The 71,834-nt window shown below is 29.3% G+C and overlaps 5 protein-coding genes and 3 pseudogenes across 10 annotated transcripts; 5 read left to right on the forward strand and 3 right to left on the reverse strand.

The window, feature by feature from the left end:
* The first annotated feature begins 7,599 nt into the window (after window positions 1-7,599).
* On the forward strand, window positions 7,600-12,046 carry LOC111295347 (proline transporter 1-like; annotated as a pseudogene). Its single transcript, XR_016327614.1, has 7 exons — window positions 7,600-7,865; window positions 8,627-8,851; window positions 8,959-9,053; window positions 9,262-9,448; window positions 10,621-10,745; window positions 11,280-11,494; window positions 11,591-12,046. The product of XR_016327614.1 is annotated as a proline transporter 1-like (transcript).
* Window positions 12,047-12,392: 346 nt separating this feature from the next.
* On the reverse strand, window positions 12,393-13,709 carry LOC111294880 (uncharacterized). Its single transcript, XM_022888198.2, has 2 exons — window positions 13,578-13,709; window positions 12,393-12,940 (listed from the first exon to the last, which is right to left on the reverse strand). Exon 2 carries the CDS (start codon window positions 12,935-12,937, stop codon window positions 12,704-12,706), a length of 234 nt encoding a protein of 77 aa, XP_022743933.1. The 5' UTR covers window positions 12,938-12,940; window positions 13,578-13,709; the 3' UTR covers window positions 12,393-12,703.
* An 8,426-nt stretch (window positions 13,710-22,135) lies between these two features.
* LOC111294827 (syntaxin-81-like) lies at window positions 22,136-27,585 on the forward strand (annotated as a pseudogene). The gene is made up of 10 exons (XR_016327291.1): window positions 22,136-23,187; window positions 23,316-23,405; window positions 23,493-23,744; window positions 23,910-23,990; window positions 24,433-24,676; window positions 24,799-24,929; window positions 25,456-25,742; window positions 25,835-25,911; window positions 26,596-26,706; window positions 26,782-27,585. The product of XR_016327291.1 is annotated as a syntaxin-81-like (transcript).
* LOC111294460 (O-fucosyltransferase 19-like) lies at window positions 25,847-29,942 on the reverse strand. The gene is made up of 8 exons (XM_022887767.2): window positions 29,295-29,942; window positions 27,955-28,027; window positions 27,772-27,836; window positions 27,604-27,692; window positions 27,395-27,527; window positions 27,078-27,310; window positions 26,518-26,994; window positions 25,847-26,425 (listed from the first exon to the last, which is right to left on the reverse strand). Exons 1-8 carry the CDS (start codon window positions 29,706-29,708, stop codon window positions 26,236-26,238), a joined length of 1,674 nt encoding a protein of 557 aa, XP_022743502.1. The 5' UTR covers window positions 29,709-29,942; the 3' UTR covers window positions 25,847-26,235.
* Window positions 29,943-34,600: 4,658 nt separating this feature from the next.
* Window positions 34,601-35,116, forward strand: LOC149515083 (cysteine desulfurase, mitochondrial pseudogene; annotated as a pseudogene).
* A 4,272-nt stretch (window positions 35,117-39,388) lies between these two features.
* On the forward strand, window positions 39,389-41,552 carry LOC111295569 (large ribosomal subunit protein eL33w-like). The gene is made up of 5 exons (XM_022889103.2): window positions 39,389-39,542; window positions 39,674-39,709; window positions 40,241-40,469; window positions 40,554-40,596; window positions 41,330-41,552. The coding sequence occupies exons 1-4, from the start codon at window positions 39,511-39,513 to the stop codon at window positions 40,593-40,595; spliced, it is 339 nt and encodes a 112-aa protein (XP_022744838.2). The 5' UTR covers window positions 39,389-39,510; the 3' UTR covers window position 40,596; window positions 41,330-41,552.
* A 17,908-nt stretch (window positions 41,553-59,460) lies between these two features.
* LOC111295567 (putative sugar phosphate/phosphate translocator At3g11320) lies at window positions 59,461-63,057 on the forward strand. Of its 3 annotated transcripts, XM_022889101.2 has the most exons (5): window positions 59,464-59,879; window positions 59,978-60,273; window positions 61,787-61,890; window positions 62,008-62,236; window positions 62,496-63,057. In XM_022889101.2, exons 2-5 carry the CDS (start codon window positions 60,013-60,015, stop codon window positions 62,640-62,642), a joined length of 741 nt encoding a protein of 246 aa, XP_022744836.1. In that variant the 5' UTR covers window positions 59,464-59,879; window positions 59,978-60,012; the 3' UTR covers window positions 62,643-63,057. The 3 variants fall into 3 exon arrangements, with proteins under 3 accessions (XP_022744834.1, XP_022744835.1, XP_022744836.1); XM_022889099.2 differs by having other exon boundaries at window positions 59,461-60,273; XM_022889100.2 differs by having other exon boundaries at window positions 59,461-60,132.
* Window positions 63,058-63,849: 792 nt separating this feature from the next.
* On the reverse strand, window positions 63,850-67,122 carry LOC111295568 (LIM domain-containing protein WLIM2b). 2 transcript variants are annotated; one of them, XM_022889102.2, is made up of 6 exons: window positions 66,788-67,115; window positions 66,078-66,308; window positions 65,553-65,652; window positions 65,422-65,456; window positions 65,211-65,300; window positions 63,850-64,267 (listed from the first exon to the last, which is right to left on the reverse strand). In XM_022889102.2, exons 2-6 carry the CDS (start codon window positions 66,210-66,212, stop codon window positions 64,058-64,060), a joined length of 570 nt encoding a protein of 189 aa, XP_022744837.1. In that variant the 5' UTR covers window positions 66,213-66,308; window positions 66,788-67,115; the 3' UTR covers window positions 63,850-64,057. The 2 variants fall into 2 exon arrangements, with proteins under 2 accessions (XP_022744837.1, XP_089599731.1); XM_089743605.1 differs by lacking the exon at window positions 65,422-65,456 and having other exon boundaries at window positions 65,553-65,672; window positions 66,788-67,122.
* Between the last annotated feature and the right edge of the window lie 4,712 nt (window positions 67,123-71,834).

A 71,834-nucleotide genomic window follows, 5' to 3' on the forward strand; every position in this document is an offset into this window, starting at 1 on the left:
TGTAAGAGTGCTAGTAGCCCTTGGATGCAAATTTGATCAAAGGCTAGCATACATTTATATAGCCTTTATATTCATGATATAGGGTTGGGAAAGGCAAAGCAGGCAATCAAGAGGAAGCGATGTGAAAGGGAGGAAAAAAGAGAGAAAAAAATTTTTAAGAAACTTTTTGAAGGTATAATTTCTACTATATTCTTCATACATTTTGATATCCATTTCTATATTTTCCATATTGTTTTACTTTGATTTTTCATTTTTTTAAGAGAAAACAACTTCCTCCATAGTTCTTTCCTCCATAACTCCAAGCTTGATCCAAAATTTCAATTAACTAACTAATCGTTGTGGTTTAAAGCTAAAAAGATCAAAGAAAAGCAAAATCCACCATTAAAAGAATTTAGTTTGCATGATATGTTTCCTCCATTGGGTCCATTTCATTGTTTTCCTTCCTTTAAATAGTGTATTTTGATGATTTGAATGTTATATTATATGGTATTTGCATGCTTGTTGATTGTTTTTATAGTTTGCATGATATATTTGGTTAGTTTTTATATTTCTAATGTTTTCTTTTTAGGTAGTTTACTACATATTTGATGAAAATCCTTAGGTGATAAAATGCCAACATAAGTAAGTTTTCTAAGTGTTTGAGGTATGTTCTAGCTGAATAAAAGGTTGCATGATTATGGAAATGCCATGGGGAGTATTCGATGAAAGCATTCTTTATTGCTTGGTCGAAACATCAAAGATTGTTTTTGTGGCCAAATGTTGATTATTTCATACTTGTTTTCTTGTGATCCTAGATATTTCTCTATGTTTGATATATGTTTGATGAAATTCTCAATGAAAAAAGTGTATAGTTAGTAAAATTTTTTGTAAATTTTACTTTGTTTGAATGTGTTCTATTTAAAGCAAAAATGGTGGAGACATTTCTACTTGTTTTTGGCCAAACAATGGAGTATGAAATTGGCCATTAAGGTTTTGGTCAAGCCCTTGATCATGGCTTAGCTGAATCTTTCTTAACTCTTAAACCCCCAAACCACCATGCAAACCCTAAACCTCTAAGCCACCAAAAACCTTAAACCCAAACCACTTAACACTTAACCCTAAGCCCTAAACCTAACTCTAAACCCTAAATCTAAAACTAAATCCTAAGCCAAAACCCTAAACCTGAAATCTAAACTAAATCCTAAAACTAATCATAAACCCTTAACCTTAAACTTAACCTAAACCCTAAAACCTAACATTGACTTTAAACCCTAAACCTAAACACCTAAAACCTAAAGTAAACCCTAAACCCTAAACCTAATCTAAATCCTAAAAACCCAAACCAATCCCAAACTCTAAAATTAACACTTAATTCCATTGATGCATTTGCATCTCACTTTACTTTATTATTATATGCATTTTTGAATTATCATGCATTTACATTTCATCATTCATGTTCAACTATCACGCATATATTATATATTGTCATATTCATGCATGTTGTGCGTATGTTTTATAAATGAGGTATTTTCAAGAAAAGTGTTTTAAAATAAAGTAATATTTCAAGTAAAAACAACTTTCGAGATTTGATCTAAATATAAGGGGACTCTCAATGGTTATTGTTTACATGAAATATTATCTCAATTTTCGTGGGACAATTTGAAAACTCCTAAAGTTAGAAGCATTTTTTGGGCTCACCTAAGAATAGAGGAGTAAAAAAAGTGTCTCGATACTTAAGATTTTTTATCTTGATCTAAAAATAAATTATTTTTTGTTTTCAAAAAACTTAAAATGATTTGCTTTCAAAAAAATTAAAAATAATTATATTTTTAGAATAAACAAGTGAAACAAATGAATTAAGTTATTAACATTATAATGTGGCCATTTTTACTAAAATTCAAGGATAACATGCAATCAATTGGTATTGTTTTCAATGGGTGCTAATCTTTCCCTTCGTGTAACTGACTCCCAGCCCCAACTCTAATTTCACAAATCACAAATATTTTTTAATAAACTTTAAGTTTGTTTTAAATTTTCATTAAAAAATAAAATTTTAAGTAACCAATCATACCCTTAAAAAGATTGATGGTGACTCCTTGATTTTTTATTTTTCTTTAAAATGTTTTTTTCCCATTTTCTCCCACATCTAATGGTTGGTTCCCGGACCCGCACATTGTAACATAAGCTCCTTTTATTTTCGGTTACATTAACGGGTTCTTTTAGGCATTGTTTCTTTTACAATTTAAAATTATTTCAATTTAATTCAAGTTTTCTTTCAAGTTTTCAAGTTATATTAATTATCACTTTTATTCTATTCATTTGGTTTCTATCAATTTTGTTTTAAGTTTCCAAACCAATTTGCTACCACTCTTTTCAAGTTCAGTTCAGCCGTGCCATAATAGTATTTTCTTTTAAGCATTTTTCCCATATGATTTAGCTCATTCCAACATTCTTACCTTTACTCAATCTAAAATTCTAGCCCCAAACACATTCAGCCATCCTTAGTGTCATGCACATTCTACTTTTGTTTGTGTAATCCCCAATTTATTCGGCCTACATTAGTTTCAAGCATTCTTGTTACAAGTTCTTTCTATTTCAACATGTTTAACTAATTGCATTGGTTGCTTTCTTTATTTATGGCTTATTTCATGTTGGCATTATTTATTGTTCATACTGCTTAGCTTAAATATATTTAAGTAAGAAGCTTATAAGTACTCTTGTTCATATAATTTAGTAAATTCAGCTCATACAAGTTATTTTGTCTTTACAAATCGATAGGTAATTGTTTGCATAACTCATCTTTTCATAGATTCCATTCTAGTTTGATTTTGATATCTTTTAAGTGTGAATCATTTTAAGTCCATGTTAGTTGCTTAATTTAGGTAAAACATTTTAATTTATTTCAATTTTCATACACCTTATGACCATTATCTGAAAATAAAGTTAAAAGGTACAATTTTGATAATTGGCATTCTTTCCCCCTCATTATATAATCCTCATGGACTATTCAACATTTTATTACTTGATCACCATTTATACACTTACAAGTATAGAAGCAACAATCAATTATCTTATATGATATATATTTTAATATAATGTTACTTATATCATACCCCTTATATTTATTTTAGAAATTACTCAGTAAGGCATACGCTATAGTCTTTTACAATGGAATTATTAAATAATGAGTAAGAAAATATATTAAACTAATATATAATTTCTATATAAAACTAAAATGTCTTGTAAATAAAATGGTTGGAAACCAAATCTCATGCATCTTTGATATATAACACTATTCACACCATCAATAATAAATTAATATATCCAACAAATAAATAAATTCAAGAAAGTAAAAAATAATAATTACAATTTAAAAAAAAATTAAGCAATGGTAAATGGAAGGCACCTCAAACATCACAAACATTTTAATTGTACATTGATAATAATAATGATACAATTACCAAAATAAAAATAAATTTTATTTTTTATTATTGCTAAAATAAATGAAATTTATTACCAAGAAATGTGAAAACTAAAATTTTCTATTTTGATAGAATTTTGTTTTTTTATGAATTGATTAAAACTAATTAAAATCTACCAATTAACAAAAAACATAAAAAAGTAACCAAAAATAAATTCACAACTACATTATTAAAAATAAGAAAAACAAATAACATAATATCAAAAAATAGTTTTAGCATGGAACTTGTAAAATATGAGTCAAAGTCTAGTTTTTTCTTTCTAATTAAATTAATGTATAAATTTACTTAATGTAATGCATACGAAAATTTATTGAATATAAAAAACTTAAAAATTAATACAAAATAATATCACATTGATTTTTGAAGAAACAAATAAATAATATAAAACCTTTAATCTTTTTCATGGATTCATTCATATAAAGGAACATATCATAATAGCTTTTAGGAAGAAACAAACAATAAATAAGAGATTACATGAAAACTACACATTTAACTTTAAGATTAAAAAAGGCTTAATAAATGAGACTAAAGAGTTAAATAGATTAAAAATAAATTTGATAAGACTAAAAAAATTAAAACATTTAAATCTTTCTTACCTTTTTATCCATTAAAATGAGTGGATCATTACTAGTCTCATTAGAAAGATATCATTAAAAACTTATAAACATAATTATTAAAATTAAAACCCTAAAAATCACTCTAAAATATTTAAAATTAGAACAAAAATTAAAAAAATAAATTTTATAAAGAAGCAAAAAATAAATTAAAATATTTAATCTCTTTCACTTTTTCATCCATAAAAAGATAAAACCTAAAAATCACTCTAAAAAATCTTTAAAACAAAAAAAAAATAAAACATGAATTTTATAAAAAACTAAAAAATAAATAAAAGAATTTTAACTTTCTCACTTATAGAGTTTTTATAAAAGATCCACCTTTAAGATTTCTTTAATACTTTTTCCATAAAAAGTAATGAATTGTTCATAGCTAATTTTTGTAAAAGGATAAAACAATAAAAAAAATTTGAATTTTAGATTGAAAAAATTTTAACAAGATTAAAATAAATAGGACTAATAATTTAAGATATTAATTTTAGAAGAACCAAAAAAGTTATACTTTTAACTTTTGGATTACAAAACTTAAAAGAAAAAGTACTTAGTTTGTAAATGGATTTATTGTAGGAAAAACACAATTTAACTCAAATACCTACCACAAGCTTCAAAAAATTAAAATAAAATCAACAAAAAAAAAACCATGAATTCAAAAATCATAATATTTTTAAACAAATTAAATCATAATTACAATGAAAATTTTGGGAACCAACAACATAATTAAAATATCATAAAAATGATAACTATTAACGATTACAGAAATAACTATAACAGTTTGAATTCATTTCGTAATTTTTTTTAAATAACCTTGAAAACTCTTAACAATCAAAGAAGTAAGTATAATAATTTGAGGTTGGATTCCCAAAACTAATTGTTTCTTTTCAAATTCAAAAGACAAACTTGTTCACAAACTAACACTTGTAAACCTTTCACTAAAGAAAAAAGAAAAAATTATTAAAATGATATTCAATTCAAATAATAATAAAAAAGTTAAAAAATTTTAAACAAATCATCCTTCCTATAATATTGCTAATATGCAAAATATAAAACAAAAAAGAATACCTTAAATATGCATAACACAAAATAATTTACGAACCAGCCAACAATAGTTTAATGATGAAACAAATCTATGTGAAGAACAACACCAATAATATCTAATTAAAATTTTGAAATAAAAAAATTTGTTTTAAAGAAAAGTATAAAAACTCAAAATCTATAAACATTTAGTTGAACACTCATCAAAACAATCATAATCTACAAAGTAAAAAACATGTCATCAAATATTTACTATTTCATCAAGCATCTCTTTGATGATAGTAAAATGAATCATACTATCATTCACAACAATGATCAAATAATCATCTTTATTTATAGTGACACCCTTTTATGAATCTTATTTTCCAATCGATATGCATTGTGATTCCAAAGAATAGTATGAATATAAAATCTCTACAAAAGCTCAAAAAATTATAACATAAATTAAACAAATGAAAATAGAAACAAAAAATAAAATAAATTTATTTATGTACTTTCATCAATTAACATCATTTTTGTGCTAATGCGCAAATCAATCTTATAATTATAAATATCTTGCAATTGACAAAAACAATTTTTATCTTCTAATTACCTATTTCAAAATTTAATCTACCAATTATAATATACTTCAATTGGCTAAATGTCAAATTTGAAATGAAAAATCATGATCATGATAAAAAAATAAAATATAATAAAAATTAAAAAATTAAAAAAATATACAAATTGACCAAAAAAAAACTTGAAATACCAAAAAAATCATAAATTATAATTAAAAAATTAAAAAAATTATGAAAATGCAAACACAATTAAAAAAAAATCTCATGATTGAAAAAAAATAAAATACAAAAATGAAATATACTTATATAACCCTCCTATCCAAAAAAAAATGAAAAATTATAAGTTATAAGAAATCAAAAGTCAAAATATAAATGTTAGAAATAAAAATTTTCAATAAATTTTAACAAATAATAATTTCAAAAAATATAAATAAGAAAAAATTCGAAAATCATGAACCCATATAAACAGTAAGGAATAAAAATCTATTAGATTTTATTTAACAAAATTAAGAAATATATGTAAAAAACGTTTGATATTTATTATAAAAATATTTGAGTTTTATATTATATAATATTATATATATATATATATCTATAATTATCTTTTACTAATTGATTAAAAGTCCACTCACTTTGATATTTTTGAGGGAGACAAAATCATTAGATTTTTTTTTTTTTTTAAACATACCCAGTAATTGGGGTACAATGATAAAATCTTCCGTAGCAAAATATGAGGTTACTATTTCTCAATCAATTCGATTGGACAGTACAGTTCCATCCAAATTCCACTCGTATTATCCAACTCTAAATTGTGAAAGCAACTGGACAGAATAAATTAAACTACTTTTTGTCTTTTTCATAGCTAAAACATAAACAAATTGCATGAAAAGCTCTTAATCTCATCATTTTCTTTCACTTTTCCTTTAGAAATCCCTGATTAAAAGTGCTTGAATGGCATAAATGAAGGGTTAGGAATCCTTCAATTGTTTTCTTTGGGCCTACAATACTAAGTGCTCCTTCAAAAATAACAAAAGAAATGCTAAGCAATGTTTACACCATGAAACTCTTCCTCCCATCAATTTATTATAATGAATAAAGAGCTTTTTTTTTTTTCTTTATCAAGTCTAAAAGGTTGAGCAGGGTACACTACTAAAATATTCATTTAGCAAATTTTGAGGTAATTGTTGATTCATCAATTACAAGTTACAACTTGGCAAGTATGGGTTTTCTTTGGTTAAAAAATGGTTTTTATGGCTAAAACATAAACAAATTGCACCAAAAATCTCTCCTAATCTCAATAACATTTAATAAGTTTTTTTTCCTCTTTAATCTCTCTTTATAAGTAACCTTTTGCCTAATCATTTATTGCAACGAGGGCAATCTCCATAAATGAGTGAAAATGATTTTTCTTTTTTTTATAAGGTCGGTTTTACTAGGTTCTTGTTTGCTGCTCTGCCAGCTAACAGATCTTCCTTAAAAACTGTAAATCAAGTAGTACGATTGTGCAAGGAATTCTCACTGGTGGGTTAGATTCTCTACCTGTCAACTCATTAAACCCAATTTCTCACACCCTCCTTCACCGCCTGATCATTAACATTATCACTGATCAAAATCTTGCGAACCAAATATCCAGAAAATAATGTAAAAAGTCATGATTTTAGATAGTCTTGACCACACAAGATAAAAGAATATAAGGGATAGTTGAAAACTAAAAACGCAATTAAATATGGAATTTATTGTTATTTTGGTTTTAAATTTTTTTAAAAGATCCAAGAAAATGGAGCTGCAACTATCTTTTCATATATATGGAAACGTGTGCTCGAAGAAAAACTGAAGAACAGAGGGACTGAGGGAGCAGTTGCTTGGACATTTATGACACGCGCCACACAAGGAGCGTCGATTTGATTCTTTGAAAAGAACTTAGATTTTCTATAACTGGAAACTAGGTTCTTTGTTAGCTTTGGTAAATTCTGGCTTGAATTCAAGAGGAAAGTCATCCAGAGAGAAGAGTTCGGAATCCCAACAAAACACCCTGGCTTTTATAAATATTTTTGAAGAAGACCACCAAGAAGTGGAAAGAGACTACCTTCTGGGAGAGGAAGGAAAGGGGCAGGCAAACGTGGTAGCAGATAACAGAAATGAGGTGGCGGATGATAAGTTAACTATTGATGTCCCTGAAACCGCCCATCAAATTAGCGCTGGTATGTTCTTTTTAGCCATTTATTGTGAAAGATTGTTCTTTTTTTTATCTAGTTCTGGGTTTTTCTTTTGTCTCCTTTTTTATTTTTTATTTTTAGATTTTAATGCTGCAACACTATATTGTGAAAGATTGTTTAGTTTGAGTTCTGGGATTTTGTTTTTCTTATTATCTGCATTGCGAAAGTAGTTTCTTTTTGGGTTTCCTGTTGCTTTTATTTGTTATTTTGATTCCACAAAATTTTTTCTTTGTGGGATTTTCATTGTGATGATGGTTTTTCTTTAGGGTCTTTTGTTGCATATTTTGCAGTTGAACTTTTTTCTTGTTCTATCGCTTATTGTTGTATTTGATGCCTGTTTGTTTGTGGTATTTTATAGTCATAGTAGTTTCTTTTTCTTTTCTGTTTGGGGCTCTGTTGTGGTAAAAGAAAATTCTGAGTTTAAAGTAGACTTATGATATGACCAATACTCCAATAGTCTCTTTTAAAATATATATTTTTATATTATGTAATTGGCTACTTAAAACTAAGTTTTTGATTGGCTCATTGATTTTATTTTTTTTTTTGGTGAGATGTAGCAAAATGAGTAGAGAATATTTTCTTTTAATAGTTATCCGATTGTGGTTTGCCCAATTGTGGATCCATATTCCATAATAGTGAAATAAATAGGAACTAAATCTCTTTAATCCTTGATCTTGGGTGAATTTTGGGCTGATGATGTTCCGTTTTGCTTTTGAGCTCGTTTGAACTTTTTGGTGAGTTTTCAGATTCATGGTTCCAGGCAGGTTTTGTCTTGACCACTGGCATTAACAGTGTATTTGTCTTGGGATATTCTGGGACCATCATGGTCCCTCTTGGCTGGATAGGAGGTGTAGTCGGTCTAATTTTAGCCACCGCGATATCATTATACCCAAATATGCTTGTTGCCAAGCTCCATGAATTTGGGGGAAGGAGGCATATCGGATACAGAGATCTTGCAGCACACATATATGGTTTGAGCATATGTAAAAAAAAAGTTGTAGAATCTCATTTAGTATGAATCTTAATGTTGTAATTATTTATTTCATTTGTTGCTTGATGGGCATTTTTTTTTCAACAGGTAGGAGTGCTTATTCTATTACATGGGCATTGCAATATGTCAATTTGTTCATGATTAACGTTGGATATCTCATTTTAAGTGGTTCTGCTTTAAAGGCACCAGAATGATTAAGTAAGATTATTTTCCTAGTCACGTCTACAAAAGGTTCCAAAATATCTGAAAGAGGACTTGATAGTCTGCTATTCTGATAATTCCTACCTTTTCTGTGGTTATTCACTAAATTAGAACTCTGTTCATAGATATCATAGTTAAAATTGCTTGAAGTTTCTTCCGAAATCTTTAACATGTGGATATGCATTGCAGGCTTGTTATGTTCCTTTTAGGGATGACCATACCATGAAGCTTCCGCACTTTATTGCCATATCTGGAGTGTGTACCTTGTTTGCCATAGCAACACCCCATCTGTCATCTCTAAGAATTTGGTTAGGATGTTCAACAGTTCTCAGCCTGATATATATCGTTGTGGCATGTGTGCTGGCAGCTAAAGGTGGTAAGTTCTAATATTTGAAATTCATACTGTTGTGGTTTATATTTACCACATGGAAATTTCATTTAATACTCTGAGCTGGTGAGTGAAGTGTAGATGAAAATTGCAGATAGAATCCTTGATAAATCAGTTATTTATAATTTTCCTTCTCAATTCTTCATTTATCTCCATCTATATTTACTTTAAAGAATGTGCCTCAACATACTATGACCCTATTCACTGAGCAAGCTTCCTTACAAAAGTAAACAAAATATTAACGCCTTTTGAAGATTTGGTTCTCTTGTGTGGAATACACTTGTACAAATTCAAGACTCCATTGATTTCTGGCACAATGTTTGGGTGGGTTTCCGGCGTCCAAACCAGTGCGGAAGTGAGCCAGCTTTATGTGATTCATTAAAAATGAGGGCTTTCCAAGAGGGTAAAAGCATACTGTCCTTTTGGTCTATTTTGGTCAGTGTAATCCTGTGGGAACGACTATGTCCAATGTTTCACTAGCTGGTATTTGGAATATTGTCTTGATTGATGAGTTAGGCATTAGTGTGTTTGTTGTTATCCTGTCTCACAAACTTTTGGACAAAATAAATATAAAAATGTAAGATTTGGATGGAGGTCTTCTACTTTAAAACTAGAAATCATTACCTTGACATCAATCACTTTATAGCTTTAATTTATGGTGCAGTCAAATCATGCTTTCAAGTAAATTAAAACCTGGATTGATGTTACTGAATTTGAACCTTAAAAAACTTTTGAGCTTCCTTTGTATATAAACATGAAACTGGCTAGATCTTTGCCTGTCGTCTATCAAGTTGGCCATTGCTTAGCTCCTGCAACAGTGAGGGAAATTTGCTCTAGCAGTCATCTGGTTCCATAAGGTTGTTACTTTACCGTGGGGGACATGCTAGGCATTGAAAGGAGCATAACTAGTTTTGATTTGAGATTTCCTTATACATTTGAAGCTGGCCTTGAAATAAATTTGCTGCATATTGAGGCGTAGGGTAGAAAACTTGAGTCAAGGATAACCTATTTTTATGAGTGGCTCATGTTAATATCATTTAGTTGCAGTTTAGTTTAATTTGGAAGCCTGACGTACTCATTTTGTTTTTCTAATATTGCTGATGCAAATTTATGGTTTTTGCTGCATTTATATGGCAATAACGATTCCCATGCTGTTATAGGAATGAATGCACCATCCAGAGATTATAGCGTATATGGGACATCAACCAGCCGAATTTTTACAACCATAGGAGCATCTGCAAATCTTGTGTTTGCATTCAATACTGGAATGCTTCCAGAAATACAGGTGGGCCAGATTATGCTAATGAGTAAAAGTTATGCCTTCCAATGCACAGTCATAGAACCCTGAAACTTCTTCCTTAGCACTATGAAATAGTTTCAGAGGCAAACCTTCTTCTTTTATCCCTTTTTTACTTCGGAAGAAAGTTTAGATCTTTGCATGTAAAGCTTGTGCCAATGATGAGAAGAACAATGTTCTGAGTGCATACATCAGTTCTATATACGACACTTCAAATTTGCTTCAAGCATTGTCTAAATTTTTTGTCCTTGTGGAAGTCAGTCAGCTCAGCCATACCGATCCATGTGGTTGTATTTCAATCTTGAGTATATCTGTTGAAACTAGTGGAAAGATACGTAGGGTTAGGGTGGTAACTAGATTTAAATCTTACTTGTTAAATGTAAATCCTAAGACATAGGTTGAATTCGTGGCCATGTTGCATTCCTTCCTTTTCCCCCCTTCTTTTATCTCTTTCAGTGTTCAGGTTACTATCTTTCTGTATTTAATTATGTATGTGCTTCTGGAATATTGTTCTCATAACAGGCAACGGTTAGGCAGCCTGCTGTGAAGAACATGCTGAAAGCTTTGTACTTTCAGTTCCCTGTGGGAGTGGTACCAATGTATGCTGTTACCTATATTGGCACTGGGCTTATGGGACTTCAACATCAACATATTTGCTTAATAGTGTAAGCGGACCAGTTTGGGTGAAGGCAGCAGCTAACATTTCTGCCTCCCTGCAACCAATCATTGCTTTGCATGTAAATATACTTTTTTGTAACTCCTGCTTTTCAATAATATTAGTAACCATTTTGGCAATTCTCCACAAACCTGATTACCTTCCTCCGCTGCTGTAGATATTTGCGAGTCCAACTTACGAGTATTTAGACACAAAGTTTGGAATTAGAGGAAGTGCCTTGAAATTTAATAACTAATCCTTCAGAATTTTAGCAAGAGGCGACTACCTTGCTATCAGTACACTGTTGTCAGCTCTTCTCCCATTACTTGGAGATTTTGAGAGCCATACAGGGGTATTGAGCACATTCCATCTAACCTTTATCCTTGCAAACCACATGTACCTTGTGTCAAAGAAGAACAAACTGAGTTCCTTACAACAGTTCTGGCATTGGCTCAATGTTGCTTTCTTTGGTCTCATGTCTATTGCAGCAACAGTTGCAGCGTTAAGGCTCATAGCAGTCGATTCAAAAGAGTATCATGTGTTTGCTGATCACCTATTTAACAAGAATAACATCTCTATTGCACATAGTTGGCATTCTGGGTTCAGTTTTATCTCTTGAATGATAAGTGTTCTCCCCCCCCCCCCCCCCCCCTTTTACTTTCCATTTGCCTATATTCTTTAGCATGAAGGAATAAAGCTGCTTCTATCTATGATGGGCAGCCAATTCAATCCACCAGTTAATTTAAATGTTTTACTAAAAGGAATTGATGTTTATCACATTTGGAAAAAGTTTTGAAAGGCCAATTCTGCCCTTCCTGCTCTGTCCTATTCAACATTTGGATCATGTAATACATGATAGAACTTGCAGTATTAAAGGATTTTATTTCGACTCCGGTTATGCTTAAGAGAAACTTTTGAAAGCATTGGTCACTTACTTCCAAGTATCTGGTGTATATTTCAACAACACTAACTAACAAATTAATCCAAGAGTTTCTTTTTTCACCATACAGTCAACAAATTAATAGCTTCTCCAACTTTAGAAATAACTACGATCAGAGTGCTTATGTTTTGACACTCATCTAATGATGGCACTATTTTAAATCCATGTCGATTTATGGAAATCAGTAAACAAAACCTACAAACAAGGGATGCCTAACCCCACCCCTATGTATCACCAAGTAATAAGCATGTCCTCCGATACAAAAAAACAAAGGGGGCCTTGGGTTGAGAACCTAATAGAAAATTCATGGAATCATCAGTCACAGACATAAACATCTCACCTAGAATAGCATCAACCAGAAACTAACTTTATAACAATGCAGATTGCATTGAGTAATATGAGAGGAACTCTCATGTATTGTGTCGCATAAATGAGACCAATAAGCTGCCCTTTAAATGACTTTGCCCGCCCTGCAGAGAATTCCGAGAAACTCCATCCTCTGGGTGCGAGAAAGCGATCCTCATTTAATATTGCCAATGCATTTGCAAGAAGCAAAAAGCCTTCCAATATCGTCAACAAGCCCATTTTCTGAATAACAAAAGGTTTCTATCAATCTTCAGACTACTCAACTTGGAAACATTCCATACACAAGACTCAGCACAATCCCTTAATCAGGAGTTCGACGAACAAAACAGAAATAACAAAAAAAAATTTTTTTCTTTAAACACATTCACATCAGGGATAAGTAAAAACCTATGACAGCATTTTCAGTTTCACTTAGAATCAAATTGTAAATGCAAACTTAACACCAATAAAAGTTGGGGTTTCTTCTCATTTTTATAACAAAAATATGAGGATTTAATAAAAGCACATATTAGATATACAAGCTATCGGAAAGAAGGTAAAATTAGAAAAGCAGATCAAAGGAATTGCAATTTAGAATTAAAATTAAAACCAACTTGAAAAGTCAACGTTTTATTGGATCTGGAGGCACCTAGAGCCATGGGTTTTTAGCTACAAATAGAAAAATATACATGCAAAACAACTCGAAATCTATGAAATTTGAAAAAAAAAAAAAAAAAAAAGAGATTAAAAACTATCACGCATGAATCAGAAAAAGAACCATCTTGAAACAGTATTTGACAACAAAAAGGCAACAAAATCAAAATGATTGTAAGGAAAGAGTAAATGAAAAAAAAAAAAAGGAACAATAATTAACGTTTACCAGCAAAATATGTGAAGATTTGGTCGTTGCAGATTGAGAGAGCTCGCGCTTTCTCCTGTGCAACCGTAAAAATATTCGATTTTTTTTTTATTAAAAATGAAAAAAAAAAAAAAAACCTGTAAATAAATCCGGATGTGGAAATGGGTAGGTTAGGGTCCACCAAGGCAATTAAGGTACATTTATTGTATCTATTAATTTTTTAATCATATGTTTGGATAAATATTAATAAAAAAAAATTTTTAATAGAAAAAAAATTTTAAAAGGAATACATATAATGTTTATTTACATAGTTAAAATTAATAAAGAAAAAAAATCCTTTAACAATAATAATTTTAAAGTACTGTTAGATTATGATATATTTACTATCCTATCTGACCTCACAACTGTTGTTATATTAGTGATTTTTTATCAAGTAAAATAAAAAAATATTTTACTAACATGCATTGATGAATTTTTAGCTGTTGTCAAAATTTCAACACACTATCACTTTGGTGATATATTCATATAAAAGCTATTAAATAAAAAAATACAATCACATAAAAAACATTACATATTAGCTAATTAAATGCCCTTTTGCACTAGACAAAAAAGAATAATATATCACCGAATAGTTGTCCAACATAAATTTATTTACCAAAATAAAATATAAATATTTCCATCCTAAGAAAAAAATTTATTTCACCAAATTAAGAACTTATGTAGCAAAGATATTTTTGACATCTTTAATGACTAGATGAATCAAACACCAACCTTTCAATGACATTCTTTCTTTTATCCCATGGGGATCTAAGTATTGTCCTTACTTTCTTAAGATTATTAATAAAATATAAGTAAGCAGTGGTGATTCATTGTGAGTCAACTCATATCTCCTTCAATAGATTCTATATTTCACTTTTCGAAATTCGATCAACATGAGTGTTGAGCTTTTCATAAATAACATTCCCTATAATAAAAGTGCATTAACATCATTTCAAACCCCTCTCGAATAAGTTTATCGCTTTTGTCATCTTTTTATTTTTTAGCTTTTTATTCATTAAACTACTCGAAAATTTGAATAAATTTTTAGAACGAGCTCCAAGGATGTCATAAGATCAATGCACTATTCACTCGAAATATCATGATTCTCCAATGTTACCTTATTCTGAGAAATTAAATTATCAATATCATCAATATTCCCTTTTATCTCATCATCAATTTTAGAAGACTGCTTCCTTCATCTCATTTCTACTACAGTCTCAATATGTTCCTCAATGGGTCGATCATTACCATAAAGAATCACTATCTTGTCATAATTTGGAATGAGTTTAGTCACCTACTATTGGGCATGAAGATGTGTCTAAAAATTTATATATATTATATTGTGAGAATATAAATAATAAAATGTAAACTAATTAATAAAACAATAATTAAAATTTGATTTTAATAAAATTTACCTCAATTGATCTCTGCCAAACTTCAAGTTCAACACCCTATAATTTAATGACTAAATTTCAAGAAAATCCACTCAATCTTTACTTGAACAAGTCATAATACTTTGAGAAATTTGTTTTTATAGTCTTCCAATGATTTTTCATTGTTTTCGTCTCTATGTCTCTCAAAAAATTTTCTTTTAGTTCAATGACCATATTATCATAGACATGTTTAGTAAAAGTTCTATTTACTCTATTCCTTATATTATGTTGATTAAAAAAATGCATCAATAAGAGCATTATCTATTGTTGGTGTCTATGTCAAAATATCATCTTTATTTATCCCTTTGTCACTTTCATTAGTTGTAATCACTTTTTTTCTTTCTTGGCATAGTTAAATCTACATAATAAAAAAAGAAACATGTAAAAAGTTATAATAACAATTAAAAATAATTATTGAGAAATAAGTATTTAATTGTTCAAATGAAATACACTTATTTAATTAAAGAAATACATTTCTTTCAATGACAATAAATCAAATATAAATTCAAGAAAATACACAAATAATAATCATTCAATTTCTATAATCTATCAATATAGCATTCGTTATAGAATCTCTTAATTGTTCTTTTCGAGCAGTATCTTCATTTTCATTTCTAGGAGCACGATACTTTTGTTTAATGGACCAAGTATTTGGTTCATAATCAACCTTATCAATAAGAGCATCATTAGGATCTATTGTCATTAAGTAATTATGTAAAATACATCAAGCTAAACTATTACTTTATGGGTTCTAATTTTATAAATCAATGCATTTGCATTTGCTATAATAAGAAATCATTTTTTTAAAACACCGAATGCTCTTTCAAATGTATTACGCAACTATGCGTGCTTAAAATTGAATAATTCTTGGGAATTTTTTTGTAAATTATTTGAATACTCTTTTAAATGATACCATACTCTTTTATACGGTGCAATCAATCTACTTCTCAACAAAAATTCAACATCAATAAGATAACATTTGCCTATTCAAAATTGTAATCATATCACTATTTTGGTCTCATAAGTAACTAAATTAAATATAATATATTATATTCATTACCTTTTGGAATCATAAGTCTGTTTTTTTTTATAATGCATATTTTATAATTCTTGAGTCAGAGACAGTACTTTCCAATCCAGGTAATACATAAGTGAATTTTAAATCAAATGAACATGCTACCAATATATTTTGTGTTGGGTACTCTTTTTTACCACGATGTTTTGGAGCATTTGTCTTTGATATCTTGACTCCAATATGTATTCCATCAATAACTCCTACAAATTTTGATATTGATTTTATATATTAATACTTATTGAATATAAAATAAACTTTTAATTAAATTAAAGTAACTAATAATTTCGTACCTTAAAATATGGGTAGAATCTATTATTTTCAAGTATCTTAGCTGGAATATGTGATCCATTTGGTTGTTTAATGAATCTCTCCTTTAACTCTATTATTGCTTTTAAAACACAATGTAAATGGTGGCTAGTTATTTCTCCTGAACATCTAAACCAAAATTGTATCTCTTTATTTTTTACATGATGAGATAATACATAAAGACTTTTAATAACTTATTCTTTTACTATAACTCATTTTATTGGTTTTAAATCATCATATTTTTTAAGTATAATACATAAATCTAGAAAAGCTTTAGGTCCCATTCTTACAATATCTTTACCTTTCTTACTACCAACAATTTTATTTCATCTTTAACTTGATCTTTTTCTAGACTCATACAATGATCAATAATTTTTTTTTTATGATCTTTTTTTTACCTATATATCAATAAATAGCTAAACACATAACGTAGATAATTGCATTTTGATGAAATTCTCTCCAAAAATACTCAATCATTGTCTCATTTCTTTATTTATCCATCGATATAGCAAAATATTAAGAGTAATTATTATTATCATAAAAATAAATATGCTAACATTTTATGAAAGAAAATAATATTAAAGCAAATTAGAATTATAGAATTTTGAGCACAGAAGGCATTTAACAATAAATCATACATATTATTAATAATAATACTAATATTTATCAATTAGTTACATATATTAATTATTATAATACTAATATTACCAATTATGCGAGAAAAGCATACTGATATGTATAAGATAGCAAAAGGGAGGGATATGGAAAATGCAATATATCTAATTTGAAACTAGTATCTTGACAGCATTATTCATGAAATTCGGACCATATATAACTAAAGCGATTTTTTAGACAAATTCATTATGAAAAATGACATAGAAATCAAGCTCGCTTAATCATCATTAGAAGCAATAAATTATAATGTAAAATAAAAGGAATAATTTAACATAAAATCATCATCAGAAGGAATACATTAAGATGTAAAATAGAAGGAATAATTTAGTCTTTAGCATCTGTCTATAGAAAATACAAGAAAAGGAACTTTCTATGGCGAAATAGGATGTTTTCACAAACGAGAAGTTATCTATGGTCTATGGCCTAATAACGTAAAAAATAAAGGAAGAAATCATACATCAATTGAATGTATTTACCAATACACAATTTAAGTGCACATATTGAGGTGGACAATGTTGAAAACACCTTTTTGTTGAATGTCATGTCTTCACTCACACATATATAATAAAATATATACCCTTTTAAATTAAAGAATGGTGTAAGCAGTTGGTGTTTGATCAGTATGATGCTGCCACTTTGGTTACTTAAAAGTAAAAATATCAATCTATCCTTTCATGATGTTTTGGAGTTGTCTCATACATAAAACAAACTCTAGTCAAAATAGTACTTTTTTACTAGAAAGTATGTATTTTTTTGACCAAAAAGTATGTATATTTTTTTGCCATCTTTTGTTGACTAATCAAACCCAAACTATAATATCCTACCCTATAAAAGCCAAAAATTGTAAGGTAGTCTAACATCTCATGAACCTAAGAAATATGTTTAGTCATATGCAACTATTCATCAAAATCAGATCACCAAAATATTATAAAAAATCTTTATATTGAAAGAGACATATGAAACTTACTTGAAAAATGAGATGGTTTTGAAAAAATTACAAGATGATTGTGATGCGACTAAATTTTTAGTGTTAATAAATATATGGATATAATAATCTTTTCATTAAAAAAAATTTTAACTTTCCTTTCTATCACTTTTTCCCCAAATTGAGGTATTAAAAAAGTTAGATTTACTAGGAAAATCAAAGGTTATTGGGTTTACTAAGGAAGCCCAAATCTATTTTTCCTTTTTTAAAATTAAAAAGTTTATCCAAACAAGGGGAGGGTTTTTTTGTTTCCTTTGCTTTCTTTTATTTTCCTTTCATTTTTTTCCCTTTCCCTCAATCTAAACACACTATAAGAGAGAGTTTTAAATGCACAACCAATTCTTCTTTTTACATCTCAATAATTTTCTTTCAAAAATATCCATATAAAAAGATATTAATTTTATCTTTTAGTAAATTAGAATTTTACCTTTCTTGCATCCCATGTTTAAGGCTTTCGAAAATCTATTTTCAAGAGCTTTAAAAGGCTCTTAAAAATATATTTTCGATAAGTCTTCAAAGCTTTCGAAAATCCATTCCAAGAAGCTTTCAAAGCTCCTAAAAATTGATTTTCAAGAGCCTTTTAAAAATTTATTTTCGAAAAGTATGATTTTGACAAAAAAAATATGTCAAATGAAGTGTTTATATCAAACACTACGTTTATATGACCCTAAACGTAGTATTTAATATATGTAAATGAAGTAATTTCATTTAACTAAACGACGTTGTTTAGTTAATGACAATGTTTTTTTATGTTAGAAGTGTAGTATTTATCTTGAAAATATATAAATGTAATGTTTAATAAAAAAACTACGTTTATAAATTTACAAACATAATCTTTAATATAAGGATAAATTACATAATTGGTCATTTAACTATTGTGGTCATTTTAAAATGATCACTAGAGTCAATTTAATCACTAACATTTGAATAAGTGTTTTTTTAGTCATTGTACCATTAAATAGTAATGTTTACTTGATGTGATTTAACTTATTAGAACATTTTGCTTACATGGCCCACATTTTTCCATGTCACACTTAAATAAAGAGTCAAATATTCCTAAAAGATTAACGACCTTTTTTTTATTTTTTTCCCTTTTCCTTGTTTCTTTTTTAATCTTTTTTGTTCATTCTCTTTTTTTTTTACTTCTTTTTCTTTATTTTTTTCCTCTGATTAAGGATGAAAAATCCTAATATAAGTATTCTTTTTTGTCATTGTAAAATACTAGCTGAGTTGAAAATCTCCTAGTCAAATAACAATCTTGGAAGAAAGTTTTTAGGTTGCAATTCTTGGATAAGATTTGTCTATTTTTTATTGAGAAATGCATTCAAGTCAATAATCTTAAATGTGTATAAACCAATAAATTAGGGATCATGCTTCTACTGCTTGAAACCTTATTTCTCTGATATTGTTATAACTTATGTTCAATTTTCTCATCTCATATATTTATGTTACTTTTTAATCATAAGGCTTCAATTTAGACTTTAAAGGATATGGATATTAAGTATCTACATAGATTTGGAGTGTTAGATACATGTATCCTCAAAATTTTAACATCTGAATAGATTATCACGCGTCATACAAATTTAATTTTTTTATGATAACCTAACTTTTAACAATAAGAGTTACAAATACTTAAAGTTTTTAAAGGTAATTATTTGAGTTAATTAAGGCTCTTAAGGTTTCCACCAGGGTCCCTAAAAACACTCAAAGTGGACGGTTAAGAGATATCTCATTTGCATTATGTTACTTGAGAGTTGAAAGACAAAAAGCGGTATTTTTTCTCTTTATATCTCAAACCTGGCCAACATTTTGTTTGTTTTTTATATGTTTATAGCCTTTAGCTATTTGTTGAAAAAGAGTCTATATGTATTGCTACTACATTTTACTATTGCTATAAATGGAAATTTTATATATTGGTTGTTATAAATTGTTACTTTTGGATCATCATTTGATGAAAATTTCTGTGGAGAATTCAATTGGGATTCGCAGTAATCAACATATATATGGATTAGCGTGTATTTAGTACCTTTGGATAATAGCATTTGCTATTGAATAATGATATTTTCATGGACCATAAAAGTAATTCCTTTGGCCACTTTTGGATATGTCATTACAACTCATTTGTCTTTTTATCCTGATATTCTGATTATTCATGTACTTTTTTTTTTTTGCTTTATCTATCTATATCCAGAGCAAGTGTTTAAAGTGCTCTAGATATTTTTCAAAATTTGTTGTTTAATTTTTTCAATGTAAGTCAATCTCCAAGAAGCATAATCATTGTTCTATTTTCTCATAGGTGATCTTGTTATTAGGATACAGTTTAAATGCTCCTTATAGGATATTATTTCTACGAAGACACCAATAAGAAATGTTGAATCAATTAAAGCTCCCTATTTGATTCTCATAGAGACTAATCATTCATTTTGCATTTTGGGCTTTTCTGTGGTCAGTCTATGTTTTGGTTTTTTGTAGCATTTTCTTTGAAATAGTTTGGTGGTACATGTGAGATATTTAAAAGGTACCAATTGAAGGCCATATCATTCCATAGTTTTTCCTTCTTTCTTTTTTATTTGTATTATGTTAGGGTTTAAAGTGCAAGAAAAACCCAAGAAAGTTTTTACTCATATTATATTTTTTTTTGTCAATATTGTAAATATTTTAAGAATTGTTGACTCTTCATTTGTGTGTGACGTGAAAAAAATGTGGGTCATATAAGCAAAACGTTTCTAATTAGTAAGTCATATTAGATATACGTGATTATTTAATAGTATAATTACTTAAAAAAATATTTATTCAAGTATTAGTGATTAAATTAAAAATTTTAATATTTTAGTGATCATTTTAAAATGATTGTAATATTTAAATAACCAATTATATAATTTACCCTTAATATAAATATGACATTTTCTCCTTAAAAAATATTATTTTTGAAATGAAAAAAAAAATCACAAAAACTACGGTTATAATCTTGAAAACGTAGTCTTTGACTTAAAAATATACAAACATGGTATTTAATAAAAAACTACATTTATAAATTTACAAACATAATTTTTAATATAAAGATAACATTTTTTCTTTGAAAAATGTCATCTTTAAAATAAAAAAATTCTTAAAAACTATGTTTATAATCCAAAAAATATAGTCTTTAAAACTTTACAAACGCAAAATTTAATGAAAGATTATGTTTAAAAATATACAAGCGTAATTTTTTATATAAAAATGACATTTTCTCCATGAAAAACCTTTAAACTTCACAATACTATTCAAAAATTTAAAATTAATTTTAAAGGTAAAAAAAAAAAAAGAAAAACCCCACGAAACCAAAACCTTAAAAAAGTGTTTTTTGTTATATATAAAAACTACGTTTTTTTACATTTTTTAATGTCAAAAAAAGGTAATTTATGTATTTTTAAAAATTACTTTTTTGACATAAAAAATGTGATCTTTATTATTTTCTCAAAAATCCTAACCACCACATAAAAAAAATACAGGTTTTTAATAACACAGAACTCTGTTTTCACCTTTTATTTTTGTGACAAAATTTGTAAGTTGGCTCCTTTTTTTAATTGTGTGTGTGTGTGTGTGTTTTTTTCTAAATCTGGTTTTTTTTTTTAACCGTGTCTTTAAATCTTAAGCTTGAATTTCTTCCTAATTCATCCTCACGTTTAATTTCTTGTTTAAATGGAATATATTTACGAATGTTTTAAGCTCAAATTTTGGTGTCAAAAGTTGTCAAATTGTGTTAATTTGGTTAGAATTTTGTTTTTGAAATTTTTTACTTTGAGGTTATTATCATTATTGTCGTTGTTTGACTGTTAAGAATGAATTTGAAAAGGAAATAGAGCTGAAATTTGAAGCCCTGTAGTTAATTTATTCGTGTTTTCCTCTGAAAATCTGGGCTCAAATTGGTAAACCGATAAAATTTGGATTTTTATGAAGTTGTTGACTATAAGTAAGCAAACAATTTTGTTTTAAATTCAGTTATTTTCATTTTCCTTTGGGCAAAAAAATTTCAGTTATTATTAAAGCTTAGAAACTTTTTATATCTTGGGCAATATGTGTAGCTACTATTGATTTACTTTTGCTTCTTTTTATTTTTATTTTTTATTTTCAGTGTAATCTTGCTGGTGGGAAGCAATTCAGAAATTGTTATGGAAAGCTGTAGAGATATAAACGCTAGTTTCGTTTCACATTGTGATGCATCTAATCATGGGTGGGTGGACTATTTCTAAGATGGTGAGTGACTCAGTCATCAGGGAAATGGTCAATGTTGAGCAAGAGGCAGCTGATAGGATTCTTCAAAAAGAGTCGGAAATAGTGAGGTTGAAGAAAATGGTGAATCCTTACCATGTTGGTTCAAATAAAAACGAACCCTTAAGATCATTAGTGAAGCACCATGAACCGAAAATTGGTGTAGTTCCGAGAATTCTGAGAGACTTTTAGAAACTTATTTTGGATAAGCATATGAATTTTTCATATTCTTTTAAGTTTATTTGAAATGGAGTTTTGATAAATCTGAATTATACGAAATTAAACTATAAATTTTAATTTATTTTCACAAGCATTTTAATTAAATCAATAGAAAAAAAATACTTCAAATCTTATCTATAATCAGTGAAAGATTAAAAAAATGATTTTGAAATTAATTTGATGAATTTAGGGTTAATTTTAAATTGAAAGTGGAGAAAGAAAAAAAAGAGAATGAAAGATGGTTTAATGGTATAAAGAGAAAATAGATTGCCCAATAATAGAATGTATTTAGTAAAAATAAAAATTTTAATTTTAAATTTGACTTGTATTTAATAATTAGGTGTATAGAGTAATAAGTGGGTGATATTTAAAACACCCATAATCTTTTCCCTTCATTTCTTTTTAGTATTTTTCCAACTTTCTTGTTTGGGGTTTTTTTTTTTCTCTCTGGATTTTCTTTTCTTTCCCCCTTGCTTCTAAAAATGTCTTGTGAGTACTAGATTTCAATCCAATTCAACAAAATATTTTAATAAAATTAAAAAAACGGAAAAGCAGTTGAAAATTACAAACATGTCGCGATTCAGAGATCGAACTGAAGATTTTAAGGATGCCGTACGTCAAACCGCAATTTCATCAGGTTGCAGCGAGGTAAATTTTTCATTTTCCTTTTTTCTTCTTCTAATTTTTAATACTTTCAATCTTCTAAATGTTTCATTTATCTTATAACTTTTCTTTAATTCTAAAATTTCTTAGATTCTGTTTTTTTTTTTTTACAGTCCAAATTGGCAGCGATTACGGCGTCTTTCATAATCCATAAAGCAAGGCAGACCACACCGTTTACTAAATCTGCACTCAAAACTATCATTGTAAAAATTTTCCAAATTTTTGTTTTTGTTTTTAAAGGATAAATTTTGAGGGTTTTTTTATCTTTTTTTTTTTTTTTTTGTAATTAGTTAGAGAGTATTGTGGCATTGGATCAGTACATGTTGAAGCACGGGGAAGATTATGTGGATCTTATCTGGACAATGGAGCAAGAGAGGGACAGCATCGAACATGAAGTAATGTCACATGTTTTAATTTCAGACATTGTAGTGTTCTTTACTGAGAAAAATTGTCAAGTTTTCTTTGGTTTGACTAATAAAATTGCGGAATTTGGCTCTATTTTTATGTGTTTTTCTGATCCATTGAATTGCCTAACTATAAATTAATGCGCATCTAATCTATTTTGATTGCTATGCCAGGCTTGACATTGCAGTTGGATTGTAACTTGCAGTTTAAACCTGAACATAACTTTAACGTTAAGCAGATTCGAAGTTTTTGCCTTTGACATATCTAACTTAACAACGGTAATGCATTTGATGCGGTAAAAGTTGTTTCTTTGGAGCTCAAAGGGCTGGCTTGGAATCAGGGTCGCCTCAAATGCTGATACCTTAGCAAACAAAAATGGAGTGGTAAGGTTAAGTTCTTGTTTATGTTTATTGAAATAAGTCAGTTGTATGAAATTGTTTATTTGCTGGAATTGTCTATCCTGTTTTAATTTATTCATACTTTTAATCTTGATGGCTTCCAGTGGTAAATAGTTCTTATTTTCGTCCTTTCTATTGGTTCCTCTATTCTGTCATCCTCAGTTCAGCAACAAGAGTAAATTTTCTTTCTGTCAGTTTGCTGGAGCTAAATGATCCTATCAAGATTCAGGAGTCTTTATCTTTTTCTTTCATCTTTCTACATGATATCTTCAACTGCCCTTGTAGTGATACTTTATGTCTTTGGCATTTCTTCACTTAATAACCTTTTATTCCTGCATGGAAGTGTTTTCTCCCTCTCTCTAAGAAGAAAGTTAGTGTTGTTGTTAGCTTGATGAAAGAATATTTGTGCTCCTTCCTTAACATTCAGGTACTAGTTTTAAGTGAGAAACTTCATTCAGTCACTGCACAGTTTGATCAGCTAAGAGCCATTCGCTTCCAAGATGCTATCAATACATCAATACCAAGAAGAAAACTTAAGCGGGTTGTTGATTCAAATTCTCTAGATACCTCTAGACCAGTCAATTTGGAGCTTAGTGAGACCAATGAGTTTCAACCTGAAACTCTTAAGAGTCCAACAGGAATTTCTGGACGATGAAACCTGTGCCCTTCAGGTAATCAGAATTCTCATGATAGGTTCCATATGGCCTTTTCTATCATGCCTTAAATGATCTAATTCCTTTTTGGGAAATCCTAATGAACTGAAGATGCTTACTGCTCTGCCTATTATTATAAGTTGAGTTGACTGGTCTTCTAGATGCTGTTCAAGAAACTGAAACTAAGATGGTGGAGATGTCTGCACTGAATCACCTCATGTCCTTACACGTTCTGCAACAAGCTCAACAGATAGAACATCTCTATGATCAGGTGCAAAAATACCCCCCTCCACATTCGCTTTCTTTTTGCTCTGCCTATATATTTAATGTTTCTGCTCCACCATTAGCCTCCTATTTTCCATTTTTTTTTATTAATCCATTCAAACTTATTCAATTGATACCATCAAGCTTATTTATCAAACTGATTAGAATAAGTTGATCTTGTAAATTGAATTTCCTATTTGGGATGGTAATTCTAGTTTATAATGTTATTTTCATTGCAAATTAAAGGAAGTGGATACACTTTTTCCCAAGATGATCAAACTTTCTTTTGTTTGTTGGCCTATAGCTTTTGTTTTCTTAAATATATAGGTTTAACTTGCACACATCTCTATTTACTCCAAATAAGCTGAGAGGCGCATCTAGGGCTGGATGGTTCATTGCAGTAATTGAATTAGGCATTAAGGCATGAGATTGTGTTTCACTTTTTTCAGCTCTAAGGATTGGATTTCCAACTTTTTCCTCCTCTTATGCTATCTCTAAATTATCGCTGTCATTTTTATGTCTTATTTGCACAGGTGGTTGAAGCCACAAAAAATGTAGAGCTCGGTAATAAAGAGCTTTCTCAAGCTATCCAACGGAATAGCAGCAGCAGGACCTTTCTATTGCTTTTTCTATTTGTACTTACCCTTTCAATCTTGTTTCTTGACTGGTATAATTAAAAATATAGTAGTTCTTACCATTTTAGTGCACTTATATGTTTTTTTCTTTCCCAAAAGAAAAGGAAAGTTCCCCTTCTTTCCGTTGTAGATTTGATGAGGGAAAAGAACTCCAAAGTATCTAACATTGATTAAAGCAAAGTGATGTAAGTTTCTCTGACTGTGATTGTGTTTCCTTTACAAAGAAAATGGTTGAATTTTTTGTGTTCAGCTGAAGCATACATCAATTTTTTTGTAGGCAAAGATCGGTGAACTAGAAGTTGTATGAATTTATGATGAAATGTTAAAATGCACAATCCTATCTGTGGGAATAAAGTGAGTACATTTTTCATTTGTACAATAGTTAGGACAAACCTGTCTCTAGCCCTTGCTTTGCAACAAACAAGTAATAGTATTCCCCACTTTAGTATTGTATGGCTATTTTTTCTGATCTAACCTCTAAATGCTTAGGCCTTCCATTGCTTCAATTAGCTCAAGCATGAGAAGTTAAAAATTCTCGACCCAGCTTGAGGTTTGACAGACAAAATTTCTCTATGTAGAATTTGAATCTGTTAATGACTTAGGCTATGGTTTCTTGTCATTTCTCCAACTTAAGATTAATCCTATCTTCTAATTCTAAACTCTATCCGTATTAGGGCTTTACTTTTGGCAAATGCAACCTGGGTATGGATTTGCATAGAAACTTTCCTCTGTTTTTGCAGAGTTTCCAGGCCTTCTGGGAACTGCTCCTCCTGTTCTGTTAGCATGCAGAAGCTTAACCTTGGCAGAAAAATCGTCCCAGGATATTAGACCTCTGTCCATCCGATCGATCAATTTCACAAAGTTTATTCTGCAATTGTGTTAAATATATATATATGTATAAGTTTTCAGTAATGATTTGATAACAGATGAATCTTTGGTGTGACTAAAAGTTATACATACTTGTCAGGTCTGATAGTTTTTCGGAAACCTTCATACTTCCTATGACCCTGCACTGCCTTTGCCATGTTTCCATCATAGGTAAAAACGAAAACATCACTCTCAAGGGCTACAATATAGTCCACTGCAGCAAGCTTATTCTGGCGATTACTGAAAGGCACCAATTCCTCTTCTGTTGCTAAATTTGAATGGGTGAGTATATTTGGATACTTCTCTTCGAGTGGTTTAACACTATCCTGACCATAAATCTTCCCTGCAACTATGTAGATTTTGGTATCAAAAGGAAGCCCCATTGCCTCGAGGAACACAGCTACCTCTCTTGGTGTCATCGGACATACCCCTCTGCGTCGCCTTTCTTCACCATCAATCTTTTTTTCCTTCCAGTGTCGGACGCTATGTCTTAACTGCTTTAGCTCCTCATCTTCACCTTTGGTAAGATTGTGACTGCAGCCCGTAAAAGCAAGCATGTCCTTTTCATATCTGCACATACTTTCCAGTTAGCAAATTCAGGAAACCATTACAAACAATGAACAAACTCGAAGCAGAAAATTAGTTTCAAGTACCTTAAATGAAGAGCAACATAAGGCATGTTATCATCCCTAAGCCTATTAACCAACTTGTTGGCAAGATTTTCAATCTCTCCTGTGAACTTAAGTGCCTCATACATTGCACGGCAGCGGAGTCTTTGAATAGAACTGGAAAGACCGTTGTTAGCTAGCCGGTTATCGGTGTGGGTGAAGTTAATCACCTTGTGCTTCTTTAACAAAGAAGACATCTGATCTCTGTAATAACTAGGCTGCATAAAAGTAGCTTATCCAATATCAGAACACAGATCAAGTTTACATTGTTGATTTGTAGGTTTTTGAACTGTAAACCATACTTTTGAGTAAGAAACCGGGGCTCGTTGATGAGGTTTAATTGATGCAAATGCAAGTGGGAGATGATCAACAACCCAGATGTCCTCTTTCAGGTATTGAACAAAATGTTTCCAGTCAAATATATCTTTAAAATCACTGCACAAATTACTTGAATGAGATATTTTTTCTTCTATACTAGTAAACTTTTGTAAAATTAAAATTTGTTATTAACCTTGGATCAGTCCAAAAGGATTGGTGATCTAAAGAAGGGAGAACCAAAGTGGCATTCATCATTTTTGCTATGGCAACCATATCACTTATCTGCAGGTAAATTGATATTAATCAATAAATAAAAAAGATATCCAAAACGGAACCTAAAAACAAAAAAAATGGAGCTTACCCCAGTTTTCATCTGATTCAATCCGCCATTAGAATGGACAAGAATATAACCATTTGAAGGTGATTCTAAAAAGAAGTAAATTGTTAGCATTACAAAAACAGGCAAAGAAGATAATACTAATAATTCAATTACAAAGACCAAAAAAAAAAAAAAAAGTTGAAAAGAGTAATTAATTTAACTTACTTATTTCTTTACTTGATCTATCAATACATTTATAGTGGAATTGACCGGTGGGCTTGATCCAAATATCAGGAACCTGATAATGCAAAAAATCAAATTAAAATTGGCATTACTATCTGAGGTAATTGAAGATGAGATCCCAAAAGATTCACAGAAACTGTGAAAAAGAATTGGGCGAATTTCCTGAATTGAGTAAACATGACAAAAGAAATATTAATTTTTTTTTTTTTTTAATTTGAGGATGGAAAGCATCAATTATTGAATCAAATATTGGGATTGACTCAAAGATTGCGTTACCAAGCTCTTTTGGTTACCAATTTAGCATTACTTTGAACTTTGGAAGGAAATTAAAACCCTGCCCGCCTTGTGAAAAATACCTATTTTACCAGACCATAAGCAAATTATTGAAGAATGAGGCCATATTAAATATTAATTATGCTTCCTTAATTATAAATTGATCAAAAAATAAAACAAAAATATAATTCTTTTATAAAAAAAAAACCCAAAGTCATGTTTTCATATTTGTTATTTTTAATTTTAGATTGCTATTCTTTATTAAAAAAAAATTAAATGTGATGACAGTGAAAAAGTGGAGGCAACAGGCAAACCAACGGGAAAATTATAAGACTTGTATTTGATTTTTAGGACTTCAACAATGGGTCAAGAATATCATGCGTATTTTAGTTCATTTAATTCGTAAAAGGTTCCGTACTTCTTTAAGATAAATAAAATTTCAATTATTCAAATTGAAAAGCTTGATTTGTTTAAAAAATGTTTTAATTTCAAGATCTCCTTTGTTTTCCCCTACCCAAATTGACTTTTAAATATTAGCTTCTCATTCAGCTTTATTTTAGTCATATTTGCTAACGTTAAATATATATCTATATATAAAATTCAATAACAAAAATGAATTTGAAACCAAAATTTTGAAGAAACCTAATTAATTAAGAAAATCGATATCAGACACAAAGTTTCCAAGCGTATCCCCAAGGTTACGAGCACCAAACAAATGAAAAAAAAAAAAAAAATTCAATAAACAATATACAAAGATATTAATTGTAATCTCCACCCAGTTAATCCAATTGGTAAAAAGAAATTTTTTTTTTTTATCAATTAGCATTTGATTTATTGTGAAGAATACTTGAAAATAAAATTCTGAAAGCACCTCTTATTAAAAAAAATCCATATGTTATATCTATAGAACTTACATTTTGGGATATTATAATATATATCATTTGAAAATTTCAATGGAGCTTAAGTAAACTCAATTATATATAATTAATTCCCTTTTATTAATTAATTAAACAAATAAAAAGAACAACAGAGAGAATTAACTATCTAACCGAAAACTTCTCTGGCAACGAAATCTCCTTGAAGTCACCATTATCATCATCTCTTCCTTTGACAACTTTGTTTGCCCTATTCCAATTCTCCACCACAATACTTGTGACGAATTTCTCCCTATCATTATTCAAGTCTTGGAGAGTGTTCATCAAAGCAAACTTGGCAAGCAAAGTCACGAAGGCTAGCACCATCATACCCCAAAACATCCACCTACTGAAGTACCTCCCCGGCCTCAAAAGCTCCGGCCAATACCGTCCTTTTCGACGTAAAAATGTCGGACTTTTCACCGGCAAGGTGTTGCCATCTTGCTCCTCTGTCGTCTCAAAAACTCTCCTCCTTGTCATGAATCCTAACAGCCTCGAAGAAACCCTCGAGGAGTTATCTGTTATACTTGTCATGGAAATGGTTAACATTGATATAACCAAGCCCAAAAACAACCATCAAAATTACACTTTGAAACTCTTCAAAACCAAATGGTTTTGTGGTGGTGAAAGGTGCTTTGCTTTGGTTTCCTGTCGAATGATTTTGCAATATTGCTAATAAATGGTTTTAGAAGAAAAGCGAAAAATGAGGCGAAGCCAACTCTTTGCTTGTGATGACTTTTAGCTGTTTTTGGGCATTGGTTTTTTGCTTATAATCAAAACTTTAGCCAAAAGGTCTTTGTTTTTTTTTTTTTTTTTTCAATGAATAATCTAAAAGTTAAAACACATCAAATTAATAGAAAGAATTCGGTGATGAAATTTCACCATTTTAAGTGTTGGAATTTACGTGTTATTCATAGATTTAATTAAATTTACGGATAACATCAAAAGCATTAATGTTTGATTAACAAATTTATGTTCACGATAAATGTTTCGTATATATGCTCAAAATTAATTGTTTGTTATTAGGTTAACTTCTTTCTGTCATCCAGCAACTTCAAATTGATTCCTTTTGATAGTATTACACTTTCATTAGACAAAAAAAAAAAAAAAAAATTTACAAGATCGAGACTTATAAAAGTTAGTAACTTTAATTTTTTATTGTTGGACTTTATGTACTTTCTATAATCAGAAAGGAATGAGAGCATGTGAACTTAGATTGAAAACTAGCAATAATCCCTATCTGGCATATGGAAAATAAATTGATTGATTTGAGATTTTTTTTTTTCTTTTTAAAAGCACCATATGTATGATTTAACTCTATGTATTAAACAAAGTTAACGATCTTTATAATTTTTTTTTTTTAATTTGGAAAGAGAGGTCTCCAATCTACTCTTTGAGTATGGATTATGCACTAACTACTAAATAAAAAATTCAGATGCAACTATTTCTTATAATTTGTTGATTTAATATATCACCAACCAAATTAAAATCTTGTTAACTTGTAATTAAGATGAGTGGTTTGATTATATTGCTAATTAAGATATATAATGCTGCGCGCGTGGAAGCTTTGAAATGGAGATAAAACAACAATCACTTAAATTTGGGGTGTTTTAGGCAAATAAATATGCAAAGACCATTATGCCTATTGATAATTGATTTTAGGTTAAATACCCATCTAAAAAAAATGCTGCATTTATTGTAAAAGGGGTAATGCTTACTTTGATATCATATTAAATTTTAGAAGAATATCTAATTTAAAATCAATTGATAATAAAAAAAATAATTCTAGTTATATTTAGGTATCCAGATATTTGGCATGAGATGTATTAGATATTTGATGTGAGATTTATTTTATCTTTAGAAATAGCCATTGGTCTAATTAAACCCAGAAGAAAAAAAAAAAATGAAGCTGGTGAAGGAATTTCTATTTTTTTTAATCAAGAAAAAAAATACAAAAGTTAATAGAACCAAGTTAAGCAATAAATTAATAAACGTAGGTGGTCTTAATATAAGAGATAAAACATTAACCCATTAGTCGTAATGGCAATTTGATATATAGTTGAAATCTATAAATCAAGTGAAATTAGTCAGTTTCATCCCTAAATATTACTTAGAAAATATTATAATGAATGCATCTTAAAAAAATTATGATGAAAACTTTTAACTCCACATATTACAAGTTGTAATTGTGTCATGGATGTTTGGTTATAATTTTTAAAAATTAATAAATCAACATAATTACTCAATTCACAGTGTAGACACCGATTTTGTCCGGGTTTATTGTTTTATTTTTATAATAATAATAATAATATTTAACAAAAAAACAAAATAAACAAAACAAACAAAAAAACAAAACGGAAATAAGATAGAAGTCAAGGGGTTGGTACGGCGCCAAACTGCCCCGACCAACTCCGCGACCAACTCCATGTCAGCCACCCAACCAACTCCCCGACCAACCCAACCAACCCCCTGACCAGCTCTCTCAGTCTACTTATAGCCACCCTATAGCCACCTAGATTCCCCTAAATAGAAACCCTTTAAAATCCCCAACCATCTTCCTCATTAAGGGGTCTCTGGGCTCTCTAACAGAAAAGAGGAAGCTTTCTAAGAATTTTCTTCAATTTCCCTAAAAAAAAATCCCCTTCAACCTCTGCGAAACCTCCCTCAAAACACTCCCAAACACCCAAAATACCCAAACAAAAACCACACCAACCGAAAAAAAAAAACAAGAAAAAAAACAAAAACGAAAAAACAAACACAGTCCTCCCCACAGGGAGGAACCTCAGCGCCAAGCTCTCTGAAAAAGTAAAGAAATCATCAGTTTCGCCATAAAAAAAAAAAGGAGAAGGAAAAGAAACCGAAAGCTTCAAGCCTCGATCTACGTTGATCGGGGCTGTTTCTGGTAAAACTGACTTCGGATTTGGAAAGATCGCGTCGAAAGTAGCTTCCTGATCATTTTTTGAAATTTTCGGTCACCGACGACACCGCCAACGACGACCCAAGAGGCGGCCGGCACGGTGGTCCAATGACCGAACGGCGACCGGCTGAACCCCTCCCCCAGAGCCCCCTCTCTCTCTCTCATTTTTTTTCTGGAAACAGAACCAAATGAACAAAAAAAAATTTTTCAAGTTATTTATAGAAAACATTAAAAGCAAAACGACGTCGTTTTGGGCATATGGCCAAAACGACGCCGTTTCAACCAGGGAGGATCCACGCGCCCGTGACCTGACCCGGGATCCGTGCGACGACCCGCTGACCCGTTTCCTCCAACAGCTCTACCGGTTCAATCAAACCGGCCCGAACCGTCGATCCGACAGTCGAATCGGTCGGATCGCCAGAACCGTAGATCTAACCGCCGAACGTGTCAAACCGCCCGGATCAGCGTTGATCGGACCGTTGATCGGTCCGGTTCAGGTAAAAAAAAATTTTTTTTTTTTTTTGAATTTTTTATATTATTATTTTTGTTATATTTATGCATGATAAATTTATTAGAATAAATATTTAATTATTTTAATAATAATAAAATTGAAAACAAATAATAATTAAAATATATTAAAATGCTCAAAAAAATAATTTTTATTATTTTCCCTGCCTAGATGTTGGAGGGAATAAAAATATTTTTTTTAAAAAAAATAATTCCGCCTAGATGTTGGGGAATTATTATTAATAAATTTTCATAAAAAAATAAATATAAAAATTTTTTTAAATTAATTTTCAAAAATCTCTAAAATCAAACTTGCTTCGAAAATTTGCCTAGATGTTGGGGATTTTTAGAGATGTTCGTATTTTCTTAAAAATGAAACCTTAAACACTAATTCTTAATTTTCAAAATCATAGGTTTCTAAAACTCATAAAAATCCAAAATCCCTTAAATCCAAACCCCATAAAATTCAAAATCCCAAAATCCTCGAAAATCAAAGTCCTAAAAAATCTTAATTACACGAATGAAAATTCTATTTGAAGTAATTTGTTCTCGAATACCGCATAGATGATGGGGTATTTAGGAAATTTTACTTCGTGAAGTCTTTTCACACGATTTCTTAAATCGCATTAATGATAAGATCAATAAATAAAAAAAAGGATAATGGTAAATTGAGATCTTAAATATAAACAGTCGCACCTAAGCTCTGCCTAGATGTTGGAGAGTCGGGGTGGTCTCATTATATTTAAGAATCCAACTCTTAAATTACATCTCATTTTACATGACATTCATTAACGTGATATACGTTAGCATGTTATTATCAGTATTTACTTGTACTATTCTGTCTTTAATTTTTTTATTTACTACTTAGTGATAAAATATCTTATAATAAAAAAAATAATACTAAAAAAAAATCTTTTTGTGATATTACAAAATAAAATAAAAATAACATTCCAAAAAATAATTTTTGGTACTCTTCTAGATGTTGGAGAGTTACCAACAATTTTTTATAAAGAGCGTTATTTCATTTTAAGGATTGTTGTGTTAAATCTTAAGCGAAAAGAGTTATTTCAAATTCTGCCTAGATGTTGAAGAATTTCAGGATAATTCTTTAACTTAAAGATTTTCTCAATATTCTTAAATAAAAATTTTAGCAAAAATATTTTTAAATGAAGGAAATTAATGTTAAATTTCAAATTAAAACCATTTTTATCCAACGTCGAAAATAGCGCATAATTAAATGGTACCAATTTATGGGCGTTGTGGGGTGCTAATCCTTCCCCACGCGTAACCGACTCCCGGATCCAACCTGATTTTTCGCATACCAAAATTTATCTTTTTGATAAGACTTTAAACTCGTTTTTATAGTTTTATTAAAAAGATAAACTTTTGGGTGATCAATCACACCCTAACAAAGATTGGTGGTGACTCACTCTTTTTATTTATTTTTTTTCGATTTTAAAACATCTCATTTTTTACATCTGACGGTCTCAAAACCGTTACGACACACAATATCAATTATATACTTCATTTATAAAATTTAAAATTTTCATTAATAATAATAATAATAATAATAATAATAATAATCTATAAGAATATATAAAAGTAGTCTCCTCTTTTATTTTATATGACAACTCATCAATGTAAAAAAATATGATTGGAAAGATATTTTGAGAAAATATAAAAGGTAGAAGCTTTCAGAGATTTGTTGAAAAAAAAAAAAAAAGCAACTTAGGTCTTGGAAGATAGATGTACCAAGCTTCTCCATTTTCTCTGTAGGATTATTGAAGAGGAAAAAAGGGAAAAATGTAAAAAAATATGATTGGAAAGATATTTTGAGAAAATATAAAAGGTAGAAGCTTTCAGAGATTTGTTGAAAAAAAAAAAAAAGCAACTTAGGGCTTGGAAGATAGATGTACCAAGCTTCTCCATTTCTTTTCTCCATTTTTTCCGTAGGATTATTGAAGAGGGAAAAAGGGAAAAAATGTACCAAGAGAAATATTGAAGAGTTGTACTCAAAATGGCCTTAAAGCTTCTTTGTCAAAGCCTAACCAAAACCAAAACAACCACCCTTATCTGTCGTTTCTCCGCCGTGATTGTCGTGGCTTCCCCACCAAAGTATGACGACCCAATAGGAATTACCATGAAAGGCATGAAAATTGCAGGCCATCCACTTTACCTCGACAAGCAAGTGACATCCTCTGTGGACCCTAGGATTTTGGATTCGATGCTTCAATTTTACGTCTCCTGTTATGGCATCCCTCACTCCTGTACTCACCTTTGCGGTTGGGAATTGGAAACACACGCTGAAACCACCCGCTCACAAGTAGTCGCACTTATTGGAGCTTCCTCGAAAGAAATCGTTTTTACTTCTGGTGCCATGAAATCGAACATCTCAATCAAAGGCATCATGCATTTCTACAAAGACAAAAAGTGCCATGTCATCACGACACAAACGAAGCACAAATGCATTTTAGATTCTTGCCCACATCTTCAACAGGAAGGTTTTGAGGTAAATTATTTGTCTGTTAGGTGAAAAAGGTTTGTCTTTTCTTGGAAAGCTTATTTTTTGGGTTTTTTTTTTAAAAAATTTTTCAATTAAAGGTTTTTCATTTTTGGTAGTTAACTTTTTTTATTTGTTTGATTTAAATTGAAATGTTTATGTATTTCTTTTTAAATGCATTGATTTGGTCCTTTATTTTTAAATTTGTCAAATTTTTTATTTGCACTTTTTTCTTGTTTGGTTTCCTCAAAATGTTAGTTATATTAACGGAATTAATGCTATATTAAAAGTTTGTTTAAATTTCTTGTTAATTTTTTGGTTTTTGTTACATGCATGTAGACCTCTATACTTTAAAAAAAAAAAAAAACTCCATGCCTTGATATTTGGTCAATTGAAAAAAATGAGATTTACAAAAAAAAATGGTAATTTTACATTGAGTTGTTGAAAATTAATAAAAGATTTACATCTCATGTACTTTAATTCCCCATGCCGTTTCATAATTTTGAAGCATTTCAAAAATCTCTTCTAAATGCATTTATTAAAAGACATGATAATGTTTAATTGTCTAAGCCCCATTAAGTTTTATAGAAGAAAAAAATTTTCATATACTTAATTTTGATATATGAGTTGTCTAGTTTACAACTGCATACTTTTGTACAACTTCAGTTATATTTACAACTACTTAATTTCTTCTTTCAAAAGCTTTGTGGATAGGTATATATATAATGATAGTGCAAATGACAATGAATTTTTAACAAAATCTTTTAATTGAGTTCATAGTTTTGTTTAACAAAATCTTCTAATTAAATTCATAACAACTGACAATGAATATTTAACAAAATCTTCCAATAATTAAGTTGAACCTTCAGTGGTTTGATGTCTACAGCTCTATTGATATTAAAGAAAATTGGTATAGTCATGAGATGTTACCTTTCATACCAAAGGAAAAATGGAGGAAATGATTTCAAGTTCTTGCTTTATACTATCCATTTTACCTGTTTATTTTTCATCTAACTATTCAAGGAAGCTATATTTCTCAAGTGGATGCCTCTTGAAAAGGATCTTTAACTTTTGGTATGATACTTCAACATTTTTAAATGACCTAAATATGTCTATGATGAAAATTTTACTCATTGAAATTCAGTGGATTACATTGATTAGAATACATGCCATGATTATCGTAAATGATGATATTGCTTTTCCTGTTTTGAGGAAATTTTGTAAAGTGTATACTCCATGAAAAGCCTTTCATGCTCTTCAATTTTCATTTGGCTTGAGTACTACTCTAGGATTCTCTCTTGATGTATTGCAGTTGAATGTAGTCTTAGATTGCTTTTAATAATGTTTCTTAATTTTTAGTGTTGGCCACCTACAAACTTAAAAATAAGATGGTAGATGCTACAAGCTTTTGTAAGTGAACAAAGTCTTACTATATCCTGATAAAAAAAAAAAAAGGCAAACCAAATATGTATCTAACATTTGTATTTATGTATGATTAAAAATTTTTTTGGTTCAATCAAGTGAATGATTTTCTAAAAAATTGCACATAGGAGGAGCTGTTTTAGAATATTCATAATGACCATAATTATATACCTAACAAATGTTACATCCAAACACCATTCAAAGTAAGCATCTAAATTGCTCTTTAGTAGGTAATATGTATTAGATTTTTAGATTATAATTTGTTTTCCTCTCCTTTTCTTTTACTTTTTGGCATTTCATTCAAATGTGGTTATTGCCTTCTATTTAATGAAGAGGCCAATAAGCGATTTGCTAAGATTAACAATCATAAAATATCTCATTCTTTATTAATTTTTTCTTTCATGAAAAAATATTTTGGGATGGAATTAATTAGTTTTTTTCTTCAATGATTAATTTATTTGATGAATGATTAGCATATGGGTATTGTCGAATAGCTAATAAAAGGGAATATATGACAGGCATAGAAAAGAGAGCCTGAAGCAGCATGTTGTCAGTAGAGGCAAAAGAGGAATGAAGGTTAATATTCAGGACATTTTCAACATGTAAGATTGTTGAAAATTGACTTCTTTTATTAATACTGCATCACATTTAATTATCTTAATGGTAATACGGTAGTAATTGAAATGCTATGGTAAGTTAAGTGTTGGCATTGTACCCATATATAGTTAAGGTTAAAACATTTTCTTTATTGGTGAATATGTATGAAATCATCAATAAAATGTTAGTTATTGATTATATTTGGGATAACATATACTAATAATCAGTTTAACCTTTAAGAATTGTCTTTCTAATTCTACATTTTCTTAGTTTAAATGTGGCTACCAATTATATTGAAGGAATTGTTCACTTTTAGTTATGTTATATTGAATTCAACCACCTACTATTACTGATAGGATGGAGCTTTTTTTCAAGTTTATTGATAGAGGCCAAGTCGAAGAGAAAAAGAGAATTGTGAAGGGTGACGATGTAATTGTTGAATTGGATGCAACACTGGAAGATTTGTACATGACAGGTACTCTTAAAGTGAAAAATTAGTTTCTATTTGTTTAAATATAGACTAAAGAATTTTTCATTAGTCTTTTTGCAATAATTGGTGTTTTAAACTAATATATCTTTTTTTTTCCTTAAGTTATTAGGTATTTTTCTCTTTGAGTGTTGAGTTATAAATAGAGTTATTTTATTTTTTTATGATCCAATGATAGGTAAAGTTTTTATATTATGAATATTATATTTAAACAATATTTACTTCATAGTTTAAATAATATCTATTTTATTATTAAGCAGTTCGCGTTATAACGTTGGCTTGCAAACTAGTAATAATAATAATAATGTTTAAACAAAAATAATTGTACAATTAAAATTTTCAAAAGAAATAACACAAACAGTAAGAGCTACAAACAAGAAAGCGTCATAGAATTTTTTTTTAAACGGATTTTTCTCATGAGTGATCTCAGAATAGTCTTTAAGATATTTTTTTAAAAACTCTTTGATATTATTATATTGATCAATATCTATGCTTAATATCTATTGATGGTTTTTCAGCTTAAGGAGATGAGGTCAGGTTAAAAGGAAGACAACCTAAATCTATAATCAAATAACACAGTAAAAAACATTGGAGTTATTGTTTTAAGACATACTCCAACGTTCAAGTCAGTGATGTGCTTGAGATAAAGATAATGAAGAAAGAAGGAAGAAGATGAAGTATGTGTGAAAAATTTTAGAGGAGGGAAAGCTTAGGTGTAAAGTTTGAGAGTGTCCTATGTATTTGGGCTTACTCACTACCTTATGTATGGGATAATGGACGATAATAAAACCATGACAATTGACAGTTGATGAGATTTACATGTGGGTAACTACGAGTCACATTTAATAATCTCAAGCAGATGTGGGCTGCATTTAATGGTCTCAAGTAAGTTGAAAGCCAAATGGTTATTTCTAAAATGATTCCGATGATGAGACATTATTGGAATGTTGGATGAGTTCTTTCTTTGGTAAAAAATGAGTTGTTTCCTTAAAGGTAAATGATATGATGATTCGAACGTATCTATTTAGATGGCTTAAGGATGATTAAGCAATTAGGTGTAATAATATTGAAAGTCTTCAAATTTACTATCAATTATTGCATTCAATATAGAAATATTACTATAAATAGTATATTAACTAAGGATAACAACAGGTCAAGTCGAGTTAGATTTTTGCTCACCATGAACTCGACCTGACTTTACACCCGTAAAATTTGAAACCAACCCGATTCGATTTTTTAAAAATATTTTATACCTGAATCCAGCTTGACCTGATATTGCATAAAATCGTATCTTATCTGATTTGATTCGAAATTAATAAAATATTATTTTTAAATATAAAATATTATCTTTTAATATAAATATAAATTTAAATAAATATAAAAATATATATAATTAAAAATAAATTTTTATAAATATATATCAGATTGCATCGGAACGAATTTGCCTAAAATCCGACTCTAAAATTTTTTTATTGTTACCAATCCAACCCAAAATCCGATTTAAAAAAAATAAACCCTAAACAGTAAGATCAAATTAGGTTAAAATCCACTAATTACGGGTGAGTTTGCCATCCTTAATATTAACTATCTTTAAAGAATGGCCCAGGGGAACTCGTTTGAAAATTTTTTTTCTAAATCAAAGTTTTATTTTTGGCATGATTTTTAATCAAAGTTTAATGACGTTAGACATTTTTCCTACCTTTGGGCCTTTTGATGTTAAAAAAAGGAAGCACAAAAACATGGCCCAAGATAAGGCTTAAATCCATGTCATATTTCTTAAAAAACGCTTATATATCGAATTTACCGTCTATAAACTTCCGCCACTCGATCTATAAGGTCCCCAAATCTTAGCCCTAATTAGGTTTTGCAGTCACCTTTGTCAGAACCAAAAGGACTAAGCTTTAGTTCCAAATCGGAGAAAATGGTGAAGGGACGCCAAGGAGAGCAAGTCAGGTCCCCTTTGATCTCTTCATTTCATCTTTTAAAATGCTAACCTTTTCCAATTTCCCACTTTAACGTATGTAATTTAGTTTTTAGATTTAACTTACTCTTTTCCTTTTTTTTTTCTTTTTTTTTTATTGAAGACTCTATGTAAGAGGAACCATCTTGGGTTACAAGAGGTAATAGAACTGTAACCTATATTTACTTTTTTTTTTATTTTTATTTTGTTGGTTCTAAAATATTCTTTTTTTTGGGGGGGGGGGGTGGAAGTGGCGAAATTTTTTGATGGAAAATGAATATTTAGTTAAATGTATGAGTTAAGTTAGCTGATTTAATGTGTTAAGAAAAGAAACGAAAATTGAAGATTTCATTTTTTGTTTAATTGTTAGGAAAGTGAGTAAAGGAATCAAGAATTAAGTTGCATTTTTTTTTTTTTTTGCAGAAGTTGGGTTTTTATTGGCTATAGGGGCAGGCTAGTAACTTAAATTTGTTAACTGAAATTAGTGTTTGGGTAACAAAGGGTGTGGTTGAATTTCTAGATTCTGTTTTAGGGGACAGAAAGTAATTACTTTTCTAAACTAAAATTAAGGTTTATGGTTATCATGTGTTTATTGAATTCTTGAACTGAGTTGAAGAACTGGAAATTGATTTTGGAGGTTTTTTTATTTTTTTGGATTGGTGCTTATGATTTGTCTGGTGATGGGTGTTAGGTCAAAATCGAACCAGTATGCAAACACTTCATTGATCCAGATTGAGCGAGTTAACACCAAGGAGGAAGTAGCTTGGTATGCTGGCAAGCGCATGGCTTATATTTACAAGGCTAAGGTGAAGAGGAATGGCTCACACTATCGCTGCATTTGGGGAAAGGTTGCTAGACCTCATGGTAACAGTGGGGTTGTTCGTGCTAAGTTCAAGTCTAACCTTCCCCCCAAATCTATGGTAAGTGCATTATATTGTTGTTATTTAATGGGTTTCTTTACATTGTGCTTTTGATCTTACATGTATCTTTTGGTTCCTTTGCAGGGAGATAGAGTCAGAATCTTCATGTACCCCAGCAATATATGAGGTAATCTTGACTTCCCATTTTATGATCTTTGTTAGTTGTTTGTGGGTTCATCAGCTTGCTGGTTATTTTTTCATTGATCCAATTTATCTGTTTGTATAAGAGGAATCTTCATTCTATTTAATGATGTAACTTTCTGTTTGAAGGTTAGCTGCTTGATGGATAAGTTAATTTTTGCATATTATTGCCTGCTTTAGACATTGTTAGGTCCTTTTTGTGTCTTAATGACAGTTTTAGTTTTCTGTGTGTCAAGCCGTGTGAACCCTCACAGCAAATTTATAATGACAACATCTGTAATGGTTCATATACTCTCGTTGCATCAACTCCATGCTATTTGTGATTATTCATTATGAGACTCCTATGTTAATTGTATGGCATAATTCAGCCCAAGTAATTTTTAAGCTGTTGTAGCTCTCTGTTGTTTGTGTGTCTTTGCAATCTTGATTGCTGCTGTGGTTGACACTTTACACATGACACAATCTGTCATCTTTTAGCGTAGTCCTTTATTTAGATTTTTGCTTGAGGCCAAAACTTTTGTTTGCCTCGTTTATATAGTGATATTAAGCTTTCGTTTTAAAATGAATCTAGCTTGTGAAAACATTGCAATAACTATTTATGAATATTTTCCTGTAGACTTGGAACAATTTGTCCTAGAGCTCTACCTTTATAGCGCCTAATGCTTGTGTACTCTCTCCTAATTTAATTTTGTGCTTTTCTTGTTTCCTTGTACTTGCAGTTGTCTAGATGCCCGATGGAATTCAATTGATGAGTCAAGTGACTCTGCCTTTTCACTTTGTTTTTATGTACTTAGTCAAGAAGATGTTGTGTGTTTTGGAGCGGTCATTTTGTTTCTTTTGTTTACATATTCCTACCAAGGATTTTTCCACCTATTTGTTCCTTGACTTTGAAGTTTTGGGTAATCAATCATTTATGGAATTGAATTGCCAGGTTTTGATCTACTGCAGCAGGTATCATTTTCTACTAACTTTATTCATTGCCTAAGATTTTGTTCAAGTTCCGGGTTAAAGACTGTTGAGCCCCTCGGTTCCTAGTGTTCTTTTTTTGATTAAATGTGGTAGATGAGTTGTGCTTGTAAAAGTGGTGGGTTCTGCTCTCTAATAAAGCTGAAGAAGGGACATTGGTGATCAGATTGCAGAAAGCTTGTAATTTGATCACCCGAGAGACAAGTTGTGGTTTTGTAGAAGATCAACGAGTCAAAGTGTGCTAACAGGCTTAGAAAGGTGGAGCACGAATTTCTTACCATAAATAAACGAAAAATCAATCGGATTAACTATGGTACGGAAGCTTTGGGTCTAAGTATGTCTGTTGTTCGCTAATACGAGAAAATTGGCATGGCAGCTGATAAAAGGGACTAAGCATGTTCTTTCGTTCGGGTTTCCTTGTATCAAAAATAATAATAATTTAGACCCAGTTGGTATGGCAGCTGATAGAGGGACCAAAGTATGTTCTTTTTTTTCCCGTTTCAGTGTATTAAAAATAATAATTATTAGAATTAGACTCAGGGTTTTTTTTTTTAAATTTTATAAAATTGTTTTAAAATAAAAAATGAAATAAAATTTTTATATTAAATTTTAATAGATGACAATATATAGAGAAAGGATAAATTTTATATGAGGTTTTTTAAGTGGAGTTTATGAAGTTTATTTTTAAAAATAATTTAATAAAATTTTTAATAGTTTATGAAGTTTATTTTTAAAAATAATTTAATAAAATTTTTAATAAAAAATTTAAAGTAATAGATTGGTAAGATTTGATGTGAAAATTAATAATATGTAAAAAAATTATAAAAGATGTTTTTTTATAATTTTAATTTGATCAATATTTATTTAAAGATAAAAATTTTTGTCAATATTTTTATTAAAAATATTTTTTAAAAAATATTAAATTTTTTTAAATTTTACACAATTTATGTAACGAAATATTTTAATTTATCAATTTGATTTTTGATTTTAATTTTGATTTAATTATTTTTAGTAAAAAATTGTACGAATTTTACTTAAAGAATTTTATCTAGCTTTTCCTTATAGATAAATATAAATGTATTTATTTTTAATATAAATTATAACTTATTTATATATATAAATATAGTTTTTTTTTATTAATTAAGGTTTTAAATAATATATTTATTAATATAATACATATATATATCTATAAATTAAATAAATAATTAAATATATTCTTTTATCTATTTCGAGAAGGGTTGGGCTGAGTACTCTAAATTCAATATCAACTTGACTCAAACTATTTAAAAAGGTGAAATTTAATATAATCTTTATTTAACAAAATGCATTGAATATAAGTTATTTATCATCTTACATTTATTAATTTTTTTCTACAAAATTTATCTAGTAAATAAAATTTTACAATGAAAATGACAAAAAAAGAAACTAGATGGGATGACACGTGAGTTTATTAAATCAATGTATTAAATAATATTTTTTTTATAATATATATAAATATAAAATTAAATTAATAAATAAATAAAATATATTTTTATATATACTAAAATCGATACATAACATCCAAACTTTACTCTTACTTGAATTTAATTTTTAAAAAATCAACTTAAATTATTCAGAATTAAAATAAAAGTGCACCAATTGGATTATAATGAATTAAAATCCATCGAATGCTGCTTAATTTATTATCTTTATCTCAATTGATTTTTTTATTACAAAAATTATCTAATAAAAAAAAAAATTATCTTTAAAAATCATAAAAAATAAAAAATAAAATAAAAGTATGAATGATACATGGACATCCGAGATGAAACAAAATATTTTAAATCTATCTTAAACCCAACTCTATTTGAAAAAAAAAAAAATTCATTTTAATTTCGATTGTGTTTTAAAGAACACATTTATGTTGGATCATTACGAATCAAAATCAATCATATACAAATTATTTTATCATCTTTATTTTGATGATTTTTCTTATAAAATTTATCTAGTAAAAAATAAAAATAAAAAAATGAAAAATATCAGGCCACATGGATTTTTTTTTTTTTTTTGGTTCTCTACAAAATTAAGTACATAGATAGTTAAGATTTTAAGTTTAGAGAAGATCTTACGTCTAAATTTTATTGTGCACTATTACAAACCATTAGTTTATGTTTATCTGTCGAAAAAAAAGTACATTTGCAAACGTGTAGTTGACAAATAACTTGGGTCGGCATCGGGCAAATTTCAAATTAGACAAAAAAAAAAAAAAAAAAAAGGATTGTACAAGATTTGGGTGCCAACGTCAATAATTTTTCAGTCTAATCAGAAAATAAAAAGTTAAAGGTTGTTCTAACAAGAAAAAATTCTTAAATTATAATGTTTTAAAATATTTACTCCTTTAATATGATAGTTAATTGTGAATAATGTGGTATATAAGTTTTTTTATTTATCAGCTAAAGATATTCTTTTAGTCTAAAAAAAAATGATTTTAGGTATTGTGACTAGCATAATTGAAAAGACTAGGACAAAATGAAAGAACAGAAAGGAATGTCGTGGTTTCCCAAATCACCAACCATGTTTGCAATGTTTGGTTAAATATGAATGAATACACACACATAAAATCAAAGGAACCCTACTGTTAGTTATAATGCCTTGCGGGAATAAAGAATGAACCAACTAATATAAGAGATTAAAAGTATAACAGTTAGTTTGTCACTACAGTTCTCTATTAAAAGAGCAGATTTTAAACCGTAATTTGATTGATATATGTAATAAAAATATATATATTTAACATATTTGACTTTTAAATCTTGACATTAAACAATATACATATTGTCTATTTTAATATTTGTTTTCATATAGTCAGTAAGCAATGTAGTAAATCTAACAATAAAAGCATTTTAGATTTTTGGAGCTAAGAATCAAATTGACAAGCACCTGATCCCAATCCTTTTTGGTTCAGTGCCAATTTAATTTGTGTTCCAGCTGCTTTAATTATTGTAACATTTAAAGCAGGAAAAACACTCCACATGTTTGAAAATATTTTATGAAGATTGGCGTTTTAGCTCATTTTATAGCCGGTTTTGAGTTTTGATAGACATTTATTAGATGATAATCCCAATTATTTTTTAATGTGCAATTAGTTTTAAACCCATGCTATGTAGGAGCAAACAACTTTATTATATATATTATTTATAAAAAAATTAACATATTTTATTTAAAAAACTATATTTTTTATAAAAAAAAATTATATTTTAATGATATTTTCTTGTTAGAAATCTAATTTTAATAATATGAGTAGTAAATATATACATAATGATATTCTAAAAAAACTTAAACCTATGATATATAAATTGAGACTATTAATTTGGTTCATGAATTAATTGGTTATCACTCATCAAACAGATTAAGATTATTAATCATCGAACAAATTATGAGAAAATATTTTTTAATCCTCGACATATATTTTCAAACTTTTATTTCAGATCATTTATGTAAAATTTTCCTTAATCATTTAACTTAAAACTTTTTTCTTGAAGAATACATTAGTAACTCCCACCTAGCAGAGATAGTTTAATCAATAGGCATATGCCTTCCCAAAAAGAGGTCACAAATTTGAATTCAAACTAATCATAAGAAATAGTAATCAAAATAATACAAGAACAAATATAAAGTGATAAAAACTTTAATAGTAATTGACTTTTATTAATTTTTGTGTATCTAATCCATCTGTATACAACATTACAAAAAAAAAAAAAAAAAAGAAACCTATGCTACCTTTACTTCATGGCAAAAAAAGTATCATGAATTTCAAATTTTTTTTTTTTGGTAATGATGCAATCTATTTCTTAAATATCCAAAAAAATTTCACTTATATAGATAGGTCTTAAAAGTAATTATAGAAAGATTTTTAGCTTTTGAACGATTAATTGATTAAAATAAAATTAAGAATCAAATTAAGAGTAATTTATACTTGATAATTAGAATAGACAAACATAATGTATATTTAATGTATTTGAGAGAAATGAAAAGAAAAAGATTTTGAAATTAATGTAATAATGATAAATGAAATTAATTTGATTTGACATACCAAATTTAATTGTAATTGATTTGATCATTAATTAATCATTTTAAAATCAAAATATTAAAACTATATACATAGCTTAAAAGATGGAGCCTAATAGCTTATATTTTTAAAAAGTTATATTTTTTTCAATAAATGTAATTCGAGAGTTGAGTAATATAAAAAAAAAAATTTGAGCAACAGAAACCAAGAATGATTCAAAGTGAAAATTGAAGTGGAAATTAAATAATCATAAAAAGATATAAAATTAGTGAACAGTGATTAAAATTATGTTACTTGTCAAAATAAAAAATTTAGAGTTATATATACAAAAGGTTTGTTGTAGGTTAATTAATAAGTAACTTTAGAATGATGAAATTGAATATTGAAATAATAAATATTGTAAGTGAATGGTTATCAAATAATAGCCATTTGGAAATTGAGAATGAAATAATATAATTCATTAACTTAATAATGAAAAATTAATTAAATATTTTTGTTTTCTACATTTACACATGGGTTACATCAATTATATGGTTGGATATCATATTTAATTAAACATGATTATATCAAATCACTGGTATGGGACTCAACTCCTATATCACATACATATCTAAAAGGTAAGTTAAATGAAACTTTGAAAGGAAATAAATATAATCAATGTATTGAAATATTTTAAAATTTATATGAAATCAAATAAAACTAGTTAAATGTAAGATACATCATGATTATTTAAGATCATCCATACATCAAAATAACAAACCAACCACATTCAATTTTTTCCTTTTTTACCAAAGGCTTTGACTTTTATATATTTATATAAGATTTTTGTAAAATATTTGTTAAGATAACATTTTTTTTAAAGAGTGGGCTAGTTTTCCCAATCATATTCATTTTTTAGCTTAATATCTATTTTTAATTTGAAAAAAAAAACCTTTAAACTAAACAATAAATCATGCATTAATTATTAAGCAAAATGTTGGGATGCCACCTTCAGGCATGTTTTCTCTCCACCAATATTTTAGATTAATCTTCGGTTTCTATAAATATAAACCAAACCCATGAAATTCATAATTTAAGAAGTTTGATAAAACTGTAAAATTGTTCAAGAAATTATTCAATTTTCTAGCTAAACACAATATTATGCAACATTTTACATGCACCTAATAAACAAATTATAAATTTCAAAGAGGTTTCATATCGAACTTTAGATGTAGTTTTCATACCTCATTTTCTACCAAAACTAATTGTTTGTGCTAAGTTATCTTGACAGGTTAAAAATCTAAAAATACAAAGTCAGAGGTTGGTTAGAAGCAAAAAGGTTGGAGGTTCTTCTAATGTTTGTATTTCAACACTCAAGTCAATGTTGGGAAAAAGAGAAAAAGGAAAGGAATCTTAAGAAAAGAGAGAAGAAAAATTGAATGTCCATACCTAAGGTGAGGGGGGCTATTTATACCTATAGGGTGAAATATCAAGTCAGGTGATCTAAGTTCTGAAAATAGGGTCTAAGGGTGGCAGTGTTGACTCGAATTAACCTAATAAGTGGTAGTCCAATTGAAGGGTGACAAATAAGCATTTTCATATGCCTTCAAATGAAAAATTGAGTTGGCCAAGTTGTTGTGGCTTACAAGAATTCAGGTCAAACCACCATGTTAACTTAGGTTAAAATGATAAAATTACCATTGCCTTTTTTATAAGTCATCTTTTAAGAAAAAAAGTCCATATTGTCCTTATGACTATAAAATACCTTTAACAATTTATCTTTCTATAAAATAGTTTGAGGTGTCAAACAACTGAAAATCTGATTTGGTTGATCTGTTATTCATAAAATCTAGTTAAGAGTTAAGCATGGATCGTGTAAGGTCTTTATAGTTGGAATGAGGAGATAGTCTTCATTATAGGTTTGATATGATTTTTTACACGATCTGTGTTTAGGTGATATTAGCTTTTTGACTTGAAGCTCTTCTTTCTGTTGCTTGAGGAGTGTGATTAACGTAACACTTGAAATAATTTTTGGATGAATCGATTACTAATTTATCTAAACCAGTATCTAATTAGAAAATAGAAATAAAGGCAAGAATTCAAAATTTTGTGAGGTTCTTTAAATTTGAAAGAGAAGTTGAAAAGGTCATCCTCGATTCATATGTAATAACATGGCTCAATCTAGACTGCTCATCCGATTTGGCCTTTGTCTATATAAAACACCCTTGAAGACTTTTTTTCTTCGCATTTTTAACGTTTTCTTGCTTTCGTGCTGACTTGTTCATTTAGCAACCTTGCAAGTTTTTTCAACTTTCTTTGTCTAACCTTCATTCTCTTTTTTAAATACCTCAATACGTCTCTTAATTTTTTTAATATGTCTTCTAGTTCATACTTATCTAACTTTAAGGTAGAGGTTAGGAAGGGTAAGCTCGACTAGGGTAGGGTAGAGGTTCTTTTCAATGATGAAGTTTTTTCTATGATTATAGAAAAAGACTATAGCCATATTGTCTATTGGTTGAACATGATGTATAGAAGGCCAAAAACAAATAGAAAAATTGTCTGAGTTAGGGGTGAAAGGGTTTTTTATAGAATGGATAAGCTTTTAGCGATAATAAATTTAGTTTCCAAAATCCTTCTGTTCCTACAAATATGATTAGTTTGACTTTTCTATCTAATTTTTTTCCTTTTTTTCGATCCTTTTTTCCTCGGTTCCTCTTCTAAATTCTTCTTTTGATCAAACCCCCATTTCTGTTAAGCCTTTGATGATCCTTTTAAGTGTTTAAACTACCATAAATTTGGTTTAGACTCTGAATCTAGATCAATATTTGATTCAAAAAAATCTTTTACTTCTCAATTAACCTTATCTTCCTCTAATATTGTGAAGGTTTTTAACCATTCACAAGTTCAAGAATCTTTTCAGTCTCAAACAGTCATGAAAAATAGCAAAAAGGCTTATGGGATTAACAAGTTTAAGAATCTAAATAGGTTGAAAAGTTCGATTAGGTTGAGGAGGGTGATGAAGGTGGTGAGAAAGTTAAGGGTTTCGACATCAATATTGATTTTTTTATCCATTTTTACACTCCTTTTGACCTCAATATCAATATTAAAAATGTGATGAAAAGTTTAAAGGGTAAAGCTACTCTTAAAGAGTTAATTTTTGCTTGGTTCATTATATAATTGTTATAAAAGATAAGTTTGTTCTTCCATTGGAAGATTAAAAAGTAATATTGCCTAAGTCTAAAGACAAGCTTACCAACATAGTAGAGTCTAATAGGATATAGGTTTATGAGGACTCCATTTTGGTTGATTTTAGGTTTCCTCTCTACCTTTTCATCGTTGAACTTCTCTTAGCTTATATTTTAATAATCATTTAGTTCGCCCCTATTTCATTTAGAAACATAGTAAGATTTATTATTTTTTGTAAAAAATTAGGTCTTTTTTCAATCGTAGGTCTCTTTAAAGAAATTTTTACCATTAAAAAAATTCACATGACAAGAATTGGTACTATGTAATAGCTCAACCTTCAAAACAAAATTTTGTCAATTGCTTGAGCTTAATAAAGATGTGAAAATTTTTTTTTTGTTTATATCGAAAAAGACACCGAGGTTTGAAATATAAATAATGAATCGAACTTATTCAAGGAGGCTAAGACAAACCCATTAATCGAAGACGAGCTCGAGGCTTGAGACATAATAAATGATTTTTTAAAGCAAAAAATTAATAATAAATGTGAATATGTTGACCTCACCTAGTGTTGTTAAGGAGGTTAAATATTAGGATAATTTTCTTGCTAACCTCTCAAAATAAATAATTCTTATCTTAATTATTTTTTAACTTTTAGGTTGATATTTTGTTTCAGTTGAAGACATAGTTGGTCAGAAAACAATTAGCTTTGATATTACCTAGTTCACTCATGCTTCTAGAAGGATAGGAAAGGGTAAAGCTCCTACTCAACTTAGTGGCCCATATTAAGGCATCAAGATCATTGAACCACTACCTCTTCAGCTAGGTTAGGTTAGAGCCACGAGTCTTTTGGCCGTGCAAAAGTTAAAACAAAAAGTTATTGCTTAAAAGCCTTAAAAATTATCGAGGATGGAGTCTTCATCTTTTACCCATACAATTGAACTCTACCCTTTCTCAAAAAGGCATTTTGTCACTTTGAATTTGATTTAATTGAGAGCATCTTTGATGACCTTGAAGTGTGAAAAAGATTACATGTGTTACCATGGTCAAGAAAGGTAAGTTACATATTGTTAATTTTCATCATCATTCATTTTTTCATTCATCATTCATTTTTTCATTCATCATTCATTTTTTTAAAAATTAAGTCTGAACTCAGTTTCTTTTGGTTTTGGTAGATTTTGATCGACTCTCACAGTTTATCTTTCAAAACATAGTTCAAACCTTGGTGCATTCATATAAGGCTTGCACTTACTTTTATAAGTCAAGTAAAACACAAAGAAATACAAAAAAAAGATCAACTCCTTTGTCAAAGCCATTAAGAAGCTCAAGATCTCCAATGTTAAGTACAAAAAAACTAATGATGAGCTTGGTAAGAAGATTGAAAACTTGACCCAACAATTCAAAAATGTTTATGTTTAGAAGGCCACAACTAAGTATCTTTAGTAATAATTTGATCTCAAATTGTTTAATGTTTTGGCCAAGGTGACACATTTGAAGAGTGAACTTCAGGCTTTTAAAGAACTCAAGCAGCAAGCTATGAATAACTTCTTCCAATCTAATGACTTTTACAACATATAGATTAACTTTGCTCAAGAATAGGTGTTCAGATTTTTTGACCTAGCATTAAAAGAGGTGAATTATATTTATGCCGATCTTGATCTTTCCATGATTGATATTAATAAATTGAGGTCATAATAAGTTGTTATTGAGGAAAGGGGTTAAAACGAATATTACATAGAGATTAACCAAGTTGTCACTATAGTCACTGTTATGGTCAAGGCTAACTAGGAAGAGGAAACTACTGAGAATCCTGATGTTCAAGTCAAAGAGCCTAAAGTACTTGCCACCAAAATGTAGCATGAAAATAGAGCCCGACTTTCTCCCTAGCATTTTTTGTTGTGTTTTATTTTTATTATTTGTTTTTTTTAAGTCTTGTAATTATTATCATTCATTAATGAAAATATCAATTTTTTCTCATCTCGATGTGTTTGATCTACTATAATTATTTAACTTAATATTTTTTGGCTTAGTCATTATATTTTCACATGATTATTCAACTTAACTTTTACTTCAGGCAAGAAGTTCTGTAAAAGATTTATTGAACTATAAAAGAATTTATTTAACTTTGAATTTTATTTGCTTCAAACTTATGGACTAACAATTGATCAAATGTTTACAAATTACCTTAGCTATATAGCCTTTATTAATAATAAATTTTTAAATTATCTACATTCTACCTCATCTAGATAGGATTTGCATTTTAATCTTGTAGCTTGTAAGTTTCAGGTCAAGCAACATCTTTAACTATATATGGCCCTTCCTAGTTCAGAACTAACTCTACTTTTAGGTTATCGATGCTTGAAGCTTAAACCTTCTCACCAAGTTGCCATTGTATATGTCTTTTCATTGAACCTTCTTATTGTACTAACTTGAGACTTTCTGTTGATACACAATTATTTTTGTTAAAGCTATATCTTTTTACTCTTTAGTCAAATCTAGTTTGGCTTTCAAAGCCTCTCCATTCACCTTATCATTACTTAGCTTGACATAAAAGCTCGATAAACTAATCTCAGTTAGTACCATGGCTTTTGTCCTAAAAGCAAAATTAAAAGGAGTTTCTCCTGTAAGACCTTAGTAGTGATCTTTAATGCCTGTAATACTTTAGGAAGTTCCTTGATTTATTTTTCCTTTATCATCATCCAACATTTTCTTTAAAGCTTCAAGTATGATTTTATTAGCTATTTCTGCCTAGGCATTAGATTATTGGTAAGTGATTGAGGTGAACCTCAAGTCAATGTTGAAGTTGGAATATTATTATTTGAACTTCAAATTTTTGAGCTATCTCCCATTATCAGTTATTATAGACCAAGGTAAACAAAATCAGTAAATAATGTTTTTTCACCAATTTTTTAACTTAAGATTCTATGGTGGTAGCTAATGCCTCGACCTCTAGTCACTTAGCAAAATAATTAACAGCTACTAGTACAAACTTTCTCTGTATAAGGGCTAGGGTGAATGGTTTAGTGCACATCAATTTCCCATTACATGAAAGATCAAGGGCTTATTATTGTAGTTAGTTTGGCCAAAGGCAAGTGTTGGATATGAACAAATCTCTGACATTTATCATATTTTTTAACTAGTTCAAGTGCATCTTTCCTTATGGTTAGTCAATAGTATCCTTATCTTAATATTTTATAAATCAATGGATGAGGTCCGAGATCATTTTAACAGATTCTTTCATGAATAATTTTGAGTAAATAGTTTGCTTCATCATCATTTACACACCTCAAATGAGGTAAATGAATGATCTTTTATATAACTTCAAATTAATAATGGTGTATTGAAGTGCTTTTCTGATTAGTGCCTTTGCTCAAATTTTATCCTATAGTAATTCTTCCGTCATTAAATATACTTTGATCGAAGATATTCATGACTCTCTTTTTTAGATTTGCTCGACTTATTTCTCATTCATAGCTTTTTCAAAAAGTTCTTCAACTAGAATATGAGCTAAACTATCCTTTGTAATCTCTTATGTTAATTTGGACAATAAATTTGCCAGGATATTTTTTGACCTTGAAATTTTCCTGACTTTAACCTTTTGGAACATAGGTAAAATGATTCTTACTTTCTTTAAGTATTTCTTCATTCTTTTTTTCCTAGCCTCAAGTTTTCCTTTTACTTGATTGACCAACAACTATGAATCATTATATATAAGGAGGTTTTTTACATTCAAGTCTACTGCTAGTTTTAGGTCAACAATCAGCACTTCATACTCTGTTTCGTTATTCGAAAGCTTAAATTGAAACTTTAAAAAAGAATGAAATTATCTATTTTTTGGACTGATCAAAATCAAACTTACTTCAATCTTTTAGTTCATGGCCAACCTATCTACATAGAGCTTTCATATTTTTTCCTCTTTTTAGAAATCGATTAATTTGGTTCTTTCTCAGGCTCGTTTTAAAGTACACTCAATAATAAAATTCGTTAGTACTTGATTTAAGTGACGATCTAAGCATTACGGGTATATTAAAATCATTAATCTCAACTATCCACTTGATCAATCTTTTTTACAATTTGAGTTTTGGCAAAATCTGCCTTAGTGGTTAGTTAGATAAACTATTTACAATATTAGACTAAAATTACGAACTTCATTTCTTAGCCAATGTCACCATAGCATAGATTAATTTTTTTTATCTTTTGGTAGTTAAAATCTACTTCTACTAACACTTTGCTAACAAAATATATTGGTCTATACTTTTTTTCTTCATTTTTAACTAAGACCGAGCTAATGGCTTGATCAATAGTTGCAACATAAAAGATATAGTATCTAGTCAGGCCTTGGTTTTGACAATATCGAAGATGAGGAAAAAAATTCTTTAAGCTTTTGAAAAGTTTGTTGACACTATGGTGTCCATTGAAAATTTGAGATATTTTTGAATATTTTGAATAACAGTAAACATGAATTGCTAACCTAAACATAAACTTGCTCAATGCAACTATTGTTTCTATCAGCTTTTGTATTTTTTTCTCTGAAGTTGGCTTATATATCTAGAATAGCTTATATTTATTTTGGATTAGTTTCTATGCCTCTCTAATTTATCATATATCCAAGAATTTGCCAATGTGACTTTCAAGGCACATTTACCTAGGTTGAGCTTCATGTTATACCTCCTCAAGGTGTTGAACATTTCTTTCAAATCTTTCAAATGTTCGTTTAAGCTATTGTTTTTTACATTCATGTCAACATATACCTTAACATTTTGGCTAATATGATCCTTGAACATTTTGTTGACCAATCTTTGGTAGGTTGCCTTTGTGTTCCTCTTATAATCAAACTTTTTATTTCAGTCATTATATCTATATAGTTCTTGGTATTATGGCTATGATCCATGCAGAAAGCATATTTCTTGGTTAGATCTCTTCTATTATTTTATCTTAGTGGTTTAGGCCATTTAAGTTTAGGATCTCTTTTAATTTGCATCAAAATCTTTCATTATGAGGTATTTAGTGCAGTATAGTAATCATATCTTCTACTTAGGGTCCTTGCCCTAAGGTACCCATAAATGGATTTTTTTTTCTTTTTAAGACATTATCGTTTTCTCGACCTCTTTTTTAGCTAAGGTGGAAGAATGTTCCTCTCTTACCTCGGCTATTTTTCATTATAATTTTCAGTACTAATGTATGTTTCAACTATAAAAAGCATGTCAACCAAAGTTTTTGGGGGTTCCAAGGAGAAAGTTAGTTTAAAATGATACTTTTTATCATTCAACCCATTGTTAGTGCGATCACAACAGCAGCTTATTCTAAGTCCTTCACCTGAAGAACTTCAGCATTAAAACGTGACTTACTCGTTCAAGGATTCATTTCATCTTTGGTAAATGGACATTAGATTTAGTGTGATTTTTTTTGTTTATCGATCGCTAATGAACGAGTCAAAAAAGAATGACCAGGTTGTTTAAAAGTTGATACTGATCTTGGTTTCAAGCTAGTGTACAATGATCGAGTTGCCTCTTTGAGGGCTATGGCAAGTCTTTTACATAGTAATGGCTAATTAGCTCAATGTATCAACATGTTAGTTTTATAAAGCTCAAAGTGATCAAAAGGATAAGTTGTACCATCATAAGTCTTAAGAGTAAGCATTTTGAATCTTTTTAGTGGTAGAGCTCAGTCAATGTTTTGGGTAAAGGGGATGTTTATAGAAACTTGAGTTTGTCATCAGTGATGGAGGTTTTGTTCTTGATCTCTTTCTCTATTGCCTCTATTTAAGCGTCTAAGTCCCTATTAGGTTGTGGTTTCAAGGTAGTCTACTTATATTTTTGGTTGGTTTATGTTTAGGTATTTGCAGGGTAATAGCTTTTAGGGGTTTCATCTTCTTCATAGGCCAACAAGGTAGCACATCATCATAGGTTGATAGCTTTTGTGTTTGTAGGTTTTTAAGAGCTGTAAGATTTGGTTTTTTTTATATTTGTACAGGAGTTAAGTTTTAGATTAGTTCTTTTAGCAACTATAATTATTGGGTACTGGCTTCAAATTGCTTCATGGTTAAGGCTGTTTGTACATGTCAATTATGGTTTGGTTGACTCAGCTAGGTGTCAGTTCCAGTTGCAACATTGTTATCTCATTTTTCTACAATTCTTTTTGTGCTAGGCATTATTAACTCAACTATATAAACAAAGTCCCTTACCTAGCGCACCAAAATGTTTGTGCCAAGTTGTCTTGATGAGACTAAAAACTTGAAATCACAAGGTCAGAGGTTGGTTAAAAGCAAAGGTTGAAAGTTTTTTTAGCATTTGTACTTCAATACTCAAGTCAGTGTTTAATAAAGGAGAAGACTAAAGAAATTTTAAGAAAAGAAAGAAGCGAAAAAGAATGTCTATACTTGGTGTGAAGAGGATTATTTATATCTGTAATGTAAGAGTGTCGAGCTTGAATAACTTGAGCTCTGAAAATTGAGCTATGAAAATTGAATCTAAGGTTGACAATGTTGGCTCGACCTAACCTGACATGTGGTATTCCAATTGAAGGGTGACAAGTCAGTATTCCCATATATCTTCAAGTGGAAGATTGAGCTAGTCGAGTTGACATGAACTCTAAAAATTTAGGTCAAATTACCACGTTAATTAAGTTGAAATAATAAAATTACCTTATTTTGTTAATAAGTCATCTTTTAAGAAAAAAGTCCATACTAAGCTTATGACCATAAAATACCCCTAACACTAATGATTGTCAAACTAAAATTCGATAGGAATATGCTTTTAAGATTTTGAATTATCAAACACTTTGCAAAATTTATTCAAATCCAAAAAATATATGTAATAAATGCATGAAAGATATTTTCAGGAAGAATAAAAAGGAACATTTATGAACTGTGTGGCAAGTGTAACGATCGAGAGAAAGCATTGGACTTTCTTTTATGCTTTACAAAATGCTGCCTCTCTTTACCTCGACTAACAGGAAAGAAAGCATGAAATTCTTGCATCTCATGCAATTAATTTATTTAAAATTTATATTAGAAATATAATGGAAGAACAAAAAAAAAAAAAAAAAAAAAACTAAAAACTAAAAATGTAGATCAAGAGGAGGCAAATGCAATTCTGTGCTACGTGGTTTAAATATTGCAAACGAAATCTTTAGTTCATATTTACTTTTTTGTGTTTTTTTTTTTTTTTTTTAAATGATTTGGAGTATTTAAAAGTTTTGTTTGGGTCTAGTATTCTTTTTTGGAACAATTTTAAGAGATACTCCCTCACATAGCCTTTTGTGCAATCAGAATTTCTCTTGAAATGTTTCTTATAAGAATTGAATTTTAATTGAAAAAAAAAAAAGGAATTGCCCCTCTTACGGACTAATCCTTGTTAATTATTTACTTTTCTTTTTTAATTTTGGAATGAGGATGATTCAAATTCTCTCCTTAACCGAGAACTACATACACTGACTATTAAACCAAATACTCATCATATACTTAATGTTTATTGTTATTAACCAAGTTGAAGAAGGGGAAAGACAAAGGTCAATTAGGTTTGCTATATATTTTTGACTTAAACTCTCTTCAATCCAAAACCAATTCAACCAATATATATATATATATATATATATATATATATATATATAGCAGTATCTTTTAACTTTGGATCAAATTTCAACTCCACAACCAGTATTCCGTTGAACCAATATCGTAAACAAAGGTAAGATCCTGAGGTTTTTGCAGAGGCAAACAATTTTTTTGACACAAAGAAGAAGACTGAACGAAAAGAAACAAAGAAAATGAAAGACAACAACATCCCTTTCTTTCATCACATGTCAACAAGCCTGGACATTAACATTCCCAACATCCAAATTAAGAGGGATTGCCTCAACAGCTACCTAGTTTCATTGATTATTCTTCGTTAAAATCAATCTTGAATATATAATTTATATAAATTAGTATCATATCTCGCGCGTTGCTTTGAGTTTTTATATTATTTTTTAATCATATTATTTAAACAATTTTTATTGGAATTAAACATACATAAAAAATTTTATTTGTAATTTATAATTTATATTCTAAATATTATGTTCAAATAAGTATTACAGCAAAAAAAAAAAAAAATGTCGTGTAATTATATAGTTCAATAGAAAATTTAGTATAAATAGTATTGTCTTCAATAAATAAACTAAAGTTTGTTGTCAAAAAAAAAAAAATTCATTTTAGTAATTTGATATCCAAGCCTGCTATTGTAAGATAGATTATGGTTGCACATGTTCAATCTTTTATATTTGTAAAAAAACAATACAAAGAAGAAAAAAAACTATATTAGTAAGGTTAGATTACATTTAAAAAGATTTGTATTTTATTTTTCTGTTTGTAGAATTTGTGTTCAAGAATGAAATATGCATTATATTACCTCTCATTCCAAGCTAGTTGATTATATGTTCTTTCCCTACTTTATATGGGATAAAAAAAATTAATGCCATAATCATTTATATTTATATTTTTAATAAATATGTTAAATTTAAATTATATTAAACATTTATTACATTCATTCACAATTAATTAAATTAATGAATATTATAGATTCTTAAATGATTAAATTTGTGAATAATTAAATTCATTCAATTTAAATTTAATTCATAATTAATAAATAATATCAAAATTTAAAAGGCACAAAACACAAATAATATAGTTTATCCACAATCAATTGAGTTCATGAACAGTCAAAATGCATTTATCCATAGCTAATTAGATTCACTGATATCATAGATTCGTGAATGATTAAATTAATAAACATTAAAATATAATAAATATGAATCTAGATTCAAATTTAAAAGATACGAAATATATGTATTCATAATTAATTGAATTCATAAATACTATAAATTCATGACTGTCTAATAAAGTTGATATGGCAAATGACTTAAGCTGACATAAGAGTGTCTAGGTTGCACAATATCAGGGAAAGGTAGCTAACAGAATTACAAAGCAAATACACGATTTAAAAAAAAAAAAAAAAAGAAAAAAAAGCTTATTGCCAAATGTCGAAATTGATTATTGTTTTTCATATGGAAGAAACAAAAAAAGCCAAGATTGTTAAACGCAAGGTAAAATTCCCATCAACTAGAAATAGCCATCAGGATACGTTGGTAAGAATTATTTTTCTTTCAAAAATTTTTGCTATTATTATTTGTAAAATTTTTATTATTTTGAATATATTTCTAATTATTTTAATATAAAAATAATAAAATACTAATAAAATAAAAATATTATAAAAGTGTTAAAATTAATACATATAATATTTCATATATTGTGATTATAGTTTTTTTGTTAATTTTTTATACTATATTTTGATAGTGTAGTTTTATTAATCATTTGATTAAATGCATAATTTTTACTTTATTATAATTTATAAATTTTTTGTAAACATATTTAAACAAAATTAAAAATAATTTATTTTTATTATTTTTTTTACATTTATATTTATCACATTATATTTTTATTTTTATTTTATTATAGTAATTTAATATATAGTTAATTGTTATGTGATTAATTTAATAGAGATATCATCGTAATTTTTATAAAATATCATATGTCAAAATTTCATGAAGCAATGACAATTTTATTTTAGTAATTTAATATATGATTAATTTTATATTTTAATAATTCAAATTTTAATAGAACAAAATTTGTCGTGAATTATATTTATGCTTTTTTTAAAAATGCATTTATTATTAACAACTTTATTATAATTCTACGTTTTCCTAAGTAGGTTTTTTTTTTTTTTTTTTAAGTAATTTAAGAAATAAATTGTAAAAGTTGATTTTAACTTATTTAAATGTTATCTTTGTGTTACATTTCGAATTCGAAGGTTTTATATTTACAATAGGGTAATGGCATTTTATTTTTAATAAAAAAATTATCGTTTCCCACCCAAAATTCATTGAATAAACCTGCATTTTTTTTTTTAAAGTTGGATTATTTTTTCTTTATTAATTTGACTAAATTGAAATTAATTAAAATTTCGATTTTATGTAGGGGGAAACTTAAATCAATTATTAGGCTTATATAAGTGGTTATTCAGCTGTTGAGATTTTCTCCAACATTTTTTCTTTGCCTCTTGGCCTTGGATAACATTTTTTAATTTGAAATATACACATTTTTTCTTGTTTTGCTTTTGTTTGACTAATTAGGATTGAAAATTAAAAAAAAAAGAAGATTTAATAGATTTTATTATTCAAAAAAGAAGATTAGCTGAATTTACATATATAAAAAAAGAAAAAAAAATTCCAACAAATCTATTCATGCCCTTAAATCAAACAACCAATCAATTTATCACAGAAAAATAATTTTATTTATCAACCCAACACATGGAAAGTTCATCCCTCTTCCCATACAAAATCTCATTACAATTACCACTAAAACTTAAAAAAAAAAAAAAAAAAAAATCTTCTTACAAAATTTCTCAAATTTACAAGTCAACGTCCTCTTTCCTTATACCATACATTTCCCCTGTGAGCATTCACCTTTCAAGCAAACGCAAACAACAAAAATGAAAACAAACCTTAAATTAAAAATAACAAATACTTTTAGTAAAATAAAATAACCCTCAATAATTTATCAAAACTAATTAATTAATAAGTAAAAAATGAATAAATAAATAACATAAATTATAAATATATATATATAACACGCGTTTTCCTCTTCTGCTTCAAAAACCGTGCCTATCTCTCTTCTTCTCCTCAGAAGAATTTGCAGAGGGGCAGCCACGTTCTTTCCTTTGGTCTTCCTCAAAACCCGATTTTTTTTACCTTCTTAAAGTCAAAATTCTAATTTTCTTCACTTTGGGGATTCCTTGATTTTCAAATGAGAAAGTTGAATCAGATCCATGGAAGCTAATTACATCAAATTATCCCAAAAGAATCCTTCTTTTCCACACAAGAAAAAAAAAAAACCTGTAATTCCCCAAACTCCATCTAGATCCGCCTTCCTATAATCCCAATTTCCTTCCCTTTTTCAGAATCCACTTTTTTCCTCAAAATAAAGATACGCAGGTCTTCAAAACCCCCCAAAAAACCATGAAAAATAAATCCAAATTATTCACGATCGGGCTTGTAACATCCTGGTACTCGTCCAACATTGGTGTCTTGTTGTTAAACAAATATTTACTAAGCAATTATGGTTTCAAATACCCAATCTTCTTAACCATGTGTCACATGACAGCTTGCTCTTTGTTAAGCTACATCGCTATTGCATGGATGAAGATGGTTCCTATGCAGACCATTCGATCTAGGGTTCAGTTTTTCAAGATCTCGGCTTTGAGTTTGGTCTTTTGTGTGTCGGTGGTGTTTGGGAATATTTCTTTGAGGTTCCTACCGGTTAGTTTTAATCAGGCTATTGGGGCTACGACGCCGTTTTTTACTGCTGTTTTCGCTTACTTTATGACATTGAAGAGGGAGGCTTGGCTTACTTATCTTACCCTTGTTCCTGTTGTTACTGGGGTTATCATTGCCAGTGGGGTAGGTATTTGGCTTCTTTTTTTTTGTAGGTTTAGCTTTTTTTTCTTTTTTGGGAAATAGGTAGGCTTTATATTGTTGGTTTGTTACAATTTTAAGTGGTGATAGAGGGGTTAATGAAAATGGTAGCTTTTTTTTTTTTTTTTGGGTGGGGGTAGTATTTGTTGAGGATCTAATTGGAATGTCGAAATGGTTTTCTTTATTTGTTGAAATTTGTGTTGATTGTCTGCTAATTTGTGTCAGTTTTATATTTTTATCGGCTAATTTAAATGGTAGGTTTTTTAGGGTATTTACTAAGAATTTGATTGGAATGTCGAAATTGGTTTGCTTTATCTTTTTATCTGATAATGCAAATATTAGCTATTTTTTTGTGTTTATGGAGATTTTTTTTAAGTAGCGTTTATGGAGGATTTGATTGAAATGTGGAAAGGTTTTGCTTTATTTTATTGAATTGTGTTGGTTTATTTGTTGAGGATCTAATTGGAATGTCGAAATGGTTTTCTTTATTTGTTGAAATTTGTGTTGATTGTCTGCTAATTTGTGTCAGTTTTATATTTTTATCGGTTAATTTAAATGGTAGGTTTTTTAGGGTATTTACTAAGAATTTGATTGGAATGTCGAAATTGGTTTGCTTTATCTTTTTATCTGATAATGCAAATATTAGCTATTTTTTTGTGTTTATGGAGATTTTTGTTAGTAGCGTTTATGGAGGATTTGAATGAAATGTGGAAAGGTTTTGCTTTATTTTATTGAATTGTGTTGGTTTTATATGATTTTAAGTGATAATAGAGAGGGGAATGATGTGGGAATATGATGCTAATTCCCCCATATATTTAGGCTAATATGATTATTTTGATGTGATATGAGAGGTTCAAAGCATTGTCTAGTTGCAAAGAAGTGGATTCTTAAGTCTCATTTTGATTTCATGAGCGTCACGAAGCCTAAAGAATCCATTAATGGTTGAAAGAATGCAGCATGTCGAAATAAGAATTATGAATTGAGGTATTTGCTTTAAGCTCTATTCAGTTGCTGAAACAAGGAATGGAAAAGAAAAGAACTGCAAGATCTAAAAGTAGATATCTTGTTATTTGGAGCTTATGGGAATGCCCAATCTTTTAGCTTAATTTGGAGGTTTTCCAATAATAATAGTCACAATTTGTTGATTATCTTTTCCTTTTCTTGATATCAAATGGATTATTAAAACATTAACTGTAATATGAAAACCCTGTTATTGTTTATGATTCATCAATGCTTCTCTTATATACTATCTCTTTCCTCCTTTCCCCTCTCTTTGCTTTTCCTCTGCTTTTCTCATATTGTATGTTTTGGTTGTGGCATTTAAAATTGCGTGGTCTGGAATTTTGCCACTTTCTTTGATTTGAAAACCTTTAAATTTCCTCATTATATCTTTATAAATTTAAATTTTGTGTTCGGCATCATTCACATTATTTTGTTTCATTTCATTTAATTAATCACTTTCTGATTGTTATGTTTCATTTTTCTTACATGGACACAGGGTGAACCAAGTTTCCATCTATTTGGTTTTATCATGTGCATTGCAGCTACAGCTGCAAGAGCTCTCAAGTCAGTTTTACAAGGAATTTTGCTCTCTTCTGAAGGGTGAGGAATTTTATGCCTTTGCTTCTGCATTGTAGTTGATGGCATAATTTTTTATATATTTACACTAGTTCAGAGACTAGAAAGGGGTACTGAAAAATTCTTGCAATTTTATTTTAGAGAGAAGCTGAATTCCATGAACCTCCTTCTCTATATGGCTCCAATAGCTGTTGTATTTCTACTTCCTGCAACACTCATTATGGAAGAAAATGTAGTTGGTGTTACCCTTGCCCTCGCCAGAGATGACATCAAGATTATTTGGTATCTACTATTCAATTCAGCACTAGCATATTTTGTGAATTTGACCAACTTTTTGGTCACGAAACACACCAGCGCCCTGACTTTGCAGGTATGACATGCGTGACACTTGTTGCAGGCTTTTCTCAACGTCTTTTCCCCCTAATTTTTTGGCTTTTAGGAATTTCCTACATTTATTTTTTATCTTTTTTTAAAAAGAAAACAGGGTGAAGAGGATGCATTATTTAAATCTTTTTTGCGGTATGAAATTAAAGTCACATAAATACACTTATTAAGAAAGATCAAACTTAGCATAGGAATGACCACATTAATCTAAGATTTTTGAGATACTAAGATGTTTGCTCTTGCAGGTTCTAGGAAACGCGAAAGGAGCTGTAGCTGTGGTGGTTTCAATTTTAATTTTTAGAAACCCAGTCTCCATTACCGGAATGCTTGGTTATACACTCACAGTCTTTGGGGTTATACTCTACAGTGAAGCCAAGAAAAGAAGTAAATGATACATCACCCTGGGAAACAATATGTGTGTGATCTTCTTTTATTTTGTTTCCTTTATCGGGAGGACAGCAACAATGTTCAAAGAGGCAAGTTTGGGCCATGTGGTAGCATATGATGCTACGGTTTTTGTGCCCTAGGTTCTTATTTTTTTCCTTGGAAGCCTAGGAACTTGTTTTCCTTTTGTATCGGCAACGGCTGCAGGATTAGTCAAGAATTAGGAAACTCCAATAAGTGACTGATTGGTCTCTATCATTCACTGCTTACGGTTGCAGAGGGATTTCATTTTATGTTTTTTATTCTTTCAGGAAAAGGTTGTAGAATTGGTCTTTTCACAGTTGATCTGTTATTAACATTTCTAATATTGATTAATTAATGGAAAAAAAAAAAAAACTCGTAAGTTTACCATTTTATTTTTTACTGCTTTGCTATAGTATTTTTTTTTTTAATTTATTTTTTCATGCCGGTAAGTATGGATGTATGATGATGTGATCAACACCTTGAATTTTTCTTGGCTGCATTATTTTCTCAGCAAATGTTCATGATGAACCTTTCACCATTATAGGTTTATGCGACATTGTGAGAATGATAAGAATCCATAATTTTTTTTCTTACCATTTACAAACTATGAAAAAGCTTCTGTCGGCAATTTGTGTTAAGTTAAAGATTCCATAGATGTCATCACTAGTCACCAGTGTTGTTAACCTTAGATTTCCAGGCATTTCCTAACATCTTAACATCCTAAATTAAATATCCATGATTTCAACCTTTGTCTTAGCTTCCCACTAAGGCTTGGGCTCCCTTTGTTTCGATTTGAAAGGACTTTCGGAAGTTATTTTCAGCATTTGCTTCATCAATTTCTATAACCTCTTTCGGCTTGATACCCGGCTTAGGCTTGGTCTCAACCTTTGTTTCGCTTTCATCATCAATTTCAGTCTTCTCCAGCTTCGTTTTGCCTCCACCTAATGTTTAACGGTCTTAGATTCAAACTTGAAAGGTAAAGTTTAAAGATTGATAGAGGAGCATTTCTTAGTCCTTTGCAAATCTATAGTAAACACAATATTTGACTAAAAACATGTGTTTATTCATGGATACTACCACTAGAGGATTGTAACATTTTGAACATATATTTTTAAGCGGTAATTTTCTTTGGAAAATGAGGGCAACTTTATAGATTTATCTGCAAAACAAAAACAAGGAAAACATCAAAGGTACTAAACAACATCTACTTCGGGAATGCATATCCCAATCCCATAGATCAATCAAATATCATAAATATTCGCAGATGAATGTGCGAAAGTGAAACATGGAGGAACCTGAGTATGTTTTTTTTTTCAGTTCTCCCGTAAACATGAATCAAACACACCGGCAAGCACAAGAAAAGAAGAAAAACATGAAAACACTATGGATACTAATGTATTTAAGCTTCAGGAACAGAGGCAGCCGCACGCTTAACTGATGCAGACTTGATAAGGTGGTTGTAGCTTCCTTTCTCCTTGAAAAGTTGGGAGAAGTGATGTTTGCAATACAAAATGCCCTCAAGGGCAGCGTAATTTGATGGGCTTATAGGGCAGCCACCATGAGAGCACTTGAAACATGACTTGTGGTAAGACTGTCCTTCCACTGTTACCTGTCGAAATTTGGGAAAAAGATGCCACATTTTAGCTCGGCACACATTTTCCTAGAGACTAGAGGGCATTTTTATGTGACACCGTCACAAAGAAAAATATCTACATCTTGCACATTATTAAGCATTTCAATGTTGTAATACGCAGAAATAGTTGCAAAACCATACAATAGTTTTAACAGATTGAAATATATAATACTTCAGTTGTAAGAAATTTCAGCAGTTTGACCTCTTCTTGAAACCATACTTCTATTCAAATTTCAAACAATGCTGTTGAGTCTTGATAGACACCAACTCCAACAAGGCAAGTCCATTGTCTTGCTCAAAACTAAACCACTTAAAATGCTTTCAAGCTACACATTGGTTGGATTACTCAAACGAGAAAAAGAATCACTTCTAACTGGACGAAATTGCTCATCTTATGAGTACAACTGGTTATTTCAAATGGAACTTGGACAACTCTAAATCTAATTATACCTCTCCTTTGTGAAGAGGGCCCCTTTTACATGACAAAAATCAACCTAAGAGCAATGTGATAAAGCATCCAATAGAAGGAAAACCTAGCTGAGCCAATCCTGCTTCTTTAAAGAAACTATTATAGGCTTTACTCTACACCTGATTTCATCAGCTCAAGAACTCACCCAGCCTGACATTTTACTTTGAAAAAAATAAAGTATCACTCCCTCGAAAGAAAGAGCAAACAAACAAGGATACTCCAAGATCACATAATATAAAAAAGTGAAATGAAACATATTTCTTCAGGAGTCAACCTCATAAAGATTCAGATGAATGTGCTAGGGTAACACACACCTATAAGCTAGGAGTAAAAGTTAAAATGAAAGAAGGTGAAGAAGAGGGCATCATAGACAGCCAAAAATCAAAGTCTTGCAATTGCAGAAAAGATACATTTCTCATCGAATGACTTATTGGGATCTTGGAATTCTACCTTCTCAAGTGGATAAGCAGTTTTACCGCATGTAGCACATTTTTCTTGTGTTCCTGAAAACATGCTGGCAGCTTTGCTAGGTGATCTTGTCTGAAATTAACACAAGCTATTAGGAATTAGCAAGAACATCCAATGACCTATCACACACTCCAATGAATTTTTCCCATCTAATCAAACATCAAACACATGCGGTGTTGCAAGGGAAATTTACCAGCTCAGGAGTTAACTTCTCAGCTGACTTTGCAGCTGCTGACAATAAAATTAATGGCTAATTAAACCAACAAAACAAAACTATCAAGAAATCAAATAAGGGATTTTATCCAGCAAGAGACAAAGACATACGTGACTGGAAGTTCTTGTTGAAGTTACCCGTCTCCTTGAAGAGTTGCTCAAAATGAGGCTTGCAATAGAGGACACCTTCCATTGAGGAGTAGTTACCCAACTGGAAATATATAAGACAAGCTGCCAAGTTAGAATAAAAAACTTCATTACATAAATCAACAAAGTTGGTCAACCGAATTTATCATGTGAACAATCTTGTTCACTGAGGCCAGAACAATACCTATTATCTCTAACAAATTATGCGTATTACAAAGAAAATTCTTTCTTAAGGAAAAAATAAATTAAAAAAAAAAAAACTATACCATGATAACAATAGTGTCCAAGTTACACATTCTAATGAAGATCTACTAAATTAACCAGCAAACAAAAGAAAAAGCTTAGAAACGTTAACTAAAATACAACAAATGGAAATAGCTATCCCATTTGCTTTAAACCTAATGAATGTGTAGAACAAGAATGTCAACAATATTTTCATCTATATCAAAAAATGAGCAGAAAATGATGGAAAGCAATTAAAAACATTACCTTTAGCGTCCCTTTGCAATGACTGCACTTGAAGCAAGACTTATGGTAAGGCACCCCATCTGCAGACAAAAGTTCCACCGGATAAACAGTCTTCTCACAAGCCTTGCATTTCTGCTGGGTACCAATAAAAGACATGGCTAGAATATGGTTTAGATCTAACGGTAATGTTCTTTATATAATTCAACTGATCCGCTTTAATTCAATTTCCTCTCTTGTATTTGCCAATATTAACTGCCCAAAGATGTTAAAACAAACAACCAAAAACACAATTCAGAATCAAATTATGTCAAATTCAACAAAATTAGCTCTTGAATGTTGAACTTTGAATCAGTTCATTCATCATCAATTATGGTCTAAAGAAAACATAAATGCCAATCCATAGAGCCCGTATCGGCTATCTGAACTAAACAAAGCTAAACTTTTTAATACTCCTTTTTTCACAGTAAAAGCAACATAAACAAAACATTATCTCAGAAACTTTATTCCTCGTTTCTTTTTCCTTGCATCCTCAAAACCCCCGATCTGGGACTTCAAAAAGAATCATAAAGAAAACAAACATCCCACGCAAAACCCAGTTAGCTGATCTAATTTGAAAAGGTTAGAACCAAAAGAGAAGTACCCGAAACAGAATGATCAAACAATAGATATTAACAACTGAAAGCAAAAATGGGTCAAAAATTTAAACTTGAAAAGGAAATTAAAAAATGTACCTTGACAGAAGAAGAAGTCCCTGGATCTATGAAATAAGAAGAAACAAAAAACAAGAGAAACCAAATAAGGAATGAGAGTTAAAGAGTCAAAAGGGTCTTCTGGGGATTTATGGACCAAAAAAGGGCAACGAAGTAAAAGAAAACTAAAAGAGAAAGGAAAAAAGAAAAAAGGACGTGGGATTGGGTACTTTTTGCAGCGAGCAAATGCTGGTGAAGTGGATGATGATTGATGATTGTAGGAAAGAGAATGATTAAAGAGAGATAATGAGAAATTATTGGGATTTAATGTAATTTAAAGAAAGAAGAAAAAATATCTCTTGTGCTATGTTTTGCTGGATGGAAATGGAATAGGTTCGGCTTGACCTGGTCTTGTTTCAACCAACTCAACCAAGGTGGCTTTTGCTGTTTGAGATTAAATTGACGACATTGACCCTTGTTTGTTTTCAGACACAATCACTTTTTTTTTTTTTGGCTTTATGTTACTTTTAACTGAATGCTGTCTTATCAGCATTTTTTTTCTACATTCTTTTTCCGAAAGAGATATATTACTCTTGATATATTTATAATTATCTATAAATCTATAAATTAAAACTTCAGCAAGGTTTTAATTTTATGTAAATGATTAATAATTGTTTAGTTTAAACGATTAGGTTTATTTTTTTCAATAAAAAAATTTTAGATTCGAATCTTATTAATGATTATTTGTTAAGATAATCTCGAATATACGACTTATGATCATATATCTTAAACTGTCAGGTCTAACACATCTTATCTTGATTTAAGGAATTAAATAATTTATCTACTTCAAATTTTTTCTTATAAAAAAAAATTATGTAAATGAATTTCATGTATGTCATATAAAATTTGTAAAAGCATTTCATGTGAAAGCATAGTTGAAAATTAAAAAATATTTGATTAATTATTCATTCATTCAATTTTTTTGATTACGTTTGAACTTTACTTCTAATTTATTTAATACTTCAAAAAAAAGAGAGTAAAACCAATGCAACTTGTATACCAGGTATAATCTTAAACAACTAATTGTAGTTTGTTTAGTGTTTAAAACCTTAGATTAGATGCGTTTATTGGGTGAATATCATTGATTTATTTTAAATTCAAATTATTTAAATTTGAATTATTTTAAATTATTAATTTTTTTTTAATGAATAAGCTGGATAGCCTTTAAGTTCGGACCAGCTTTTTGACTTGAAGCTAGTTATATCCCCTACGTGTATATATTATGTATATGTATATGTATATGTATATGTATATAAAAGTTAATTTATGATAAATGAATGGAGAACTTGTTTTGGTTTTTTTTGGTTCAATAATAGAGTATTTTTATTAATGGAGAATAGATGCAAAAACTTTGTTTCTTTTTTTAACTATATGTAAATTTGAAGTGTTAAAAATAGTGAATCTCAGTAATAGGTGAATGAATCTCACTAATTACTGAAAATAGAGAGTTTTGTTTGGATAATTGGGTTAAATTTGGAGGGTAAATCATGGAATTTTGAGTATGAGCTTTGGGTTTGGCCATGGCTTCGCTGCGAATGCGGCTGATGGTCCGGCCAGATCATAATCAAGGAAGGATATTTGATTCCAACAAATTTAACTACTACTATTATTTTGGAAGGCAAAGGCAAAGGCAAAGGCAAAGGCAAAGGCAAAGGGCTGAAAATCGTGCCAGACATTTTCACATGCCATTGGCCACGTTGTTGACAACTTCTATCATCACCTTTTATTACCTGAAATCACGAAACAAAAGTAACTTGATGGGTGTCTCTTCTTTTTTCCCTTTTTTTTTTAAAGTTTTTTTTTTATCCAAATATTAACAATATACTTAAATTTTATTTGAATTTTATTTTATTCTCTTAAAAATAAATTTCCCACGTCTGATCTATACTGTCGAAGTAGTTATTTCTCATACAAATCAAAGTCCAATTAATAAGAAAAAAGCTCTTTTCTTTTTTTTTAACCGACGAGACTAAAGAAGGTTAAAAATAAATTTTGTGTAAATATTCAAATCTCTCAATTTATCAATCGGGTAGGCCTATATTATTCTGGTCCTCATTTGGGCTCATCCAACTAATCGCTTTGCCAATCCATATTTGATTCTATTCTACCCAACGGGCTGAGTCCAAATACATCAATCACCCCCTTACTAAAAAATATGGTTCTCTAACGAACGGTTCTGGTGACAGCTAAACATACATCCTTCCGCATGCAATCACCACCACAACAAATAAACTTTCCCGCCCAAAATAACGACCCCTCTCCTCTCCCCTGACCGCCTCTCTTCGGTCTTCTTTTTCATTTCATTTCATTTCATTGCCCAAACAGAGAAAAAAAGCAGCTCTCAAAACACCAAGAAAAATGCCTGCCTTTCTCTTCTTTTCCCTCCTCCTTTCCTTCGTCCAGTTCACCTCCTCCTTCCCTTCCACCACCTCCGAAAAACGCCATCCCATGTGCACCACCACCCGACAAGATTTTAACCACCATCACTGCCCTTAACATCACCAGCATCCGCCTCCTAAAAGCCTTCGCATTCACCAACACTTCCCTTTTCCTCTCCATCCCAAATCTTCTCCTCTCGGCTCTCGCCTCCAGCCGTTCCCTCGCAGTCCGCTGGCTCTATTGCCATGTCCTTCCTTTTTACCTCGTTCCAAAATTGCCCTCATCCCGTAAGCAACGCCGTGCTCGATTCCACCACCCAAGAAGACTTTTCTCCTTTTTTGCTTCCGACAATGAGAAACCTCCACCTGGCATTTCAAGAATTGGGTTACTGGGCATCATCCCAACTTCCACCACCTTCTTTTTCTTCTCTATAATCACCACGGCTTTCCTACCTTCTCCGCCGAGTTCCATATGTTAAAAAAATAAATAAAGGAAAAAAATAATAAAAAAAATTTTAATTTTAAAGCATGAAGAACACTTTTTTAAAAATTATATTAAAATATTTATTTATAACGAATAAATAAATATGAATTTTTATTTAAAAAGTTATAACATTTTTTATAATCATGATCTTATGTATAATAATGATCTTTATGAATAATAATATATTTATATTCAAATAATTATAATTATTTGTTATATGATAATTATTTATATTAAAATATAATTAATTAAAATATGAATAAAATTAATAAAAAAATTTATTTTTATTCATCAACAATTAAATTTTTTTTATCAAATATGAAATACATTACATTCTAAACTTTCAATAATCTTTCACTAGTTTAGAATGTTGGTGCTTAATTTTTAATTTTTCATCTAAATAAATATTATGAATACAAAAAAAATCTCTCGATTTAAATTTTAATTAGTGTATATATATTTTAAAATTCTAATGAAGTTGAGGTGTCCACTAATTAAACATCAACTCCTAGTATTAGAATTGAAGATATAACACGCATAATACTTATTTATTCTTCTATCAGAGGTTTATAACCGCTTTAGCACTATTATGGCTATGTGCTTATCCTATTCATAATTTACAAAAAAGACTCCAATTCTTTTTATTGAAGCAGTATCACTTTTATGTTTGTGTAAGTAGAGTTTCTATTATATCTCAATTACTTTAGACATTTAGAACTCCATTAAGAATATAAAAACTCATCTTCCTTATGCAATGGATTACACTAGTTTCTAAAATTTGATTGGATTTTACTAATGCTTAATAAACATATAACAATAACTTTTTTTTACCCATTAAACTTTGTAATTAAAAATCACTAATTCAAAGTTGGGTTCTCATTATTGGTGTCTAATAATAAGAGTTTAAATTCATTTTACTTGTAGTACTACTAACCTAATATTTTAAAATTAAATTTTTTTTTATGATAATTACTCCCATTTGAGATTGAATATCTAATATAATCACTTCGAGTTAATATGTCCAAACTTTTTATTTTGTATATCATTTATATGCTCTAGACATTATTGCCATTTTTTTTGTCATTTTAAGAAATAGATGGTATTAGTTGTGGCCACAATTCTATGCTCATAAATTTCAATCATTCTATTTTCATATTTTTATACATCTTTAACATAATTATACTTATAGCACAATTAGATAAACTGAATGAACAAACCAAAACATTTTAGTCTTTTTAAGATATGTAAGGACCTTTTTTGTAATTTTACTTTTATAAGTATACTAAACTTATTAGCTTGTATAATTTACTCATAAAATTATACTAAAATCTTACAACATTATGGTGGTAATTTTTTATTTTTATTTTTATTTTTTATCATCCCCACCATATGTAAATATGTATTCTTTTATTAAAAAAATGTTCCATCAATTATCAAAATATCATATTTACTTAATCAAGTTACCATTTCATTTATTTTTCACTATTTGATAGTTTTTTTTTTTTTTTTAAATATGAGACCTCTAAATCCACCCTTAGTGTAGATACCCCAATCTGTTTGGAGGTTTACAAGATCAACTTTGACAATTAAAAAACTTAAAAAAATAATAAAAATGAAAAAACAAAAAAATGTGTTTGAGTTTGCATAAAACTGGGCTGATAGAGTTTGGATTAGATTCAAAGATTGAATCTCAATCACAAGAAGGAATTGAGATTGATCAGAAACTCATCTGATCAATCCTTATAAATAAACGCTGAAACACACAAGAAAAGGGGAGAAAAAAAATTGACAGCAGGCAAGGGAACGTGAAGCTGCTGGCACCAAAAGAAAAAAAAAGAAGAAGAACCAAAAAAAAGATTAGACAGCAAGAACAGAAGAAGCTAGCAGGAACCAAAAAATAGTGGAAGGCAATAGTAGAAGGGAACCACATGCGTGTGGAGCAAGTGCCTTAGTGTACTTTGATGCCTTAGTGTCATGTGATAGGCTAGCACATTGATTTGGTAGAATTTCATCCCAAAGGCTCACGTCAACTTTGGTACTTTTACTTGTTTTTATTTATTTATTTTTCAAATTCTTTAATTATTTGGTACTCATTTTTTTCTCTTTATTTGATTGTTTATTCATTTGTTTTGTTTTATGCATAATTGTTTATTTATTCACTTTGTTT

Source organism: Durio zibethinus, chromosome 14 (assembly GCF_047325235.1).
Source record: "Durio zibethinus cultivar Kanyao isolate XHJ-2024 chromosome 14, ASM4732523v1, whole genome shotgun sequence".
In the NCBI taxonomy this organism is placed as follows: Eukaryota; Viridiplantae; Streptophyta; class Magnoliopsida; order Malvales; family Malvaceae; genus Durio; species Durio zibethinus.

Bases quoted from the DNA above. Each gene is read 5' to 3' on its own strand.
- LOC111294880 (XM_022888198.2), bottom strand. From the start codon at position 12,937: ATGGGCTTGTTGACGATATTGGAAGGCTTTTTGCTTCTTGCAAATGCA.
- LOC111294460 (XM_022887767.2), bottom strand. From the start codon at position 29,708: ATGTTAACCATTTCCATGACAAGTATAACAGATAACTCCTCGAGGGTT. The intron at 27,311-27,394 runs GTATGGTTTACA...ACTTTTATGCAG, and splicing joins CCCCGGTTTCTTACTCAAAA to CCTAGTTATTACAGAGATCA. The intron at 26,995-27,077 runs GTACTTGAAACT...AAGTATGTGCAG, and splicing joins TATGTTGCTCTTCATTTAAG to ATATGAAAAGGACATGCTTG.
- LOC111295569 (XM_022889103.2), top strand. From the start codon at position 39,511: ATGGTGAAGGGACGCCAAGGAGAGCAAGTCAG. The intron at 39,543-39,673 runs GTCCCCTTTGAT...TTTTTATTGAAG, and splicing joins CGCCAAGGAGAGCAAGTCAG to ACTCTATGTAAGAGGAACCA. The intron at 40,470-40,553 runs GTAAGTGCATTA...GTTCCTTTGCAG, and splicing joins ACCTTCCCCCCAAATCTATG to GGAGATAGAGTCAGAATCTT.
- LOC111295567 (XM_022889099.2), top strand. From the start codon at position 59,833: ATGAAAAATAAATCCAAATTATTCACGATCGGGCTTGTAACATCCTGG. The intron at 60,274-61,786 runs GTAGGTATTTGG...ACATGGACACAG, and splicing joins GGGTTATCATTGCCAGTGGG to GGTGAACCAAGTTTCCATCT. The intron at 61,891-62,007 runs GTGAGGAATTTT...ATTTTATTTTAG, and splicing joins ATTTTGCTCTCTTCTGAAGG to AGAGAAGCTGAATTCCATGA.
- LOC111295568 (XM_022889102.2), bottom strand. From the start codon at position 66,212: ATGTCTTTTATTGGTACCCAGCAGAAATGCAAGGCTTGTGAGAAGACT. The intron at 65,301-65,421 runs GTAAATTTCCCT...TGTTAATTTCAG, and splicing joins AGAAGTTAACTCCTGAGCTG to ACAAGATCACCTAGCAAAGC. The intron at 64,268-65,210 runs GTAGAATTCCAA...AAATTTCGACAG, and splicing joins CTGCTTATCCACTTGAGAAG to GTAACAGTGGAAGGACAGTC.